Source organism: Equus przewalskii, chromosome 6 (genome assembly GCF_037783145.1).
Source record: "Equus przewalskii isolate Varuska chromosome 6, EquPr2, whole genome shotgun sequence".
NCBI classification, from domain to species: Eukaryota; Metazoa; Chordata; class Mammalia; order Perissodactyla; family Equidae; genus Equus; species Equus przewalskii.
Window position 1 is genome coordinate 75,978,887 of NC_091836.1, and position 72,089 is coordinate 76,050,975.

A 72,089-nucleotide genomic window follows, 5' to 3' on the forward strand; every position below is an offset into this window, starting at 1 on the left:
ATTGTGTTTTCCATATCCTGAATTTCTGCTTGATTTTTTTTTTTTATAGTTTCAATCTCTTTGGTGAGACCTTCATTCTATTGCTGAGCTCCTTGAATTGTCTTTCCATGTTTTCTTGTAAGTTTTTGTTTCCTTATGATGGCTATTTTGAATTCTCTGTCATTTAGGTTGTATATTTCTGTGTCTTCAGTGTTGGTTTCTGGAGAATTGTCATTTTCCTTCTGGTCTGAATTGTTGCTGCAGTTTCTCATGATGTTTGATGAACTGTTCTTTTGTTGGGGCATTCGTGGTATTCTTAGGATGTGTATTCCCCCTGTTACTGCTGGGGGGAGCAGGAGCAGTGTTTCTGGCCCCACTTCACCTACGGGAAGCTGTGGGTGTATTATGGGTCCTTGCCCAAGCCTGGGATGCATTCAGGCACTTGTGTGGACTCTCCTTCTTGAGCAGAGCTTCCTTACTAGGCTAGGGCCACTCTTTGGTGCCTCAGGGATGCTCAGAGCTCCCCTTCTCCACCAGAAAGTGATCACCAGTGGGCTCAAAGCCACTGTGCCTATTCCTGTAGCTGCTGGGATGTGGTCTTTCTTTGGGAGCACTGCTGCACTGTGAGCATTCATGCATGCCTGGAAAGTGTTTGCACCAGCGTGGAAATCTGCTGAAGTCTTGTTTAAGATCTGCAGTCCTTGGGGCTGCTGAGCTGGTGGGTGGGGATGAGCTAGGACCTGGGCTATGGCTGCTCCCTTATGGCACAGGGGAATGGTGGGTTCCTTCTCTCCATAGGAGAACAACCATGAGTGTGGGCTAAATGTTCCCTCCTCCTCCTCTTACAGTCGCCACACTCTGTGTTCCCACTTTCTGGGCACTTGCACCACATTGGAAAGTGTTTGTGTGCATGCATGGGGCTCCCAGGGAAGAGCAGGGTGTGCTCACCTATCTCTGCCACTTCCTAGGGGGCCAGACCATCCACCCTCAGATGTATAGCTATGTGTGTCTCAAGCATCCTGTTGTGCTGTGTGGGCTTCCTCCATTGGTCAGTGAGTGTCCATTTAGTTGCAGTTCAAAATGGGGAGAGAATAAAGGAACAGCTCACTCTGCCATCTTGCTGATGTCACTTTTCCCATCTTCCTCTATTTTATATGTGGGATGCCTGCCACAGCATGACTTGACAAGCAGTGGGTAGGTCTGTGCCCAGGATCCCAACCAACGAACCCCAGGTCTCTGAAGTGGAGTGCATGAACTTAACCACTATTCCATCGGGTTGGCACTGGACCCTCTATTCTACCATAAAACATTGCAAAAAGAAATCAAAGATATTAATAAATGAAGAGGTGTAACATGTTCATGGATTGGAAGACTCAATGTTTTATTCAAACATAGATTGAATTATCTATAGATTGAATGCAATCCCAATCAAAATTCTAAGAGATTTTTTTGAAGAAATTAGCAAGCAGATTTTAAAATTTATAAGGAAAGGCAAAGGACTTAGAATACCCAAAACAATTTGAAAAAGGAAAATAAAATTAGAGGAATGAAATTACTTGTGTTGAAGACTTACTATAAAGCTACAACATTTCAGAATATAATTTTAGTTTTAAAGAAAAGTTGTAAAGATAGTACAGAGAGTTTCTGTGTACCCTTTTGTCAGTTTCCCCTAATGGTAACATCTGCCACAACTATAGTACATACATGGTCAGACTAGGAGATTGACATTGGTACATTATTATTAACTGAAAGCCAGACTTTATGTGAATTTCACCAGTTTTTCCACTCATGTCTTTTTCTGTTCCAGGATAACATTGCATTTAATTGTCATGTGCACTTGTCTTTGACAGTTTCTCAGTCTGTCTTTGTTTTTCATGGTCTTGACAGAGTGGCTTAATTTCAAAGAATAGTATACAGCTGTGAAAAAGAATGTACTTGAGGTACTTGATAAAACATGGCACATTCAAAAGGGATGATTAAAGAGACTTAAGGAAGGGACTACTTATAAAGGTAGGTAAAAGGGGTGGTGAAGCACGAGGGGCTAGCAACAGTAGGAAGGGAAATTCTGAAATACCTGTCTTTGTAGGAAAGGGTCACTGCTAACCTGAGTCTGTCAAAGAGGGAACCAGAAGGACAAATACTCTAACCCTACCCAACTCCTTCTTCCCCTAATCACCTGCAAGAACCTCCCATTGACGAAACTCAGCCTGAAGTCAGAAGGCAAGGAAGCCTGGTTGATTCAAACCACTGAGATTAGCTTCACGGTATACAGTGCAAAGTGTGAAAGGTGAGAGTGATCCTGAAGAGACAGAAGGAAATAGTCCAGCAGAATTATGCATCACTTAAAAATCCCACCCTGGATAAAATCAAATGTCCTTGTGAGGGTCAACGAGGGCTATATAACATAGCACCTGCCTTCCTGTCTAATTTAATCTCCTATCAGGCCCCACATGCAACTTGTGCTTTAATCCTACCAGTGGACTTCTACTTACTCAGAGTCTCCAAGCTCTTCCCTCTACCTGAATTTTTTACCTTTGCTTTACGTTTCCATTCTTCTAGATTTGGCTCAGCCTTCATCTCCCTTATCTTCAAAGCATTTCCTGATGCTTCCCCGAACTTAGGCTAAGCTAAGCCTTACTCCCTCTGATCCCTATATCTTTCCTTAATTCCTTAAATGATAGCACATCTTATAATTTTTTGTAGTCGATAATATTTACTTCGTCCTCTCAAGCAGTCCCTGAATAAAACATGTGTGTCCTTGTGTAGGAGGTTTGAGGATTTCAGGGCTGATCAAGGAAAAAGACATGACCACAAGATGGCAGTAGCGTATTACTTTATTTGGGTGATTGACAGGCGTGTGTGCAGGGGAAGTCCCCTGTGGCAGGAGACCATCCAGAGGGAACACCCTCTGGATGAGTGGCAGGAGACCACTCAGGAGGGAAGGAGGATGAGGGAACTCCCAGGGGGTCAGAGAAGGGCCTACATGTCTAAGTGATATCAGTGCTGCAGTGGGCAGTCTCTGAATCAGAGAGCTCCAATGAGCAGAGTCAGCTTGAGGTCTTTATAGCCTTGGAGTTTATCTTTCTAAGGCTAACAGATATTGGGGTCAGTTTTACAAGGCGCAAAGTGGGCAGGCACTAAATGGCTGAAAATATGCTTATTTGGATTATAGTAAAAACAATTGTCTGTATAAAATTTCGAGTTTGGCACCGGTGGGCTTTGGAGCTAATGGGTCCCAGGCTACTGTGAAGAAGTAAACAACCTAAGAGCTCATATAAAGAGGCTGTCTTTTGCTCATTTATATAACAACCGGAGTCCATGTCTTATATTGCTCTATATCCACAACACTTAGCAGAATTCCTGTCTCACAGCAGAGACTCAACTGATAATTAAGCAAATGAAGGAAAGAAGAGAGGAAGGGAAGAAGTCCAATACACTCTTGGTTCTTTTTCCTTTCTTTCTTTTTTTTTTGTGATGAGGAAGATTGGCTCTGAGCTAACATCTGTGCCAATCTTTCTCTATTTTTCGTATGTAGGATGCCGCTGCAGCATGGCTTGATGAGTTGTGTGCAGGTCTGTGCTTGGGATCCGAACCCGTGAACCCTGGGCCACCGAAGTGGAGCATGTGAACTTAACGACTATGCCACCGGGCCAGCCCCTACTCTTGGTCTTAAATTTTCCTTTTCATTTTTCTTTGCTTTATAGCGTTGTACTACTTGAGACGTTTGTTATTCAAAAAAGTGAATTACATGTTTTGTGTTATTTCTAACAAATATTTACTTTAAACTTTTGGCAAAACATTAGTTTGGAGATTCATTTACAGAACATATACTAATTCTAAAACTCCCATAGAAGATGCAAAGTATAGTGTTTAGTGGGTTTGGTTTAATTATCTGGGTTACAGAAATGCTCATTACAGAAAGCAATGCAACAGAGGAAGAGAAAAGGCAGGTGAGGAACTGACAAGCTTTTTGAGTGTTTATTCTAATTCATATGGTAGCAGAAACTCTTTTCACAAAAGCAAATCAGCCAATGTTTTGGCAGTTTTTGTAGGATAAGATCAATTTAGTAAAAACTTCCTCTTTTATGCTTTCTAGGTAGAGAACGGGGTTGTTTGCTCTCTTGAATGCAATACATATCTTTTTAAAGCTGTTTGCTGCCTCTTGGAAGAGCTCGAGGGCAAGTTCTACTTTATATCTGTTTGTCAGTATGAACCTGGCTCCTTGAGATGCAGCCTCAGCCTCAGTATGGATCACTCGCAGAATTTCATGGAAGTAACTAGAACTGTAACCCTCATTCTGTTGTTCTCTTATGTGTATGAGTTCTTCAACCAATTTCATAATTTGAGCTGTTGTCTTCTTTATAATATCTTCTTCAAAGTCTTCCACAGAGGGTCCATATACTTGGAACTTTTGAGAGGTGATAACATGTTTGGAATAATTGATAGAAAATGTTTTCCTTGTATTACGATATCTGATTTTGTTCACAATATTGGGATGCTGTTTAAAATGCTCCAGGAGGATGTTCTCTAGCTCAATATCAATATCAGGACCCTCAGCAGACGGGAGTGTGGGAGGCAACAGAATGCAGATGTTCTCTGACCAGATCTTGTTGAACATCTCTCTCAGCTCCTTATCATGTAACTCTTTCCCACTGGGGGACACAGCCATCTCTCTGATTTTTTCTAATAGCTTATGTTCAAATTTTACTTTTTCCTCCTTCAAAAGGTCTTGTATTTTCTTTCCACTAATTAAATACTCACATTTTCTCATAGTTTCTCTTATAAGCTCCTCTTTAAGATTCTTCAGATTAGCTTCAAATCTTCCTTTCCACTGAGCCAAGATATCTCTATCTCTGTCTTCTCGAAAATACCTTTCAAGTTCTTGCTTAATGGCTTCATGTCTTCCTGCAATTCGATTCTCAATTGAGCTTCTCTTGATCTCCTCAACTTCTCCATTCTGAATCTTGTTGGTCAGCTGATTCTGCAAGTCCAGCATATGACTTCTCAGTTCCCAGGTCCAGCTGTTGTACATGGTCTCCAGTTTATTCATAGCCTTGACTTCCTGGGTGTTCCTGAACCTGAAAATGAAGTTCTCATTCACTAAGGCCTTCCATAAATCCTGTATCCACACTTTAAGTTCTGATATCTTCAAAATACCTCCCTTGGATTCTTCTTTGGCATGCTTAAGAATCCTGCTTTTCAGCTCCTGAACATTGTGGCTATAGCAGGGATTAGGAGGGGCCATTGGGGGAGAACCTTCCCAGAGGTGAGCAAAGTAATGGATGTGGGTCTTGACATCAAACTTAATGACATCACTGAAGTGGCATACATCTGAGCACTGTTCTTGTTCAGCTGCAGCAAGTGTCATTTCATCCAATCTCTCTTGCAGCCATCTTTGCCTTTCCATACTTTGATTTGTATCTATAATTTCTTCTGTGTTCTGATGAACAAACAGGCACCTTGGGGAGATGTTCAGTTGTTTCATCCTGAGAAAGGCATGGACAGCTATTTGCAGAATATCTTGTATTTCTGATAGATCATTCCCAAAAACATTGATTAGAGTTAAGTTTCCAAGTCCAATGATAAAGGTTGCCAACTCATTTTCCTCACTATGTGCTTTGTTAATGAACTCTGAGGGCCGAAGTCCTTCTGTGTCCACAACAAGCACAAAATCAAAGCCCAGCTGTTCCTTGAGCATCTCTTCCACCTTCAGGAGCTGCATATGGGCCCCCCGGGTGCACCCCTCAGCACTGAGACTGAACTGAAGCCCAAACATTGCATTCAGCAGAGTGGACTTTCCTGAGTTCTGTAGGCCAAGGACAGAGAGAACAAACACCCGTTTGTCTCTAAGTTTCTCAGAGACCTTGTCTAAAACAGCTGCCACCCACTTCAGGGGCACATAAGATGCATCTCCATCCATCAGCTCAATGGGAGTTCCAGATACCATCAGGTCAGCAGCCATTTGGGGAAGGGAGAGAAATAGTGTATTTGTTTGGGAAGAAGCTTCTTCCAGAGCTTCGTAGATCTGGCCCATCTCTCTCAGGAGATGCTCAATTCCCAGGGTAGAGTCACTGATCTCTTTGGAAACAGCTTGTAGCTCAGCCTCCCAGCGTCTGAGGGAGTCTCTCTTTGACAGCTTCTGCTTCTCTGTTCGCACCTGAGCCAACAGAAAACGGTGCCTCTGGTGGAGCTTTTCTAACTCTCCTGTGGTTAGTTGGTCCATTAACATGCTCAGCCCCTGCAGAAAGTAGAGCTCTGTGTGGGTCTCTGGATGTGACTGAAGACTTTCAAACAGAGACTTCATCAGGTCATTAAGGTTAATAACTTTGTGGTACTGTTCACAACGTGTTATCTGCTTTTCCTTCTCAATCTCATTCGTGTATTGCTCAATGCTCCTGTTTCCTTTTTCTCTGAGCTGATGGAGTTCCTTATCCTTTTTACACCAATCACGCCATAGACCTCCCTGAAGTGGTAGTAACTTCTCCTTTATCTCAGGTAATTTCACTTTTCTCAAGATGTCCATTAGGATGTCTGCTTTTTTCCCTGCTTCTTGGCAGCCTCTTTGGTCCTCATCAATAATAAATTCATACTTCCTAGCAATGTTGGCCCAATCACTCAAACTGTAAGGAGATCCAGACTTCTTCAGCAACTGTGTTAAAGTAGCTGTAATTTTATCAGCTAGTTCTATCTTATTTAGGTTCTTGATCCCAATTCTCACTTTGTGAGCAGAATTCTCATCCATAATATTTTCTGCATTTTCGAACAAACAGATAAGAGGTTTGGGTGAATTCCAAAATTCGAGTAGAAGGGAACTAGTCATTTTGTCAAAATTGGAAGTTGACAGGAGAATGACAGTGACTGAGGAGACCTGCTGCAGGAACTTAACCTGCCTCTCATGTATTTCAGCATTTCCATGGAGATTGGTGAAGGCAATACAGTTTTCAAATCTGTCCTCAGCTCTCCCACCTGGGCAGAACCAGCAGATTTCCACCATACCATCTATCAATAGACATCTATTATTGTCTTCCCTAGAATGGTGGGAGGAAAAATGGTCATGTTTGCCTTTACTCAGGAGTGCATTCAAAATCTGAGACTTGGAAGTAGAGACATAATTTCCAACTCTTATGAAAGATATAATATGTATAGGTTGCCAACTAATCAGCTGGTTATTATAATTCCTAAATTTTTTCTCCCATCCTATTTTTTCCACCTCTCTCCAGCTTCTCCTGAGTTGCCTGAGAGACCAAAGAGGGAATTCAATTTGGGAATTGCAAGGATTTGGCACCAAAAGTGGGAGAGCGAATTGGCAAATGGAAAGTTTGGTGAAAATATACTGCCTTGTAAAGTCATCTGCACAGTGAAAAATTGCCATTTGTATGTCCATTGGGTGGATGCAAATTTGTACTGCATTTGATTGTGTTTCCTTGATAATGAAAAAGTTCTCAAATGTTCTTTCTTGTTCTGTGGTTCTCAGTGTCTGGGACACAGTAGATATTGTATCTATATTACCTCTGTAAACTAGATATCGCAAATGGTAATCTAATACCAAAAGTTTCTCTAGAAAACAAAATGGTGGCTCTGTTTCAGCTCTTGGTTGAGTGCCATGGAGGGAGGTCTTATTTATCAAAAGAGAATTGACTTTGGCCATCTTCTTGGGATAATAACTGTCCAGATTAAGCCGCCGAATCAAGTCATGAAAGTATTGATTTTTGGTTGTTACTTCCTTATCATTGCTTGGTTGAGGATCTCTGGGATAAGGTGCAGATTCATTGGATATTTTCTTTTGGTTAAAGATATTTCTAAATCTCTAGAAAGAAACAAAAACAGTGATAATGGCTAGTATCTCTCTATAACAAGGAGACAATTAAGTTTATCATTTACGAATGTATAAATATATTTTTAGTTTTCCAAAAATAAATTGAGTCCTTCTATGTGCTAGGTAATGGGCTGATCAAGGGATGAATTATAATACAGGGTTCCACCTTGAAGGGCCAGAAGCAGAAAATGAGGATAGCGAGGAAAACTGAAAGGAAAATGAATTGGTTTTATTTAGTAACCATCAATTTTCATAATGCCCTCTTTATTACTAGTATTCTCATTTTGGAGGAGAATGGCTCGTGAAAATCAAGCAATGTTCCAGTGGTAACACAGAAGTGAGCAGCAGAGACAGGAGTCATAGCCAGATCTCTCTGGGATCTTGCTCTTCTCCAAAACAACTTGGAGAAGACAAATCATAGTCATTCCATGTTAGCATCAACATGCTTCCGTTGATGCTAACATGGAATGACTATGATATATCTTGTAGGACATAGAAGCCAGTAAGCCCCTAAGATTTTGAGCATCCTATGGCCTGGACACTCCACTCTATTCCAGGGCAAAAATATCTGCCCCAGTGCAGATTACAAACCTTTGAGATAGTTAGTTGCTGTTTATCTTCATTTGGTCCTGCTTCATTCTCTTGCTTCCTCTTATTTGTCTTTTTTGCAACTTTTTGAGCAGAAGATCCAGCTTTGGAGGGAAAATAATGTTCATTATTCTCACCATTAGTAAAACATGAAGTCAGAATTGCAGTGTTTTCGAAGCTTAGCCTCTTCCCCACCTACAATCACTAGTTTGATGCCAACAGCTTAACATGAATTCATCATTAGTGTCTTTTTCCCAAGGGTGAGCCAAGGAAAGATATGCATATTTTGTATTATGAGAATGGTCAGGAAATAAGAGTAACCATCTTGTGGGCTGAGAGGTGCAGGCTTTAAAAATGACACAAAAATAATAGTGATCAAATAAGGGGCCTGGGTCAAGTTAACTAGGGTATTACTGATAAACAGAGTTCTATTTATTCAGAAATCTCGGTCATAGCACATTGACTGACTTGGGGTATGGAGAGTGGAGGGGGTCTGATGGTTCTCAATAGTCAGGTTCTCTTCATCCTCAAAATTTCAAATTTTTTGAGAAAGGAAATCCAAGTAAAACCGTAAAAGACTTTCACAGCAGTCTTCCCTGAGGATGACAATTTTTTTTTTTTTGCTACAAATGGTGATTTAAAGTAGTCAAATGTTTCTTCCATATCACTCCCCAAATATTGAGCATCTTGTTTATCAGAGCCTCATATTTCTAGGCTGCTCACAGATTATAACTGAATCTCCTACCTTGCGTCTCATGATAATGATAGTCTATGTAATAATCAGTCCTTGAAACAAAATGAAAGAGTCAGGCAGATTGAGATTAAGGTTTGGTCAAGAATAAGGTCAGTATCCAGCTAATGACCAAGTTTCGAGGTTCAGAACAAACATATTTGTGGGTATATTTTGTAGCTAAGTAGAAGATCAGTCTGTGGCAGTCTGTGAAACTTCACCTTCACCGGTGATAGAGTTAAAGGACATTAGTCTTCACCTCAGAAAGGCCTGCCAACATCACTAATAACTAGGGAAATACAAATCAAAACTACAATGAGATATTACCTCACATGCATCAGAATGGCTATAATTAACAAGACGAGAAATAGTAAATGTTGGAGAGGAAGTGGAGAAAAGGGAACCCTCATACACTGCTGATGGGAATGCAAACTGGTGCAGCCACTATGGAAAACAGTTTGGAGATTTCTCAAAAAATTAAAAATGAAAATACCACATGACCCAGCAATTCCACTACCGGATATTTATCCAAAGAAAATGAAATCAACAATACAAAGAGATCTATGCACCCCTACGCTCATTGCAGCATTATTCACAATAGCCAGGATGTGGAAGCAGCTCAAGTGCCCATCAACTGATGAATGGATAAAGGAGATGTGCCATATATATACAGTGGGATACTACTCAGCCATAAAAGATGACAAAATCGTCTCATTTGCAATGACATGGATGGACCTTGAGGGCATTATGTTAAGAAGATATAAGCCAGAAAGAGAAAGACAAACACCATATGATTTCACTCCTATGTGGAAGATAAACACATGGATAAAGAGAACAGATTAGTGGTTACCAGAGGGTGAAGGGGTGGGAGAGTGGGCGAAGAGAGTAAAGGGGCACACATGTATGGTGACAGATAAAAACGAAGCTATTGGTGATGAGCACGATGCACTCTTTACAGAAATTGAAATATAATAGTGTACACCTGACATTACACAATGTAATAAACCAATATGACCTCAATAAAATAAAAAAAATTAAAAAAGAAAGGCCTCCCAAGTTTCCAGCAAGAGAAATAGGGGGAAAAAACCTACTTCACTGTACATTTTAGAACCCTAACATAAAGACCCTAACATCATCTGGGGCAGGGGTGGGGTGGTCAAGAGACCACTCACAAAAGAATGAAAATCAGGCTGACATTAGACTCATTATCAGTAAGCAATAGAGACAAGTAGTTCTTTCAAAATAATAAGGTAAAAGGATTTTAGACCTAAACCCTTCAATCCAACCCAGTTACATTTTAAGCTTGAGAATAGACTAAAATTATTTTCAGAAAGATTACTATCCACATACCTTTTCTTAGGAGGACTCTAGAAAGGAATTATCTAAAAAACAAATGGAGGAATAGAGAAGTCTACTCACTTTATAGGATATTTGAGATATTGGAAGCACATAGGATGTGATGAAGATGTACAATGCCAAAAAAACACAAAATACGGCAATGAGAGATTTCCATGAAAGCAAAAAATAAAACCAAAAGTTAAAACGTAATAACTGAACTCGAGTTTGTTACGACTAAAATTTATATGTGTATAATAGTGTAAATTATTGACTTTCAACTTTTAGAAATAAACTATAAATAAGAGATGTAAGTTTTTATCATGATTCTAAGATAGAAAGTAAAGATTTCCAACTTTGACCATGTAAAGTATAAGTGTTTTGGGGAGTTTCAAGATACTGCCTCTCATAATGGACCAAATTAAAAAGTTAAAAAAATAAAATTCAGGTATAATCTGTATATAAACTAAAAATACTGTTATAATTCTATGGGGAAGAAAGTGGGTAGGAAGCGAGAGGTGGCATAGTTGAGCAAAAGACTTGCCTATAATGGCAGGAAATCAATGAACGATGCCTAATATTGATAAATCTATGAAAGAGTGGTAAAAGCGTACTATTTAGAGATATTGCAGTCACCACCAAAAGAAAAATTGAGATAAAAGGGGTTATTTTGGGAGAGAAGGGTCAAAGTAATGTTCTGTATGCTTTAGTTTTTAAGTATATTCATGAATTATTTTATTAAACAAATTGAAAATATATATTTAAAAAATATTTTTAAAGTAATAACATTTTTCTCTACAAATTAAGATTTAAAAATTACTATATTTCCTGTTGGTGAGAGGCAGTAAGATGGCCATGCTCATACACTGTATATGTCTAAATTGATACAGTAGTTCTGGAAAATTATTTGAAGATATATATGTATATTCACAAATGTATATATATACACCCTTTGACTCATGTATTTCAATTTTAGGAATTTAAGGGAATGAAATAAAATGAGCACTAAGATCTATCATGAAGATATTCATGATATTCACAGCATTATGCATCATGTTATTTTGGAAACAACAAAATGTCTGAAATGGCATTTTGGCTACAGAAAAAATTATTTACAAAGCACCAATAGGATGGGATAATATGTAGGCATTTAAAATAGTACTTACGAATTACAGTTTAATGCTATGGGAAATGTTTTAAGCCAAAAAACAACCTCTAATGATGTAAAACTGTACCTACAGTATAATCTAGGTGAAGAAAAATTTATTAAACATAAAGTGAGGACATGCGCCACATTGTTTGTTGTGTGAGTCTGTTGGGGTCATGACTGATGTTTTTATTCTTTTGTTTCATATTTGTGTCCCAATGTTTATTGAGCACAAATTACTTTGACAGTTAAAAAATCAATAATATGATCAATAAGAACTAAGGGGAAAAACGCACAGTGAATTTGGATGAAGAGGCTAGTACTTTCAGCTGAGGTGGAACAGGAATAGCTTCTTGAGGTAACATTTCAGTTGAGCCTTGAATGTGGGCAGGAGATAAGACTATGAAGGTCACAGCCCAGTGGCACAGGCTCATTAAAAGACTGAGAGGTAATCATTGGCTATAGAATGCTTCTCCTGCCCTCCACCTTACCACCACATCAATAAGGTTTCTGTATAATAACAGGGGAATACAACTGAAAGGACTACATCTCTCTGACCCTATTTAAGAAGGAGTCTCTAGGGAAACCCAAAGACAACAGGGAGACAAAAACAAGGACATTAGAGGAAAGTTTAGCCTCTGACACCGCAGCTGCAGCAAACAGTAAGCACAGCCTAACTCCTAGCCAGACAAATATAAAAACTCACAATAAAGTCCTATCTACCTCAGTTTCTTTTACCCAGCACATCATGTCTGGCTTTCAATAAAAAGTTACAAGGCACATAAAAAGACAAAAAATGCAGTTTGAAGAGACAGAGCAAGCATCAGAATCAAACTCAGGTATGGCTGAGATGTTGGAATTATGGATATGAATTTTATCTCAATAAATAACTTTTAAAAGCACCATGACACACAGTTCCTTTTAAATTTTATGCTGTCAAAGTGTGTGTTGAATTAATTAAGAAATGAAGATTTCAGGGAAGGAGTTGAGTTATATCCAGCCAAGAGAGGGTTGGGTTAGATCTAGACTCACATTTTTCCATTGATTGATGGAGCTTCTCCAACAGGCTACGCTGGTTTATGGCTTTCAGGACCTCCTGGGTCACAGTCTTGGCATGTTCCTCCCCATAGTACCGGATCAGTAGATCAGCAAGTGTCACTGGGGTTGCTTGCTGGACAGTGCCCCTAGGAATGTGGTTGTATCCCTCAGAAAGAGCTATGTTTGTGAGTTGGAACTTGAACTTTACCAACTCCTCCTCTAAAAGGTCCTCAAGGATGTTAAGAAGGTGTGCCTTCAATGTGCTTTCCATTCTGTTCAGCTGAATGTTGGGAGACTGATGACCCTATAGTTACTGACCTGAAATGGAGAGATGGTTATAGATAATCATAGGAAAGATGGGAAAGACATATGAAACAAATGGTTTAAGAGAAGTGAGAGAAAGAAGTGGAGGTGAGATCAGAGACTGTCTTGCTGAAAAAAACTTTAAGCCCCCAAATATGTGCTGATGGTACATATTCCTTACACACAGGATATTCTTCAAAGCTTCGGGGCTACTTACCTTTATTCCTCCTCCATACTATTGTGCTCTACCTCTAGAATTCCTAAGATTCTCTATTGGAATATGTTTGTTTGTGGGGAATGGGATGAAATAGGGGGCTTATGGAGATTGGTGTTATGCTGAAAAAAGGAAGGAGAAAGATAGAAGTATTGTTCTCCAGTAGGTAGGAAAAAAGTAAGAGGATTATGGGCAATTATAGTGAATCAAAGTTTAAAAGAGAATTGAGGACATATCTAGTTCCATTACTTGTGTGTGTTGAGTGGATTGAGAGATATTTTAGGAGATTCAATTTGCATATGAAAATTAGAAAAAATAAGAGAGGTGTGGAAAATCACTTTTCTGATTCCTTGGTAACTACAGGATCCTCAACTTTTTCCTATACTTCTAGCTCCTTCTAGCCACTACTTTGCCTTATGCTGAAAGATAACTCTCCTAGGTAAGCATGTATTTGAGGCTAATGCCATTATTCTCATTACATCTATTATATCAGCAATGCCACTGTCTTCTCCAATATCTCATCTCTCTCCTGTCTATTCTTGGAGTTACTATAACATGTCCTTTCCTTTCCAACGGTTGTTTTGATTTTACCCAAAAGATGTGATGCTATCTAACTTTCAACTCTCACGATTATTATTATGCTTCCAGTTTGTTTTGTTATAGTTGTCTATGTACTTCAATTATTTTTTTCTGTTAGATAGAAAACACTATTAATTAAACAGGTAACTGATATGCATTGAGCATCACTTACATTCTGGGCACTATGGCAGGTACTCTGCACAATTTACCTCATTTATTTTTAACAAAAAAATTAGGTATTATTCTCTATTTTATAGGCAAGAAACCCAAGAGCGAGACAAAGTAAGATTTTCAAGGTTACACAGTTTGCAAGTGAAAGAATTAAAATTCACACAAATCTTTCCAGTTGTAAAACCATGATCTTTTCAATATTTCCAACAGATAATATATTACTCATCACTGTGTACACTTCAGTACAGATCAGAATAGTTGTTTAAATAATCATAATTGTCAAAAGACTTTAATCTTTGCTTCTTCCTCCTCTCATTCCTGAAAAATATCACCTGAGATTTATTTGTTACTTTCTTACTTTCAGTACCAAAAAGCACCTCAAGTAATTGTGTAGCACTCACCATGCACCATACAATGATCCATGTGCTGGCTGTTCAATTATGAACAAGAGATACAGACTCCCTTTCCATAAAGAACTTTCATCCCAGGACAGGGTAGGATGTGGGGTGTACATGAGAAAGACAATAAAAATATTAATATGATTATTTCTGCTATGAAGATGATGGAATAAGGTGATGTGGTAAAGCAGTACTAGGAGTTGGAGGATAGCGGACTTTTGGGAAACACTACTCTCAAGATGTGACAGTTAAGTTTGAACCTGAAAGAAGATAAGAAGGCTGATATGTGAAGAACATGGAGGAGAACCTTCCAAGAATAAGGAAGAGCAAATGGAAAGGCCTGAGACAGGAGCCAGTTTTTGTTTTGGGGAGGGGGCATAGAAAAAAGGCCACTGTGGCTGGAATAAAATTGAAAACAGGAGAGGGAAGAAGATGAAAGCTAAAAGTTGTGATTCATATTCTACCTTTTAGGTCATGATAAGGATTTTAACTTTTAATCTATGTGTCATGGAAAGCAGCTGGAGCATTTTAAACTTGGGGACATTATGTGGTTGAGCTTTAGGAGGATCACCGTGTCTCCTGGATGAGGATGGAGAATAGGAGTTACCAGGAAAGAGGCAGTGGTAACAGTTAAGAGATTCTTACAATGGTCTAAGGAAGATGGAGACTTGGACTAATGTTTTGGCAAGGAACATAATGAGCAATGGTCAAATTCAGGGTTTATGCTATAGGCATAACCAACTGGGATTATTGATGGATTTGTTGTGTGTGTGAAGGAAAGTGAGGAATCAAGGATGATATAGTAGGCAGGATTCTAAGATGCCCCCCTGGTGTACATGCCCTGAACAATTCCTTTCCCTTTAGTGTGGGCACAACCTGTAAATAACATAGGATATGACTTTTGTGGTTATGTTACTCTATATGGCAAAAGAGAGATTATCCTTGATAGTCCTGACTGAATCAGGTGAGCTCTTAAAGGAGACAAGAAGCAGCAGCAGGTGTGCTCCTGAGGATCTGGAAGAGAGCATGTGGGGAACTGCCTGTGTGGGCCGTGTGCCCAGGGGCTGAGACTGATCCCAGCTGATTGCCAGCAAGAAAATGGGGACTTCAGTCCTACATCTGTAAGAAGCTGAATTCTGCTAACAATCTAAATGAACTTCGAAGAGGACCCTGAGTTCCAGATGTGAACTGCAGCATGACCAACACTGCAGTCCTTTGAAATCTTGCGCAGAGGACTTAGTTAACTCAAACCCAGACTCTTGACCCATGGAAACTGTGAAATAATAAACAGATGTTGTTTTAAGCTGCTAAGTTTTTTTTGTAATTTGTTATGCAGAGATTGAAAATTAATACAGATGATTTTTAGGACTTTGATCTGAACAAATAGGTTGATGACAGAGTCATGCTCTGAGATGGTCAAAGTTTATTACATGAGCAGGTTGGGGGGCATATTTAATTTGCAATACCAGTTAGGCAGGTAAAATGGAGATGGTAAGTAGATAGAAGTAAGGCATACCTTTTAAGCGATGGGTTCAATTTTGAGATATTGATTAGAGAGTTGTCCGTATATGGTATTTAAAAGCATGAGACTGCTAAGTTTGGTTAGGGAGAAAGTATAGATAGAAATGAAAGAAGGCCCCTGGAGGTGCACAACATTCCAACATATAGAAGAGAGTTTAAAGGAGACTGAAAAGAAGCATCAAGGGAGGAGGAGCTGGGGGAACATGACACATTTGGGATCCCTAAAGCCCAGAGAAGGAAATGTGTCAAAAAGGAAGGTGCAATCAACATATTAAATCCTTCTGAGAGGTCAGGAGGATGAGGATAGAGAACTGATCATTCTGTTTTCTAAGATGAAAGTCCCTGATGACCTTGATAAAAGCCATGTCCATGGATGGGGGAAAAAGCCCAGTATAAGTGAGTAAAGAGAAAATTTGAGATGAGGAGGTGAAGTCAGCTAAATCTCTCAATACTTTTTGCTCTTAAGAGAAGCAGAGGAAAGGAGCTGTCATAGGCATAGACCGTATACTCAAGGAAGTTTTGTTTATGTGTTTGTTTTAGGTATTAGTAACATCAAGGCATTTGATAAGAATGAGCCGATAGGGAGGGAGAAATAATGTATTAGTTTCATGTTGCTGCTATAAAAAATTATCATAAACTTAGTGGCTTAAACAGCAGAAATTTATTGGCTTATAGTTCTGGGGGCCAGAAGTCTGAAATGAGTCTTCTGGGGATAAAATCAAGGTACTGGCAGGGTTACCTCCTTCTGGAGCAAGCTCCAGGGGAGAATCTATTCCTTACCTCGTCTAGTTTCTACCAGCATCCCTTGGCTTGTGGACTCATCATTACAATGTCTATTTCTGTGGTCACATTGCCTTCTCTTCTGTAGTAAAAATCCCATCTACCTCCCTTTTATGTGATTACATTTAAGGAGTTCTTGGATAATTCAGAATAATCCCCCTATCCTAAGATCCTTAACTTAATCACCTCTGCAAATTCCCTTTTCCTATATAAAGCAAAGTTTACAGATTCCAGGGACCAGGACACATATCTTTTGGGGAGGGTCATTATTCAACATGTCACAGGGATAAAGAAAAAATTGTGTGTGTGAGAGAGAGCAGACTAATGTTTTGATCCAAGTAGGAAATGATGAGGGTCAAAGGTAGGACTATGTTAGGAGGGACAGGGAAAAGATATAGAATTAAAAACTATTTAAGGGTTTAAAATATCAGGATTTTTTTTTATTGTTTGTAGAATGGAAGTGTAGGAGATCTTGAGGGTGATTCCTAGGTTGATACCTAACTGGGTAATTTACAGAGATGGGCGAATACAAGGTATGGGGCAGATCTGGGGGTGGAGGAAGAAAATTGATTCAGTTTGATATATTGTTTGAGATTAATATAATGGTTCACATGGGTGCTTTGTATTTTCCAGATACTTTCTAAGTACTTCACATGTATTGTTTAATACTTATAACAACCCTAGGAGACAAGTATTATTATATCCATATTTTATCGATGGTGAATCAGAAATGTAACTTGTTCAAGGTCCTATGATAGTCTGATTCTAGAACCAGTGCCCTTAACCACATCAATATCCTAGTGGAGAAGCCTACTCTTAAGCTGGTTACACAGTCCTGCATTCCAGAAACTTGTCTGGGCTGAAGAATTGGTTTAAGAAATCATGAGCATGTAGATAACAGTCAAAACCATAAGAAAGAGATGCAATCATTCAGGGAAAATATGCTAAGAGAGAAGATTAGTAGGCCAAGGGCCCTATTTTTGCAGAGCTGATATCCAGCTGTCAGGTGTTGGATGAACTTCTCAGCTATTAAATATAGAGATACAAGGGCCAGCCGGTGCAGTGGATAGGTTCGCGTGCTCTTCTTTGGTGGCCCAGGGTTTGCCAGTTTGCATCCTGGGTGCGGACATTTGCACTGCTTATCAAGCCGTGCTGAGGCAGGCATCCCACATATAAAATAGAGGAAGATGGGCACAGATGTTAGCTCAGGGCTAATCTTCCTCCAAAAAAAATATTGAAATACAGAGCATTCATACTGGTGACAAATAGATTCTTTTCACACACCAGTTGTCCCACCACCACCCTAGCTTCCCAGGCTCTGAGGAACCCTGGGTGGGCTCTTGTAAAGAGGATTATTCACTATTTTATTTCTTAAATGAGCATTTGTTGACTATACTCTATGTTGCTGTGGCAGATGATGAGGAGTACAAGAGAAATGGGACACGTTTCCTGTACTTAAGAGATTTGTGAAAAATGGCAGACACAAACATGGCATTAAAGTGATTAAGCTTGAATGCAATTATTTTATAGTGTGGTATAAGAGTCCAGAGGATACAGCAATTATTGTCATTCATTCATTCAGTTCATTCACTCAACATGTATAAAAAGCTATTTTAAGCATCTGCCATATGCCAGGCATTGTATGTTGGGGATTCAAAGACTAATAAGACAAAAGTCCCACTCCTCAAGTGCTCAGTGTCTAGTGGATGACATGGGCACAGACTGATTTGCATATGTGTTTTAGGACAAAGATAGATACAGGTAGAGGACATGGTGGAACATAATGGGAGCAATAGCCAGTTTTCTCCAGTTCCAGTGACAATGACAACCAAAAATGGGCCCAGACTCCAGTAAGTTGGTAGACAGATGAGTTCTTACACAATCTTTAGGAAATTCTGAGTTTCATGGGAAATTGCCTTAGGGATTGTCTAGCCCGCCCCTCCATTTTGCAGATAAGAAATCTAGGACTTAGAGGTAAGCTGTGATCAGCTTGTTTCACACAACATGATAGGGGATGAGCTACAAGTTCTATCCAGTCTCTGAGGCTGTCCAGAGACCTCCCTTTGGTCTCACACTGCCTGTCCCTTGTCGAGTTCAGGCTGACCCAAGTTGCAGTTGCACTTTGATGTTTGTATGTCCTCTGCACACTGTTCATTTTACCAAGGATAATTCAGCCTTGGAGTCCTTGATGAGGACTCTCCCCCAGGGTTCCTAAATTTGAGCAAAGAGCCCTGAATCATGTTCTTAAAGCAGGACCTTACCAAATTTTAAGACACAGAAGATAAAGACAGAAAGACAGAGAGTGACACAAGTGAGACAGAGAGAGATAGGAACAGAGCAATAGAGAATGATGAACAGAACACACACACACACACACACACACACACACATACACTCAGAGAGAAGGTGCGGGGGAAGACTCAAATGGAGAAGGAAAGCAAAGAGCAGGAAGAAGAAGACTTTCATAAATACTACAGGAGAAAAAGTAGACTTGTGGCCTCCCAGGCCTCTCTCAGTCACATGTGCTCCCTTCTCTCTCTTGGGGAAAAGGGAAGCTAATTCTACTATGGGCCCCTGAGGGACTAGGGTACTCACCGGTAAGAATTCTAGATCTTCCTCCAGTTCAGTCAAACCAGGGGATGGAAGGTTGCTCTGGCAGATAGAAATTTGCCTGTCTTTCTGGAGACAGTCTGTAAACTCTAAAAAACTAGTTTCAGTTTTTCCAATGTGATTGATGAATGTGGGGTGTGGTGAAACCAGCTCCACAAGCACTACCAGCTCACACCTACTCACCTGCTCCTGAGAGGACAAGAGGAAAGCCAGAGGTGTTATCTTACCCCTGATTTCAAACTTCATCAAATGAATCTCACTACCTATCAAATTAAGTCCAATTTTGGGGTTTAAGATCTTCACCATCTAGGGGCTGGCCTGATGGTGCAGCGGTTAAGTTCGCACATTCTGCTTTGGTGGCTTGAGGTTCGCCGGTTCAGATCCTGGGTGCAGACATGGCACCAATTGGCATGCCATGCTATGGTAGGCATCCCACATATAAAGTAGAGGAAGATGGGCATGAATGTTAGCTCAGGGCCAGTCTTACTCAGCAAAAAGGGGAGGTTTGGCAGTAGTTAGCCCCGGGGTAATCTTCCTCAAAAAAAAACAAAAAAAAACACAACAAAACTTCACTATCTATTGAGTGGGTTAGAGCATAGATTAGATTCAGACTGATCTGAGTTTAATCCCTGTGTGATCACTTGCTAGTTGAATTAGGGTAAGTGACATAGCTTTTCAAAGTCTCTGTCTTCTCATTTGTGTAATGGAAATAATAACAGCACTTCTGTCCTAGGTTTGCTTTGAAAACTAAATAAAATAATCATGTAAATCACATAGCATAGTGTTCGGCCTTTAATTAGTACTCAACAGAGGTTAGCTATTATTTGTCTTATAGTGTGGAGCCCTATTGAAGAGGTCCCTTAGGAGGGAGACACCTCCCTTAATGTCAGAAGTTTACCGTAGAGTTGTTGATGTTGGCACCCATTATCCTTACCTGGGGAATATAATTCTGGTTTTGAGAGCTTAAAAGAACACCTTCCCCATTCCTTATCTGAGGGCTAAAAAGAAAATCAGTTTCATTCCTTGGGTAGCAATGGTGTTTCTGGATCCTTGAGACAGTGGACACCAGGAACAGAACTGGCCCAGCAACCTTGAGCAGTGACTGTGGATATTAACTGACAAAGCTGGTACTAAAAGTGTAACGCTCTAGGTTTTTGGCTGGTAAGAAGTGATGACATACCTGCTAAACAACAGCCTGTCCCACAGACCTGCTGTGAAAGGGCCAGTGCCAGCAGCTGCCACTGCCTTTCACTGTCCAGCAAGAAGAACCTGAAGACATGGCCAATACCACACCTCCCTGGAGACCCAGAGACTCAACAACTGCCCGTGCCTCAAGAAGTCCCTTTCTTCCTGCCATGTTCTAGAGTCATCTATTCAGTCTTCAGTTCCCAGCAGTACTGGACCACTGTGACTGAATCCCCCTAAAATATCAGGGTATTTAAGGAGTGTCAATTGGGAGGGCCCTGGCCAGTTTTCTTGGAAGCCCAAACTCTGAGCATGCAATTTGATAATAGTTTGAGATGTTAACTTACTGTCTGCAGGTATTTCCTCCCAATCCATTTTTAACCTCATTCAAAGAAATTACTACATCTATGAATAGCAGTTTCAGGGAATGCATGAAGCAGGACAGAAAATATACATTTTAATACAAATTGAGATCATAGGCTTCCATAAATTAAAGTATCTTAAAGAAATATTAAGTATTTTTCCCAGACCAAAGGAACATTCACCCAAAGGGGAAGGAGAAAGAGAGAGAAGTAAAGGAGATGTGAAGGTGCTATGAAAGAGGAAACAGGTACACTGATTTTTGTCACACTGGATGCAAGACCCTGAAGAGAAAGGGATGTGTGATGCATCTAGTCATAAGAGTTGAAAAATGGCCTTGCAGAAGATTTCTTCCATCTTCCAAACATGTTATGGAAGCATCATAGAGATGAATGTCTCATTGGAAATCTGTGGGACCAATGATCAAGGTATAATTCCCCTCCTCCTGATGCATTGGCATGGTGTAAGATCTGGAGACAGCGGCATAAACCTGGGGGAGAAAGAGAGATATACCAGAATGAACCAAAGTTAAAGTTGTTTTTCCAGTTCATCAAACTTAAGGCTGGAATTTAGAACTTATGTTGTATATAGAAAAATTAAGAAACTTTGACTCACGCATCCTTCAGTAGAACTACCCATTCCTGTAATGAAACTATCTTATCACCCACAGCAACTCTGCATTTATTTCTGAGAGAGAGCTTTCTAAAATGAAAATTCCCGTTTAAAACTTTTCAACTATTTTCCATTACCTCCAAAGTTCTTAATACCAGACCCTCCATGATCTGTTACTGCAGATTCTACCTCATGTCTCACCACTCCCATCTCCCACCAATCAATCTTCCATTTTTTCTCAGTCCAAAGCTACTCCTTGCAGTTCTTTAGTTTGTGTTTTACAGTTCCATATTTTTGACTTTCTTTTCGCTTCTCAGAATTGTTCTTCTCCTGTTTTTCACATGGCGAATTCTTACTCATCTAGAACTCAACCAAATACCACCTCCTCTGGAAAGTCTCCCCCCAGTTCCTTGTCAGTGGGTTGGGTGCTTCTCCTCTGATCTGCCAAAGCACACTGTGCTTGCCCAACAGAGGGCTTATCGCACTGCAGGGATTGCTCATTGATGTGTGTTTCCCACACTAGATTGTGAATTCTTTAAGGATAAGGATTGTAACCTATTCATTGTAGTATTTCTAGCATAGCAATGACTCACAGATAACAGAGCCTCAATAGAAGTGTTTTGACGGAATCATTACAGGATTTTATAGAATATTTATATCTATTTTGGCTGATGCCTTAAGCAATACGTACTGCATTTCAAAGTGAGACGTAAGATCACGAGACAAGACTTGCTTGAAAAAGAATCTGTTTTAGCTTGTGTCCCCTGTTCTTATTTGTGAATGAGGCTTACCCATCCTTCTTCAGCACCTCCTGTGGACTCTTCCATTATAAAACTCTTTCTGTCAAGATTTCTCATTTTCCCAAGCTTAATGTTGCTTCTGCTCAGAAGGTAAGAGAGCCTGGGTGATGCAGCCTATAGAGGTCAGCATCCCATAGCTTAGAGAAGTGAGAAGGCAGACTGAGAATGGATAAAGAGGGGCAAACAGAGAAAACCCAGCATAACTGAGATACTATCTGGCCAAATGAAGGAGTTAAGGGAACAGAGTCTCATTGCTAGACAGAGAGAGAACAAGCATGGAACAAAACAGAATAGAAGATAATAGAGATCTCCACAATCTGCAAGCACAGTTTTGGTTCCTGAGGTGAGATAATAGATCCAGGAAACAGAGAAGGAGAGAAAGTTTGAGAGGGCATATCAGAGGACATAAGGAGAAGACACGTGCATCATGAAGAGAGTAGATCTTAACTGTTTTCTGCTTCTGAAATCTTGAGTACAAAGTAGCTTGAGTGAAGCTCTTGTGATCACCAGTTGGTACACTGATGTTGCAAGACGCTCAGAAAAACAAATTCTAAAGAGTCTGGCTCTAATCCTTATTTGATCTCTGAACATGTTGGCCACACTCCCTAAGTGCATAGCAAAGAAGAGATAGCAGTCATTTATGACACAATTTCAGCATTACTCAATTAATTGTGAGTGAGATAGAGTGTGCCATCTGGGTGAGATGGAGATCAGAGGCCTATTCCAAATACTTAATATCAATTTTATATATTGATTTCTTTTTTTATTTCTTTATTTTTATAGGTGCCATACTTTCTCCAAGGGGAATTTAAGATTACCTAAAAGAGAAATTTATCTACAAGACTGCATCAATTACAATAGAGTAAAAAGGAATGAAATGAGCACAGGGGAAAGTAGTGCTTTGGTTTTTTATTGCTGCATAACAAACCAGAGCCCCCAACCAATCATTTATTTGGCTCATGGTTCTGTCATTTATGTGAGGATAACTCCATGATGTTTAGGGACACAGATGATATGACTTGAATAGCTGCAGGGACTCAAATCAGGGTTGTAAGAGTGGGGGCTGGCTGGTCATCCCTCTTTCCCTCCATGAGGCTTCTCAGCATGGGCTGGCTTCAGCTCTTCTTAGTGTGATAACCTCAGGATAGTGAGACTTTTTACGTGGCATCTCAGGGCTCAAATTAGAGTGATGGAATGTTAAAAAGAAAAAAAAAACACCTAGGTGCAAAACCTCTATGATGTAGCTTCAGAAGTCATATACCATCACTTCCCACTATATTCTATTGTTCACACAGGCCCCACCATTATTCAGCATGGGAGGAGCCTGCACATGGTGTGAATACTGGGAGGCACGGATCACAGGAAGGGGCATTCCAGAGGCTGGCTACCTTAGGTGATTTCAGAAATTAGGCTAAAAAATACATGGAATAATGGCATATCCACTTGCTCTGAATGGGATACAAACTCCATGCAAATTGTGACAATAATAATACAATATTAGCTACCATTTGCTAACAATTTTTCTGTGTCCGTTATTCTTCTATCAGACTTTCTATAGATGATTCATTTTATCCTCACAGTCGCCTTACGAGCCAGGTATTATTAACATCACCATTTTGGAGGTAAGTGAAGGCCCAGAAAGCTGAAGCAACTTGCCTAAATTCAAAATGGGGGGACATGGCAGAACTGGGACTCATACTGAGGCAGTCCGGGTTTGAGTCCAAGTTCTTAATTACCAATGTTTTAGCAGTTAAAAAAAATGAGAAAGGCCTACAGTTCTACATTTTAGTGTCCTTAAAATTTTAAAACTACTCAGGAGAGTCTCACCTATTGTCCTACTAGGACCAGTCAGTTAACTGTGTAGCAAATAACGACAATCTCACAGCTGACACACGGGTGAGTTTTGAGGTGCTGTCTTGTATCAACTGTGAATGTAAGCTGACAGGTTCCACAGTATTGGGAAGAGCAGATGGAGTGTGTTTCCTTTAAACAAGCCTCCAAGAACATTGTTTCTTTGGTCTGAACTTTTAATAAATCTGAATGGCCATGATCTTGAGATTTAGTCCCCAGGATACAGCACCTGTCTTGCTGGTTTAGTACAAGCCCTCTCTGTCTGAACAGACTGATGATCTTGGGGCATTTACTATTATATTCTGACTGAATATCTCCCCTTTCTGTGTCCTAAACCATTGCTAATTCTGAAAAGGCATAAAGGAGAGTCTCTGTCATTTCCGTAGCTTCTCCCCCTGCATCGAGCTTCTTTCTGGGAGGCATGAAAGTAGGGCTTTTAACAAATGAACAAGGACAATGGAAGTTGTGATTCTGGATGAAGATGTTGTGTGCGTGCAGGCTTCCCTGCACTTTCCACAACCCCAGTTCCACTTCTATCACACCTTTCCCAGCAGCAGCAGTGTGTGTGTGTGTGTGTGTGTGTGTGTGTGTTTGAGCTCTCTCAACTTGGCCCACGTTCACGCAAGCTGCAGCTGCTCCCTGGCTTCGGGGATTTCCAGGGAGTTTTTTTCTGCTTGCCAAAACTTGCTAGGGAATCTAGGCTGGGAGATAAGCTCACTCTGATAATTAGAATTCGGAACATTTTAACACCTTAAGAACTCATGGAGGGCTTGCTGTTTCTCATTTACAAGCAATCATCTCCATCTTTCTTCTTGTCATCCCTCACCCACACGACAAGAGAAGTAGCAGCCAAAGGTCTTGCTGTTCCTCAGCCTGAGCTTAGTCTGGGAGAGGTGGTCCTAATTCTTAACCACTTCACTGTGTGACTCTTCCTTGAAAAATTCTGCATCCTCAGAACTTAGCGCACCAGCCTTGTTCCTGGAAAGCTCAGTGATGAGATGAGGTCTTTGGAGGTTCTGCAAACCCAACGCATAAAACTGTGTTGTTTGCCGCCTGAGGTGAGCCTAGAGAGTTTTGCTGTCTTTCTCATAATAATGCTTTATTTCACAGAGCAGATTTTTAATTATTTTTCTGAGGATTACTTTGTTGTCAGAGAAGCACCTTTTTATCTCTCTGTTACCTCCTTGTTTTTCTCAACTTATTTTCTCTCCTACTTCTCTTTTCTTGCCCTTTAAATCCTCCTTTTCTTGCTTTCCTCCCTCTTTTTAATTTGAACATTGAGGAAAAGGATGGAAATGTATGCCACCTTGGATGAAGCCTGGACCCTAAGACCCTAAGATTTTTCATAAGGTTTCCTTATTGGACTTTATTTTTATTTATTATTTATTATTTATTTATTTATTTATTTGAGGAAGATTAGTCCTGAGCTAACATCTTCTGCCAACCCTCCTCTTTTTTTCCTGAGGAAGACTGGCCGTGAGCTAACATCCATGCCCATCTTCCTCTACTTTACATGTAGGATGCCTGCCACAGCATGGCTTGACAAGTGGTACATAGGTCCACACCTGGGATCCGAACTGGTGAACCCTGGGCCACTGAAGTGGAATGTTTGAACTTAACTGCTCCACCACTGGGCCAGCCCCCCTCCTTATTAGACTTTATATCTGTACAATATGAAGTGATATTACCTTTCTCTTCCTGATACTGGTAATGAATTGTTTTTCCTTGATCTGTCTAGCTAGATGTTTATTATTGATCTTCATTATTTCTTTTCTTATATTTACTTGGAGTTTAATTTGTTCTTTTCCTAGTGTTTTTTTAGAGTTGGCATCTGTCATTATTGATATGAGATATTACCTCTTTTCTAATACAGGCATTTGATGAAATAAACTTACTCCTAAATACTGCTTTAGTAGCATCCCACAAAATTTCATATATTGGGTCTTTATTTTTATTTCACTTCAATACCCTTAATTTCCCCTTTGATTTATTTTTTGTTCCTCTCTATGAAGTGTGGGTTATTTAGAATTTTGTTGTTTACTTTCCAGATATTTGAGGATTTTCCAGATATCTCTCTGATATTAATTTCTAGTTTAATTCCATTATGATCAGAGATCATACTTCATGTAATTTTAATTCTTTTCAACTTTTTGGGCTTGTTTTATAATCTCTTTTGATGACTATTCTGTGTAAACTTAAAAAAGAATGTGTAGTCTGCTGTTGTTGGATGGAAAATTCTATAAAAGCCAATTAGGTCAAGACATTTATAATGTTTTTCAAATCCTCTACGTCTTTATTGATTTTCTGTCTCACTGTTTTGTAAATTACTAAGAAAGGAATGATGTCATCTCCCACTAGAGTTGAGTTTTGTTTGTTTCTCTTGTCAGTTCTATCAATTTTTCTTCATGTACTTTGAACCTCTGTTGTTAGGTGCATACACATTAGGATTATTATGTCTTCTAGGTGATTTGACCCCTTTCTCATTATGTAATGTCCTTCTTTATTCTTGGTAATGGTGCTTGTTCTGAATTAAACTTTGATATTAATACAACATTTTTAGACTTAGAAGTGCACACTGACAGCCAGGGCCCCCACAGATGTTTGTGGGCCTGGATCCAGCCTGGTCTCCTGCTGCTGACTCACCTGAACCACTGGCTCAAAGTGAAGGGATGGGGAAAGATATCCCACACTAATAGAAAACAAAAGAGTAAAGTAGTCATGCTATATCAGAAAAAATAGACTGTAAGTCAAAAACTGTAACAATACAAAGAAGGTGATTATATAATGGTAAAATTGTCAATTCATGAACAGGGTGTAACAATTGTAAATATATATGCACCCAACATTGGAACACCTAAATATATTAAGCAAATACTAACAGATCTAAAGAGAGTAACAGACAACACTACAATAATAGGACTGGACTTCTATACCCTGTTTAAACAATGATAGATCATCCTGGCAGAAAATCAATAAGGAGACATTAGAATTGAACTATACTTTAGACCAAGTTGACCTAACAGACATATACAGACCATTCCACCCAATAGCAGGAGAATACACATTCTTTTCAAACAATGTGGAATATTCTCAAGGAGAGATCATAGTTCACAAAATAAGTCTCAGAAATTTAAAAATATTGAACTTATACCAAGTATCTTTTCTGACCACAGTGGTAAGAAACTAGAAATCAATAGCAGAAGGAAAATTGGAAAATTTACAAATATGTAGAAATTAGACGACACACTCCTAAACAATGGGTAAAAGATGAAATCAAAGGGAAATCAAAAAATATCTTGAAACAAATGTAAATGGAAACACAACATATCAAAACTTATGGGATGTAGCAAAAGCAGTGCTAAAAGGGGAGTTTATAGCAAAAAATGCCTACGATAAGAAAAAAAATCTCAAATTAACTTTACACTTCAGGGAACTAGAGAAAAAAGAACAAACTAGCCTGAAGTTAGCAGAAGGAAGGAGATAACAAAGATCAGAGCAGAAATAAATGAAATAGAGAATAGAAAAACAATAGAAAATATCAATGGAACTAAAATTGTTTTTTTGAAAAGATAAACAAAATTGACAAACCTTTAGCTAGTTTTACCAAGAATAAAAGAGAAGACTCAAATGCATAACATCTTAAAGGAGAAAGGAGACATTACTACTGCTATCACAGAAATACAAAGGATCATAAGACACTGTGAACAAATATGTGCCAATAAATTGGATAAGCTAGATGAAAAAGATAAATTCCCAGAATCATGCCACCTATGAGGTATTAATGATGATGAAATAGAAAATATAAAGAAACCAATAACAAGGAAATTAAAACAGTAATCAAAAACCTCTCAACAAAGTAAAGCCCAGGACCAGATGACTTTACAGGTGAATTCTGCCAAACATTTAAAGAATAATTGACACCAATTCTTCTCAAACTCTTCCCCAAAATTGAAGAGAAGAGAAGACTCCCAAACTCATTTTACATGGCCAGCATTATCCTGATGCCAAAGCTAGATACGGACACTACAAGAAAAGAAAACTATAGGCCAATATTCCAGATGAATATAGATTTAAAAATTCCCAAGGAAATATTAGAAAACTGAATTCAATAGCACATTAACAAGATTGTGCCCAATGATCAAGTGAAATTTATCCCTGTGATGCAAGGATGGTTCAACATGTGCAAATCAAAAAAATTTTATATACCACATAAATACAATGAAATACGAAAATCATATGATCATCTCAGTAGATGCAGAAAAAGCATTTGACAAAAGCAACATTCTCATGTGGTAAAAACTCTCAACAAATTGGGTATAGAAGGAACATACCTCAACATAATATGGGACATAGATGACAAACCCATGGCTAACATCATACTCAATGGTGAAGGATTGAAAGGTTTTCCTCAGATCAGGAATAAGACAAGGGTGCCCACTCTCACCACTCCTATTCAACATAGCACTAGAAGTCCTGGCCAGAGCAATTAGGTAATAAAAAGAAATAAAATGCATCCAAACCAGAAAGGAAGAAGTGAAACTATCTGTTGTTGATGCCATGATCTTATTTAAAGAAAATCCGGGGCTGGCCCAGTGGTACAGCGGTTAAGTTCACACATTCCGCTTTTGCAGCCTGGGGTTCACTGGTTCGGATCCCGGGTGTGGACACGGCACCGCTTGGCACGCCATGCTGTGGTAGGTGTCCCACATATAAAGTAGAGGAAGATGGGCATGGATATTAGCTCAGGGCCAGTCTTTCTCAGTGAAAAGAGGAGGATTAGCAGCAGTTAGCTCACGGCTAATCTTCCTCAAAAAAAAAGAAAAGAAAAGAAAAGAAAATCCAAAAGACTCCACCAAAAAAAGTTACAACTGATAAACAAGTCAGTAATGTTTAAGGATACAAAATCAACGTACAAAAATCAGTTGCATTTCTATACACTAACAACAAACTATCTGAAAAAGTAATAAAACCATCCCATTTAATAGCATAAAAAACTATAAAATACTTAGAAATGAACTTAACCAAGTAAGTGAAAGAAAGATCTATACACCCAAAACTATAAGATATTAATAAAAGAAATATTACTAAAAGATAATTAAATACCCAAAGGAAAGATAATAGCAATGTATTGTTCACTTACAGCATATGAAAAGTAAAATTATGACAAGAATTAGCATAGAGGTTTAGAGAGAATTATTGTAAATTTGCCATTGGAAGGTTCTCACACAACGTGAAGTAGTATAATATTATTTGAAGGTAAACTCTAGTTAACTAATGATGTATGTTGTAGGTCACAGGGTAACGTTAAAATTTTTTAAAATAATAAGCCAATATAAGAGGTGAAACAGAATCATAAAAATTACTCAATTAGTCCATATGGGGCAGGAAGAGAGGAAAAAAGGAATGAAGAACAGATGAAACAATAAACAAAATGATAATTTTAATCTAACCATGTTGAGTTTTATTAAATAAAAATAATCCAAACAAACCAATTAGAAGTCAGAGATTGTCAGATTGGATTAAAAGCAATACTAAACTATATATGGGCCACATGAAACCCATTTTAAATACAAAGATATAGTTAGGTTAAAAGTAAAATTATTTTAAAATAAAAAGATATAACTTGCAGAAATCATTATAAGAAAATGGTTGCAGGATCATGCTGCCAGTGCACACATGGCAATGGAGGCCAGTGACAGGCATTAGGGTGGTGGCATACAAGTGCACAGCTGGAGCTGCTAGCCCCAGTTTTGTGCACAGCGGTTGGGGTCAGCTGTGGGTGGCTAGGCTGACATGTTCCACTTGTGCAACCACAGAGGCCTGGGCTGCCCTGAAAAGCTGGAGAAGTGGGTCACTCACGCAGCTATCCCTTTCCCAATGAGGGGAACTCTTTCTAGCTGGAGAGTTCCCTCCTGGTGCTGAGCAATGCTGTCATGGGAGATCGTACGCAAAATGAAGCAGGTTTTTTTTTCCTTTTTGTGCAGTTGTTCTCAAGACTTTTGTTCCATCGTGTTGCCGAAGTTTCTTAAGTGGACTTCAGAGCTCTCACGGCACTGTTTTTGGTTCGTGGATAGCTGTCTAATTGTTGATCTTTGTGGGAAGATGGAGGTTGAGGTCTCCTACTCCACCATTTTGTGACATCTTTTTTACAGTTTCTATCTCTCTGCTGAAATTCTCCATGTGTTTATGCATGTTGTCCGCTTTTTCCACTAGAGCTGCTATTTGGTGGCTCTGTCTTCCTCCCAGGCTCTGCCACTGGTAATCAGTGCTCTTGTTTGAGGTCTTATTGAAGGCCCTACCCTTTATTTAATTTTTGACTATTTGACTGTCCCATGACCTCTGCCTTCTGATTATTTCAAGAAAAGTTATAATTTTGTTGATTTTTATTGTTTTTATGGTGGAAAGGACACTTTTTCTAGATTTCTACACCTAAGAGGAAGACAGAAATTCAACTATTTAATTTATTTTGATACTTGTCTTACTTGCAGCTTAGCATTTTAACTCAGAACGATTTATAGATTCAAATGCAACAAATGCTTTGTTTTCAAAAATGATAAGGTTCATTTTTCCAAATCCATCTGAAGCAAACAAAGATTTTTGATAAGATACAGCTGGTAAATTTCTATATTCACTAATGTAAGTTACTCTCTCTTGCTAACTAGTTTTATAACTATAAATCATATGTATGATAATATATTTCTAAAAATGTTTTAGACAAAATGGTACAAGACCCACTAACACTCTTCACTGGGAGAACTTTAAGTACGTTAGAAAATTCCATTTTCAAATTTTTAGCATGAACATGGGAGAATTTTATACATAGCATATATTAGTTTAAGCCATAAGATCACGTATGAACAGAAACATTTTCAAGCATCCATTTTCAAAAATGATCTCTTTTAACTATTTATTTAGAAGATTAGTTTCCTTTTCCCTCAGTTTTAAAATGTTGCCGTATCAGTCAACAACCTGGCAGTAAACTTTAGATGCTTCAAGAAACTTTAATGAAGTGATTGGTTAGGTAAGGACAGAATTAAGAGACCCACCAAAGGATATTGAGACACTCAGAGATGCGACAGCAGGAATCCATTACTGCTTTAAACTTGAAGGGAGAAGAGGGGAATAATGTACTACTATATTATAAGAGAGATGCAGTCTGAAGGAGGGACCTCTTGCAAGAAGTGGGATATAGACACTATCAGAAAACAGAGCCCGGAGTAGGAAGCAAGCAGGGAAGAAATATCCTACCTCTGTTTCTACTTTTGGTCTCTTGTCTCCTTCTGGTACTTCCCATTGTCTACGACCAATTGGAAGCCAGCCAGCAATGGAACCCAGTGATATATTCCTTAGAGATCAGCTTCCTAGAGTACAGGGCAGAATAGAATTGCTTAGAATGTTTCAATGTTAAGAAGATGAATGGCAAAACCCAATATAATCATCTCTTCCTTTAAGAGAGACATTACAACTATGTATTTTGTTGTAAAAATCTCTTGTGCCATTGTAGTGGCATCCACCTAGCATCAAAGCAAAGGTCATCCAAGTTTGATTTTTGTTTTTGGTACTTTGTGACTCAGTTACCAACGACTCTTTGTGCTGTGCAAATATTTTTAAGGTTGCTTACTATCACATTATAAATATTTTTAAGGTTCTATAATATATGAAAGGTTTCTGTTTCTAAAAAGCCCATATTGATGACATATTATGGAAATCTGTACGCTACAGTTTGGCTTCTATAAGTATGTTATGAATGATTCACTGAATGAATTTCATAGGAGTTGCTATTTCCATAAAAATACTTTTGAATTCCTCTTATCTTTAAATTGGCATACCAATTAGATTTTTAGAAAATAAATTTTATGGAGATATAATTTAAGTACAATAAAATATAGTTATTTAAAAACATATAGGTAGATTAGTTTTGACAGCTGTATGCACCTATGTAATTAGCTCCACAGTCAAGATATATATTTCTCTTGCATCAGATAATTCCCTTGCACCCCTTTGCTGTCAGTTCCTATATACCAGGTGACCACTGATCCAATTCATAAAGCTACTACACCAGTCCTCAAGTAACTCTTGACCTCATAACTTCATAAAAATAGACTCATACGGTATGAACTCTTTTATGTCTAGTTTTTTGGTTTGGCATAATGTTTCTGAGATTCAACCATGATGCTGCATTTATCAATAGTTCATTTTTTCTGCTGAATAGTATTCTATTAAATGGATGTACCAAAGGGTATGCTATAGTTTATTTGTGCGTCATCTATTAATAGACATTTGGCTTTTTTCAAGTTTTTGGTTATTTTAAATAAAGTGGATAAGAACAATTGTAAGTTTTTTGTGTTGGCAAAGGCTTTCATTTCTGTTAGGTACCTAGGAATATAATTTCTGGGTTGATCAACAAATATATGTTGAATTCCATGTGCCCATTTAAAATAGTCTTTTTTTTTTGGTGAGGGAGATTGGCCCTGAGCTAACATCTGTGCTGATCTTTCCTCTATTTTGTATGTGGCTCACCACCAAGCATAGCTTGATGAGCGATGTAGGTCTGTGCCTGCGATCTGAACTTGCAAACCCAGGCCGCCAAAGCAGAGCACGCTGAATTTAACCACTATGCCACTGGGCTGTCCCAAAATTGTGTCTCTTTTTAACAGAGTTTGAAATCAAGGGAGACCCAGAGATTCCAGTCTGTGCATACAAGCGTAATATACAAGGCTTCAGAGTGTCTTATGAAGTCAGACTCAGGGGAATGCACTGTTTACCTCTGCTCTCAGTACCTCATTTTTAATAACTTCCTCTTAGGAAAATCCACTGTTCAGGCCTTTGGAGAATTTCGATTTGTGTCTTTGAGATAAGTAGTTGGCAAAGATTTAGGATGGGGAAATATTCTGAGTGTTTTAGGAATAAAAATCCAGTGTGAACTGCCAAGTGGGATTTGGATCCTCAGGTTGCAGATTTCACCATCCTGTACTCAGCCCTTGAGCCCCTCACCAGCGGCTCCACTGCTCTGTGCTTGTCTCAGCTGAGCCCAGCAGGTGAGAGTAGAGAATGGGTCAAGAGGGCTGCGTCTCTTCAGGAGCTTCTGCAAGGCTTGTAAAGAATTAGCCTCTCCTCCTCAGCACCATCTTTCCTTTCTTGGGGGGCCGGGTTGGGCTTATCTTTAATTCTCCTTGCATGGAACTCAGTACAGAAGTCCTTCTCCAAGGTGCCTGCATAAATCGGATTCTACACAGAAGGAAAAATTTAGGATTTTTACCCTAAAGTCTCTAGGGTAGTAACCTCCCACACTGACCTCATCTTCCAACAATTAGACCCTGCCCCATACCCCACTGCCCTTTGTCGACTCTGTGGTCCCATCCCCTGGTTCTTTCCCCATTACCACAGGCAGAAAGCAAGAGGGAAACCTGGTCCTTTGATTTTGAAAATCCCTGGGTCTAGAAAGGTGAGATGAATACAACATGAATACAACAGTTATTTGAGGACTTTGGTTACTGTCCATACCTTGGTCTATCAGCTCTGTCACAACTCATACGGAAGGTAAAGTTTGTTCAATTTATAATCTTTGCTTCTTCTTGAGCTCAAGGTAGGAAGAAAAAAACCCATTGTTTTTGCAACTTTACCTACTCCCATGAGGTGAGCATGCCTCATTTTTCCTGTTGTCATTTCTGTGGGTACTAACGCTAATGGATATTGTGTCTTTTGTACTTAATTCACACTTTGTTACTCCTTGTTGTATAAGTGTTTGTGTTTTGGTATATGTGTGAAAATATGTATAAACTTGTATGTGTGATAATATTTGAGTGCGAAATACATTTATTGGTTTGTTCAACAGATATTTATTGCAAACTTATCTGTGTTAATTGATGAGGATAGGATTATTGACAGTCTTATCTTCTAAGAATTTATGAAATAGAAAAAAACCAGGGTGACTTGGAAGTAAATATATATTATGAAATAGTAAATATGTATTAATAGTAGTAAGCATAAAACCTGGAGAAGCAGAGAGATGGAAAATAACGACTCAGGTTAATAGGAGTCCATGAAAGAAGTGACAAAGTGAAATGACATTAGAGGAGAGTATTGGAGGATGACTAGGAGTTTATCTAGTTAATAAAGCTAGAAGTGAATTTCTGTAGGGGAGACGGCATAGGCAAAAGCACAGGTTCACGTACCTGTGGATATGGCAGGGGCATGAGTTAAGAGTTAGGAAGTGGGGAGAGATGGCCTTGCAGACATCTGCAGTCAGACAGAGATGGTTTAGGACCTGATCATGCATTTGGATTTAAGTCTATAAACAATGGAGAGTTATTGAATTGGTTTTTAGGGAATTTAAAATGATACAATGATCATTTTCTAAAGATTATTCTATTATTTGAAAGAACAACATGGGAGGCAGAGAAATCATACAGGTATAACAAGTAGATACAATGGGGTCAGAAAATAGGTTAATGGTACTGAGAATAGAGAGGAGGAGAGAGATTTGAGATCTGACTTAAAATCTAGTGGGAATTTAAACTGTCCTGGAGGTGTAAAAGGAAGGAAGGAAGAGAAAACAGCTCCTATTTTCAATCTGAGAGACTGTCTTAATAGTTCCTTAAGGAACAGTATGTCAGTAAAGAAGGAAATGACAGAAACAAGGAGTAGTTATGTCAATATTAGAAAAAAAAGAATGGAGAGACGGAGTATAATAACTTTGACTTCAATTGGAAGTTAAATGAGAAAATGCATGTAAAGTGACTATTCCATATGCGTGCATTAAGTATCACATTTATTGTTTTTCTAGATAATTAAAACTCATCATGTCCCAAATAATAACTGTGTTTATATAACTTATTTAATTTAATCCTTGCAGCAAATGGAAAAACAGATACTAATATCCTCATTTTACAGATGTAGAAACTGAGGCTTATGTAATTTAAATGACTTACTCAAGATGAGGTATTTATTAATTCAAACCAAGCTGTCTGTCCGCAAAACTTTTGTTATAACTATCAATATCATCATCATCACCATAATTATAATATCCATTGTACAAGTAACGGGATTGTCAGTGAAGTCAGTAGGAAGTCTGATATGTGCATCAGAACTTTGGGGGGAAAAAAAAGCCCAGTTGCTTACAGAGATTTGGAAGTCACCGAAAATTAAATGATAGCCAAATTCAGAGGTCATTTAGAGAGAGTGTTTAGGCTCGGAAAGTGAAAAGAGGAAAATGCCAATTTAAATGATAGACAGAATGAAAAAGATGATAAAGGAAAAGAAAAGATGTCATCAGAGGAAAAAGGGAGTAAGAGAAGGCAAGGGAGAATACAGCTTCAAAAGTATCTGTAGTTTTAATGATGACTGTTAGATCAAGCAAGATAACCAAGAGCAAATTCAATAGATTTGGCCATTGAAATGTCACTTTTAATGCGCAAAATCGATTCATTGGAGAGATGAAAAACATTATTTTGAGAAGTTTAGAGTGAAAGGTAAGATGACAAATATATTCATTCCTTTGTTAGAAGGAAAGCCAATAGCTCAAGAGATGGGAAGGTAAAGGAAAAACAGTGGTTATAATTGTTGGAGAAATAGCCAGAGAAGAAATATGTGGAGTTTAGAGCACAAGAGAATATCCTCTTTTAGCTGCAACAACTCTCCCCCTGAGAGGAAAGGGTGGATTACCTCAGGTTTGTAGGGAGGAGTCTGGAGAGGTGAGCAAATTTGATTTTACTGAAACAAAGAAACCTGTAAGGCAGAAGTAAGAAGGAGACTGGAATAAGCATAAGGTAGGCTTTAAATGCTCAACTAGGGAATTTGAAGTTTATTTAATGGTATAAAGGAAGCCATTTACTTTGAAAGATTCATCAGTTAGTGGAGTCCAAGCTGTATTAGACTCTAGGGTGTAGAAATAAGTTAGAAAGTATTGAAGTAATACAAGCAGAATCGAATGAAATACTAGACTAACAACAATGACAGTGTCAATGAAAAGAAAGGTCAGAGATTTGAAAGATGAGCCAAAAAGATGAACTTGATGATTGATCAACTTGAGGCAAAAAGGAAAATAAAGAAGTCAAAGCTGATTTTATGTTTTCAGGTCACCATGTTTAGGGAAAATGGCGGTGGTATTTGCAGGAAAAGGGAAGTTAAAAATTATTTGTGGCATAAAGTTAAGAGGAAAATTAAATTTCATACATGTTGATTTACAGGCAGAAACGAAATACTCTATTATTGTAAATATTGTAAATATTTAGCAAAAAATTGACAATGTAGGATTCAAGTTAAGAATAGTGGTCAGATGTCAGATAACTTTTGAGACAGTCTAGATATAGGTGATAGTTGAGGCAAAATGAGATCCCTAAGGAACAATATGCCAGTAAAGAAGGAGAGGAAGAAAACAAGCGGTGAGGGATATTAAGCTATTGCAGATATTTTTGCTGATGCCACTTAGTCTCCTCTCTACTGGAATCCAAACTACAGAAAGATAGCACATCTCTCTCTTTCCTATGTGTACTACCAACCTCTGCCTTACATTTTGCCAAATCCTAATTTTGTGGTCCATTCCATTTATGGCTCCTGCTGTGGATTCAGACAGAGGCCATTTCCAGAGTGTGTCTCTAAAAACAGAAGCAGCACTCCTATTCAGTGGGACAATATCATGTCTGAGCTTGGGAGCCAGACTACCTGGGACTGAATCCTGATTCAATAATTTACTAATTCCATGGCCCAGAAAGTTTTGTTGTTGTTTTTATTTAATACTCACTCGGCCTCAGAATTCATATCTATAAAATGAGGATATTAGTAGTGTCTATATCTTGAGACTCTTCTGAGGATTAAATAAGTTAACAAATAATAAATACTGAAAGGGTGCCTGGAAGATATTAAGAGCCATGCAAGGTAAGTTTTTAAGTTATAGCTGTTATTATTATTATCAACATTATTAGTATTAGTATTCTGTTCTTCTACCCAGCATACAAGGTCCTAGACACAATAGTTAGGCTCCTGTATCTCTCACCACATCTCCTACATTGAAAATCTAGTGCAGTAATCTGAGTGTTAGAGGTAAATTTATGACAACTGTACAGTCACCAATGGCACCAGACTCAAACTGACTCTGCTCCGTGTTGGCCCTGCTGACAGACCTGGCATATGCCCTGATGACCCTCCTTAAATTTGATTGGTTATTCTACCTGGTTCTTGAATCCTCCCTTTTGTTACAAAAATCTGTCCCTAAACTTAAAAAATTTGGTTGGGAACTTACTACAAGGTTTAGTTCTTTCCAGAATATTTTCAACTGACAACATCTAAAAACCTTAACCTCAGCCAACTTTAGGAGCTAAGCCATTTATGAACATATTTGGGATTGAGGATAACTTTCTCAGTCTCTTGAGCATTGTTTGGATTTCTCCATGCCAAGTCCACCTACATGATTGGATTTTTCAGTACTAGCTGCTCCTGTTGGAATTGGGACTGAAATTAGATTGAAGATTTAAAAGCTCAGATGATAGAACAGGACACTAGGGCTTTGAATTCCAGTCCTGACCATTGATATCTGTGTGACTAGCAAGTTACTTAACATCTCTACCCCTTAATTTCTTCAACTGTAAAATAGAGATTTGAAAATATACTTCCTCATAGGATTGTTGTGAAGATTAAATAAACTAATACACAGAGTCCTTAGAAAAATGCCGGACACATAGCAAGCACTTAATAAGTGTTATTCGTTATTATCAGACACAGTTGGAACTCCATAGCTGAAGAAGTCAGCCTATCCATATTGCCTTAATCAAGCCTCCATCTCAGGTCCCTTACTATCTCTCTTAGTTGAGCTCCCTGAGAGCAGGGCCTAAGAAAAGAGCTTGGATGCAGGTTGTTTATTTGAAAATTGATTTCAGAAAATGGTATAAGGAAGCAGTAAGAGTGAGACAGAAAACAAGTGAAAACCAATAAAGTGTGGATTATTGAAGTTGTTAATCTAGACCATGCATTCTCAATGGGGGCAATATGGACCCCAAAGTTCTTGGAAGGAGAAAGAAATCTTAGAGGTTCTTGGAAGGAAATAGAAATCTTAGATATTGCAAAGGTTTGTGGCTCTCCAAAGGCTGCAGTACATAAATAGATTAAATAGATAGACAGTAAATGTGTGCTATTAAAATTTCTTGAGGGATGGTGATTAGGAAAAAAAATTCCAAAGAAGCCCCTTAGAGGAAATAATAATAATAATAGTAATAAACATGGCATAGACAATAGGGGTTTAACTCCATAAAGCCCAATTTCTAAGAAGCTCCCAGAAATGTCTGGTGCATTTATTCATCAACTCCCATTGTCCATTGGTTAAAGGTTGCCTCTGGGACATTACCTTGCCCCTCTTTCCAATGCCCTGGGCAGAATGCTGAAAGACAGAATGTCAGGGTGCCAGGCGAGTCACAGCTGTACACAACAGCTGAAGCTGAGGTCAGAGATGAGCTGAGATTGTGTGTCTTGGGCTATAAAATCTGTTGATATCCAATTCAGAAGTTCAAGCTCTTGCTTGGCCCTGGCTTCTTTCACTTGAACAAGGCCCTGGGCACTAAAGTCTCATTGTGTTATACTTCTGAATGTCACATTTGTTCATTCTTCTTTTCCTCTGTCACATGAAATAGTTTTACAAGGGCCAGGATCATGGTCCATGGACATAAAGTTCTTTTTTCTTTCTTTACTTTCTTTGGATTGCTACTGAAAAAGCCTCTTTGAAAAACACTATAGAAAAAAGTAAGAACTAGTAAGTGTAATTTATCTGTTTGATCCTGCAAAGCATATTTGAACCTCCTACACTATCATTGACAAATTTGTCATTGACCTCTGTGTTTTGATTTTGAAATACAGTAGAAAAAGTGGTTTTTATTGACTAAAGAAGTTCACCTCATTCTCAGACTGCTAATCTGGATAAATGCAACATATTTCTTGAGAAGAAAAAAATGAAATTTAACCAAAGACAATTCCCCTAATATATCTTCATAGTAATTTAGCAATATGTAAATATGTTTACATCAGGATTAGCTGAGAAGCCATATTAAGTGTGATACTCAGCCTACCAAGTGGATTAAGCAATGAAAAATATGTTTAAAAATTATGTAAATTGGTGGAAACAACAGTATGCATCCTAATGCTAAAGGCACTTTGTAGGAAGCAGCTAAAACCCAATTTCCAACTGGGTGCCCTCATTAACATTGTGCTTGTTCATAAAGCTTGTGAAATCATACTTTCAGAATGTATCTGTTTTATGATGACAGGTAAACAAGAATAAACACCAATGGGAGAAGGAAACCAAACTTCTGTGGCAGAATTTATCTTGCTCGGACTTTCACAGGATCCAAAGATCCAGATCTTGCTGTTCTGTCTTTTCCTGATCATTTACCTTCTCTCTATATTTGGAAACCTGCTCATAATTACCCTTATCCAGACTGACTCTCGACTTCACCATCCCATGTACTTTTTCCTCAAAAACTTGTCCTTTGCTGACCTATGTTTCTCTACAAGCATCGTTCCTCAGATATTGGTCCACTTCCTTGTGAAAAAGAAAACCATTTCCTTTGCTGGATGTTCACTACAGATAGTTGTCTTCCTCCTAGCAGGGTGTACAGAGTGTGCACTTCTGGCAGTGATGTCCTATGACCGCTATGTGGCCGTCTGCAAGCCCCTGCACTACTCCACCATCATGACCCAGAGGGCTTGTGTCCAGTTGGCCATCATGTCCTGGATCAGTGGGGTATTTGTAAGTTCAGTGGACAGTGCATTTACACTTTTTCTCCCCTTCCAGGGACAGAATGTAATTAATCATTATTTTTGTGAACCTCCTGCACTCCTGAAGCTGGCTTCAGCAGACACCTACAGTGCTGAGATGGCCCTCTTTTCAATGGGCGTGATTATCCTCTTAGCACCCCTCTCCCTCATCCTTGTCTCCTACTGGCATATTATCTCCGCTGTGACTCAGATGCAGTCAGGGGAGGGGAGGCTCAAGGTATTCTCTACCTGTGGCTCCCATCTCACTGTTGTGGTTCTCTACTATGGCTCTGGAATATTTGCCTACATGAGACCCAATTCCAAGGCAATGAATGAAAAGGATAAGGTCATCTCCGTGTTCTATTCAGTTATGACTTCCATGTTGAACCCTATCATTTACAGCCTGAGGAATAAGGATGTGAAGGGGGCTCTCAGGAAGCTGGCTGGAAGATAGTCTACCTTCGGAGGCAGTGGTTTCTGACATTTTTCTTAAGTACTTGGAACACCATGATTGACAATAGCTCTGCTATCCTCATCCTTTCCTTCACATGCTTTATTTGCCTCGACTGATTTTCTTCTCCACAAATATTTATTAAATGTCTGCTGTGTGCAAGCACTGTGCCAGAATCTCTCAATATGAATAAAATTCAGCGCCTTTCTTAAAAGGTTTCATTGCCTCTGGGACAACAGAGAGCCATGCTCTGTTCTAAGGGGAGGTTCACTCTTCTGTTATCTTATGGTCTCTTTCTGCAATTCTTCCCAGAAGGAAATGCCCTTGTAGCAGAGTAAACTCACCCTTGAAATGTTGCCCCAAGGAAAATGATTAATCTCCCTGAACGTATTTCTAGCATCCTTCAGCCTTCAGACTAATGAGCTGGGAAGCCCAAGTTACCATACAGTCACCTGTGGGCTTGCTGAAGACTTTTTCCATGTTCCTGACTAAATCAACAGTGACTGCCAAAAAGCCAGCATTCAGTCCAGACATTGAATGTCTTGTGATTTCTATGGAATGCTACCCATAGGGGCTCTACTTCCAATTGCCTTATTTCCAGTTAAAAGTGATTGAATCTCATAGTGTTTCTGTAACTTTGAGGCCCTTCCTGCAATGAATTTAACTGGACTGCATCATGACCATTCCTAAAGAAGACATTTCTTCTTTCTCCTTTCTCTGGCCTCCATTTTTTGTTGGGTGTTTATGTACAGTGTGTGCAGATGTGAAAGAGTATACGAGCATGTGCAATTGTCTGTGTGTATGTGTGTCTGTCTGTGACAAGTAAACTTAACTATATAGAATTCTCTGCTAGTAGTACTGAATCTGATTCCTTCTCACTCCTTGACTAAATGCTACTTTATCTCAGCCCAATCTCATGTCTCACTCAATTGTTTTCCTTACCTTCCTCATCCTTCTAGCTGTCTGCATTTCCACCAATAAGTGTGAGAGTGCCTTAAAACTTAGCATTCTTATTTTTGGAGGAGAGAGAAGGAAGGTGAGTTGAACACTCAGAAAATAAAAACTAAGTGCTTCCTTTTCTGATTATGAAAGGAATAAGGTGAAAAGTATTTAAAAAAATAAAATCACATATAATCCTGTTTCCAGAAATAAATTCTGCTGACATTTAAATTTTTATCCTTTCAGAATTTTCTCTCTCTCTCTTTTTCACAAGAGAGCATGCAGTGGTGGTGAGGTAATAAGAATTAAAATTGCTCCATGTACATGAGGAACTAGAATAAGGTATTGCTTTGAGTGGGGCTTCTTTTTCCGTACATGTTCACCAAACCCCCCGTAAGAGGAATTTGAATAAAACTGTTGCCAACCTGCTTCCTAGTACTGTGGATCTATGAAAAGCTGTCAGCCCAAGAAGGTTGGAGGACATAACATAATATTTAGACCAAATATAGAAAGTTTTAGGATTGATGTCAGGGACAAGAGCTCCGAAATGCTGTTATAAGATTTGATATTGAAAGTGCCTGGTGTAAACAACTACCAAAAGTATTTTGGGCAGGAAAAAGTAATCATCTAATTGAGTTGAGGTGGGACAAGAAAGAAAAAGAGAAATTAGGAGGAGGAGGAAAAAGAGGAGGAAGAGGAGAATGAGGAAGAGGAGGAGGAGGGGGAGAAGGAGGAGGAGAGAGAAAAGAGAGAAAAAGAGCTAAATCCATGATCAAGGTGTCAGCAGGTTTGGTTTCTCCTGAATCTCTCCTTGGCTTGGAGATGGCCGTCTTCTCGCTGAGTCTTCACTTGGTCTTTCCTCTTTGCATATGCACCCTAGTCTCTCTTTGTGTGTCTAAATTTCCTCTTCTTATAAGGACACCAGTCAGATTGAATTAGGGCCCACCCTAATGGCCTCCTTTTAACTTAATCAGCTCTTCAAAGGCCCTATCTCCAAATACAGTTGTGTTCTGAGGTTTTAGGAGTTAGGCCTTCAACATATGAATTTTGGGAGGGCACAATTCAGCCCATGATACAGATCCTCTACTCAGATTACTGTGACATGCACAAAGCCTCCATTAGCTGGTCACATATGACTCCTTCTTAATTAATAGTGTATCCCTCTGTTAGTGGTCACCTCAACCTGCCAGGTGGTTCTGTTGGGCTGAGTCCCTTTTACAAAGAGCCCTGACTTAATGCTCTTCCACAGGATCCACGTAGGCCCAAGAGGAGTCACGTTTGTACCTTGTCTTGCTAAATTCTGGGAGTGTGGAATGCTGTGTCTCTTCTCTTCAACCAGGGACACCATGCCAGTCTATAATGGACATTTGGATTTTTTATGTGTGAGGAAAGTACCTGTTCTAGCACCCTTCAAATTCCAGATAAGACACATGAAATTCTTTAGTAGGACTTTTGAAGCTCTTGTCATTTAAGATGAAGGAAGCGCCTTATTTTCTCATGGAGGGAGGAGTAAAAGACTATGCCGAAAGATGTCTTCAAAATATTCCTCTCCATCAGCTTCCAACTATTTCTCTTTTATACCTCAGAAGGGTTGATGGTTTAGTGCTTGTAAATTATCTACTAATCACCTCCATGTAAGTCCCCCCAATATTGTAGCACCTCAATTTAGACTTTGGAGGTACATGGAAAATATTGTTTTATTTTTATATTTTAGATAATTCTATTCTGTTACGTTAATGTAGATGCAATAATCTAACTGAAATCCTAAGAAATTGAGTCAGGAATATAATTAAAATATAATGTGCCATGATATTTTTATTTATTCCTCATTAGACTCATCATTCAGTTATTTCCTTTATCTCTTCATCTTTTTGTACTTTCTAGTGAATTTAAGACTATACCTCTGAGCATTCATTATTATAAACATCATTGTCTTACAATATAGTAAATGAGGGCAATGTTCTGCAAATATCCTTTTGACCCTATCATTTTAGGGCATGCTGACTTCCAACAGCCAATATCTGCGTCTTTTGCATTAAGACTTTGTTTGGCTGACGTGCCAGTTCTGCCTCCATGCCTAGAAGGCTAAAATGGCCCAGGGAATTAATGTACTCTGAAGCAACCAGGACTTAATTGATGATTGATGAGAGTTGGCATGTAAATACCCCACATCCCTCACACCTTAGGTGTGATTTGCCTCTGAGATACGTGCTCTACTCTGTTTCTCAGAGTTCCCCAAGAGGGTTAAGATCCAGTTGCCCACAGTAACTTGCTGGATGACACACCCTTTATTGACTCTTTTGCTTTTCTGTCCCACTTCCCTACCCTGCTAATTTTTCCTGAAATCTCTTCCCAAATAAACTTGTTGCACTCAAATCCTTGTTCAGGGTCAACTTCTGAGTGACCCAAAAGTAAGACACACTCCCTGTTTATAATTATTTTCTCTTTGCTGCAATTGTCTCAGAATGCAAGTTATCTCTGCCTAATCCTTTTATATTCATTGAAAACTGTGTTCTCTGCATGTCTGAGTGAAGGAGGTAGAGGAGAAGGGAAGATATGGGGAAGGCTCTGACTTGGCCTAGCTCCTGCATATTTCTCCATTTTCTGGTCTGGGGGGTAGGCTTTATTCTAGAATTCCACATAAATAAAACTTAGCCTAAATTCTTTGGATATGCCAGTCTTTAAATGCTCCCAAGTTTGAAGTAAAAATTATGTTTTTTAATATAACCTTTTTTTTTTTTTTATTATAGAGTTGGTAGAGATGTCTTCTAAACCTTGTCATATAGCTCTTTCTTATCCCTGGTTTACTGACCTGAAGTCAGCTTTTAAAAATATTTATATCTTCATGGATATTTTAGTTGGAATTTGAGAGGACCTGTGGAAGACACTTTCATTCATTCATTTATTAATTCAGCAAACATTTATTGAGTACAAATCCTCCACCAGTTACATGCTGGAAGCTAGAGATGTGATTGGAAACAAAACAGGCCTAGTTCTTGCCCTTCTGGAGCTTATATACTAGTGTAGTGTGCTACCGGATAACCCAGAGATGAGAAAGAAAACAAGTATTGGTGCTAGCATGAAACAAAGCGGTAGTCTTTTTTTGCACCAAAAGAAGGAGGAGTATGGGAATTTAGTGGTTGTAAAAGATACCCAGTAGCATAAAACAGTACACACTACTGGATTTTGCAAAGAGGACATTGGTGATCTTGGGACAAAGAATGTCAGTTCAGCTCACGTGGGGCGCTTGGCAGGAGGTGATATAAACAGGCTGAGGAGTGCAGTGCAGAATTGAAATGTGCCACAAAGTGTGCCATAAAGTGAAGTCTGAGCCATAAAAACTATCTACACTTGATGCCTCAGGTTCTCTCTTTTCTCACACTGCCTGGAATGGAAATGACTTGTTGTCAACCTGGGAACCACATATTGAAGGTATTGCCTTTGCCAAATGGGGAAGCCTGGGCCCCTGAAGCATCTCTTAGAGGAAAGCAGTCAAGGACAGCTTCCTAACCAAGAAATCTGCCTTGGACTGTTACATGAGTGAGAAATACAATTTTATTGGTTATGCTACTGTCATTTCTGGGTTGTCTGATATAGTAGGTAGCAAGTATCTCCTTCACATATACTGAATTAGCAATTCAAAGTAGACGTAGACTCAGTTATTACAAATGCTTTTTCAAGAAATTTGTTGCAAAAATGGGGGGATTTTAAAGAAATAGTCTGAAAGGAAAGGAAAACCAAGGAACTGTTGTTTTGTTTTTTTTTGTCTGAGGAAGGTTTGCCCTGAGTTAACATCCACTGCCAATTTTCCTCTTTTTGTATGTGAGCTGCCACCACAGCATAGCCACTGACAGACGAGTGGTGTAGATCAGCGCCTGGAAACCAAACCCAGGCTGCCAAAGTGGAGCATGCTGAACTTAACCACTAGCCCACTGGGGCTGGCCCAAGGGATTGTTTTTTGAACAGGGAAATATTGATCAAATTTGGAACCTAAATCAGAGGATTGAGAGAGAGCTTAAAATACAAGAAGAACATGCAAATGAAGGAGCAAAGAGAGCAGGCAGTGAAGATGAGAAAGAATCTCAATAATAATTGGAGAAGTCAATGCCACAGTGGTGAAGGTGCATTTATTCCTTTGAAATAAAAGACCGAGCAGTAAAGTTAATTCCTACATAAGACAATGAGGAGGTGAAAGAAAGTTTGCATCTGAGGGATTTAATCACCTGTGATCTTTATTTTATCTGTAGAGTAGAAAGCAAGATTGAAAGTCAGTTGCGTTCGGACTTAATTCCTCATTACCGTAAACTCACCACCTGAAATAAAACCTAGGACTTTTGACAATAGCCTTCATCTAACCATTAGGTCTCTGCCTCCTTTCGTTTTGGTAACTATTGTCCCAACTCCTATGTCCATCATTCTCTTTTTCACTCTTATATATTTTTACTGAATCTACATGTATTCATAAAAAATTATTTTCATTTGAGTTTTTAACTCCATAAAAGGAATATCATGATATATACTCCTTACGACTCCCTTTTTTCAAGTAATATTAGATTACTGAGTTATTCATTTTCGTGTATGTCCTTCTGGTTTCGTTGTTCTTATTTCTGTATAATATCACTATGCGTGAACAATTGTCCATTCCATTGTTAGTGGTCATAAGGGTTGTTTCCAGTTTTTCTTCTCTTGTGAATAGTGCTGCTCTTATACTGCACATATGTAAAAGCTTCTCTTGGATATGTTCCCTTTATAATGAGAAAAATAGAAAGATCCTGTATTATATTTCTCTTGTACTTGTGAAATAATTTTCTTGAGTATATTGTTTTCACAATTGCAAAATGAAAACTTATTTTTGGGGGCTGGCCCTGTGGCCGAGTGGTTGGGTTCATGTGCTCTGCTTTGGCAAACCAGCATTTCGCCGGTTTGAATCCTGGGCGCAGACATGGCACTGCTCGTCAGGCCATGCTGAGGCGGCATCCCACATGCCACAACTAGAAGGACCCACAACTGAAAATAGACAACTATGTACTGGGGGGATTTGGGAGAAAAAGGGAAAAATAAAATCTTAAGAAAAAACCCAAAAATATCTTATTTTTAATTTTCTTAAAGTTGAAAGAAAAAGATATAACTCCAGTAGCAGTTTCAGCATTTACTAGCAAAATCAGTGATTAAAGAGAGACTGGATAATGAGGAAGACCTGGCAAAAACTGAGTGAGAGAATGGCCTGAACTAGAGCAGTGATGGGTGGAGGCAGGTGTGCGTCATCATCCGAGAGCTCTAAGCAGCTGAGCCCACCGGACACAGAAAGCAGGGACGTAGATACATTGCTGCACATCCATGTACACATGCATTAGAGGGAGTAGAAAAGAGAAACAAATAACTTAAAATCATAGAAAGGTCCAATAAATCAGTGCTTTAATGGTAGTTAAAGGTCAAGGAAGGAAGACCTGATATGAACAGAAGCACTGCAAGGTTCCCTTCCCTCTAGCTGGTAAGAGCTCAGGCTAGAGGCTCAAGGAGGGAGACGGGGAGTGGCAGCATCTACAGAACCTTTGAGACGTGCTTTATAATTTGGGCAGAGGACTAGCTGGAGGGGCCCTTATTCTTAGGTCAGTTACTGACACTGCCCCCTTATTCAGAGTTTTGGAAACAGCCTCAGCAAGTCCATATGAAACATAACAAGCCCTCAGTCCTCAGAGCTCACTTAGTGGGTGAAGTTTGCAGGAGTGGGAGGCCAGGGACATGCCCGGGGATTCATTAAAATCTTGTTTCCTGGAACAGCATTTTCAGGAAGGTCATGTCAGCTGAGGGGAGGAGACTGTGATGCCTCCCCCAGGACAGGGCCTCAGCTCACTGTTACCCCAGGGACAGTGAGGCCGCGCACCATAGCATCTCCTTTGGGAAGCTCCTCTCATATGTTTTTACCCAATTTCCTGCTGTGCTCATCTTTTATTGTGGACTCCAGCAGGAGAGGAACACATGAAAATCTGAGTACCTGGACTCAAGAACTTAGCCAGAAGCATGCCACCACTGTGAAGGCTTTCTCACAAGACTGGACAAGAGAAGTTGGGAGGGATTTAGCTCCTTGCTTCCTGCCTAGGTTCTCAGCTGCCTGTCTGCATCCATCTCTACCCCAAGACAGGATTTGTAATGCCAGTGACTGGAGGAGTCTTTGACCTCTGAACTCAGACGCAGCCAGACACACACCCACATCCCACCCCGCCAGAACCACCTCCTCGTACTTCATCTTCTTGAACATTTTCATCCCTGAAACAGGGCACTAGGTGTGGTCTGGCAGCCGTGCCCCTCCTCCTCTGAGGTAAGGGCTCTGTCTGCTTCTAGAATTTTGGGGAATCTGGAAGTCTTGAGAAATCTTAGTCTTGAGGGCTAAGACCTCACTGATATACTTCTCAGATTCTATAGTCCCTTAGGCTTTATAGCTCACCCACTCCCTCTACACTCTAGGCACCCTGCATGTGTGGGTGCACCCACAATCAGTCTGTTCCTCTGACCGGACCTGGGTTCCTGTACTTCCTGAGGCTGGCGTCCAGGTAAAAGTCTCAGTACTTACCTTTGGACCTGGATTACCCTGGTCTCTACTAGTCTACTAGATGTGTGCCCCTAAAAGAGTGTATCTCCAAAGAGGGTCATCTAGAATTAGCTGAAGTTTCTCTTTCCTTTATGCTTGCTTGTCATTTCAGTCCAAAGCCACAGAAAAAGCCAATCGAAGTCAGTGACGTTTTTAAAAAATACTGAGCAATGATACAGAGAAATAACATAAAAATATGCCTCCCAATTTTTAGCTCCATCTTGTGAAATGGCTCTGTCTGACCATTTCCTCTGAAGTACAACAATGTTCCTCTGTTAATCTCAGTCTCAGCTGACTTCTCGTGGGCTGAGTTGCCCCCCAACAGCAGTTTTCCATAAAGGGGGCTCTTCCTCTGTAGGCCCAGTGTGTGTTCTCTGGACGTTATTTTCAGATGGCCTTAGAGGAGAGGAGGCAGAGAATGGAAGAGGAAGAAAAGCAGGGGTCTGAATCAAGGAGAGGAAGGCAGATAGGTAGGATCCTGAGTCCTAAGGATTACCACCTTACTTAATTAAGCCCTGTATTTTCTGTTCTTCAAAATCCTGTCCAAACTCCTGATGAAAAAATCTGGAAATGTGTGCCTAACTATCTTCTTCCCTTTATTATTCTATCCCTTCATCTTTTTTTTTCTTTTTTGAGGACGATTAGCCCTGAGCTAGCATCTGTGCCCATCTTCCTCTCTTTTATATGTGAGATGTCTGCCACAGCATGGCTTGACAAGCTGTGCATAGGTCCACACCCAGGATCAGAACCAGCGAACCCTGGGCCACCGAAGCAGAATGTGCAAACTTAACCACTGATCCACCAGCCTGGCCTCTATCCCTTCATCTTTTTAGTCCAATAAAAGCAAAAATATTTTAAGTCAAGTATTCACCAGGAACAATGCTAGAAATTGTCTTTGAATTTATCATGCTATTGTCAGTAGGCAAAGGTCTTCCTTCCTATACTTTTTACTTTAAACCCATAGTTTTGGTTTTGTGAGGCAAAGGAAAGGTCTCAGATCCCAAGCAATGATGAGACAGAGTTTTACAGGGGACATTTTGCTGGCTGACTTCTAGCTCAGATTTCACTAAAGCAAAAGTGCAGGGAGGATCTTCTTTTTTAATTTTTTTTGGATTAACTCTTTTTTCGGTTTTAATTTTTATAGCAGTAACATTGGATTATAACATTACGTAACTTTCAGATGTACATCATAATATATTTCGAATTCTGTGTAGATTACATCATGTTCACCACCCAAAGACTAATTATAGTCCATCCCCTCACGTGTGAGCCTAATCACCTCTTTTGCTCTCCTCCCTCCCCACTTCCCCTCTGGTAACCACCAGTGCAATCTCTGTTGCTATGTGTTTCTTTTTAGCTTCTACTTATGAGTGAGATCGTATGGCATTTGACTTTCTGCCTCTGACTTATTTCACTCAGCATAATACCCTCAAGCCCCATCCACGTTGTCACAAATGGTTGGACTTCATCATTTCTTAATGCTGAGTAGTATTCCATTATGCATATATACCACATCTTCTTTATCCATTCGTCCCTTCATGGGCACCTAGGTTGCTTCCAAGCCTTGGCTATTGTGAATAATGCTGCAATGAACATAGGGGTTCATGTATCTTTATGCATTTGTGTTTTCAAGTTCTCTGGATAAATACCCAGCAGTGAAATAGCTGGGTCATATTGTAGATCTATTCTTAATTTTCTGAGGAAACTCCATACTGTTTTCCATAGTGGCTGCACCAGTTTGTACTCCCACCAGCAGTGTGCGAAGGTTCCCTTCTCTCCACATCCTCTCCAACACTTGTTGTTTCCTGTTTTGTTAATTATAGCCATTCTGACTGGAGTGAGGTGATATCTCATTGTAGTTTTGATTTGCATTTCTCCGATAGTTAATGATTTTGAACATGTTTTCATGTACTTGTTGGCCATCTGTGTGTCTTGTTTGGAGAAATCTCTGTTCAGATCTTTTGCCTATTTTTTTAATTGTGTTGTTGGTTTTCTTGTTGTAAGGAGGATCTTCTTCTGTAGTTCAGTGTCCTGACCTTCATAATGTTATTTCCTCTCTCTATTGTTATACCTGACCCTTTTTTGCTTAGTCACCTCCTATTCATCCTCAGCTTGTAGTTTATATGTCAAATCCTAAGGGAATTTTTTCCTGAAACCTTACATGGATTCATAGTATATTTTCCTTCATATATCAACCATCACCAGTGGATTTACGCAAGTGTTTGTGTAATGGGTTTTTCACCTGTATGCCATTTCTCTAGCATCAACTGTAGCACCTGATACATTGCAGATCTTTAGTAAATATTGAATGAATGAAAGGAGCTGGATCAGATGGGCCTTCTAATTTCAAGACTTTATGAACCTACCACTTCAAGGTCCCAACTCTAAGTTGATCAGGATGATGACATAAACAGAAGATAGGAGGTGTAGGAGCAGATGATACAAGGGAAAGATGAAGAATTTGGTCATGTATTCTTCTCTTCTCTTCCCAGAGAGCCTCCTAAGCCTCCATTCAACTGTGAATGAGCTGCATTCATAAAGAACAAACTAAGTGAACATTGTCCCACACACTCCACTTTTTCTCCTCCTCAACCCCTTCCACCAATATTATGATATAGATTCAGGGCTCAGCAGGACCAGCACTCCTCCACATACTGCTATATTTGTGAGATAACGGAATCTCCTTTTCCTGTTTGGGGTCTTGCTTTGACTCTCATGTGGTGGAATGGCTTTGGGACTTTTCTATGAAGTCTCCTCTTTTATAGCTCACCTCTTCTATCATATGCCCAAAATACAAATACCTTGAGATCTTTGTAAATCTCATCTATTACCTTTTCCTTGATTCCTCTCTAGCAAACATTTTACCATTACCTGAAAATAATCACATGCTTTTTGTATTGTTCCTGCGTGTCTACCTCCAAAATTCCTACTACCCTTACCATTCAATTCAGCCCAGAATTCTTTTTCCTTCCAACAGAGTAGTGATATGCTCATCAAAGATGTGAGGGTAGTTTAAGAACACAAGAGATCAAATGGTCCCAGAGCTGAGAGATTCCCTGCTGAGGAAGCTGTCAACAACGAGACCAGGAAGCAAAGGTAGATGTCACATCTGTAGAGAAGATATCATACAGCTTTATTATAATAAAAACTTCAAACCCTGAATTGAAATCTCAAGTATATTTTAAGCAGAAAACCAGCTAGATTTTAAACCAATGGCCAGTATATTTCTTTATGATGAAGATAGATATGTTTTTATCTATTTACAAAGATGTTTACTTGGGCACGTTCTCTTGGATATTTTATTTAAAGTGATCTCTAAATGATTAGCTATTTTCAAAGCAACATGCTTTCTTATTATTCAATAAAAAGATTAAGAAATTCAGAAGTAAGAGGGCAAACATAGCTACCAAGAGGAAAAGACACCATCCATTCCATCTCCTGGAATTCCTGTTGGCCACCCCATAGTGACATGAGACAATGCAAAACTAGGGTGAACTTACTCAGAAAGGCTTTCACTGAGAATCCATTTGATTCTAGGTAACTAAAGACACAACACGGAATGGAGCACTGGAATTCCACTCTAGAAAGTGGTTTCATATTGATGGGGATTCTGAATGACAGTGGGTCTCCCAAACTGCTGTGTGCTACAATCACAGTCTTGTACATGTTGGCCCTGACCAGCAACATCCTGCTGCTCCTGGTCATCACAATGGATGCCCGGCTCCATGTGCCCATGTACCTCCTGCTCGGGCAGCTCTCACTCATGGACCTCCTCTTCACGTCTGTTGTCACTCCCAAGGCCATCGTGGATTTTCTGCGCTGTGCAAATACTATCTCCTTTGGAGGCTGTGCCCTTCAGCTGTTTCTGGCACTGATGCTTGGTAGTGCAGAGGATCTCCTACTGGCCTTCATGGCCTATGACAGGTATGTGGCCATTTGCTATCCTCTGAACTACATGGTCCTCATGAGCCCCAGGGTCTGCTGGCTGATGGTCACCACATCCTGGATCCTGGCATTCCTGTGTGCTCTAGGACATACCATGTACACTATGCACTTCCCTTTCTGCAAATCCCGGAAGATCAGTCACCTGCTGTGTGAGATCCCACCTCTGCTGAAGTTGGCCTGTGCAGATGCCTCTAGATATGAGCTCATGGTGTATGTGACAGGTGTGACTTTCCTCTTGCTCCCTCTTTCTGTCATTGTTGCCTCTTATTCACTAATCCTACTTACTGTGCTCCACATTCCCTCAAATGAGGGGCGGCAGAAAGCCCTCGTCACCTGCTCTTCCCACCTGACTGTGGTTGGGATGTTCTATGGAGCTGCCACATTCATGTATGTCCTGCCCAGTTCCCTCCACAGCCCCAAGCAGGACAACATCATCTCTGTTTTCTACACGATTGTTACCCCAGCCCTGAACCCCCTCATCTATAGCCTCAGGAATAAGGAGGTCATGGGAGCCTTGATAAGGGTCTTGGGGAAATACATGCTACTGACACACTCCTGACAAATTACCAAGTAGACATGGTAGGGGTCTAAGATTCAATTTTAATATCATGCAGCAGTGAGAAACAGTAATACTTTTAGGATGACCAAACTCCAATAGGCTCTAAACATCAGAGAAGGACAACTCTCCCTTGAACTGGATTCTTAGACAATAGGGAGAATTATCCTTAGAAGATATGTTGGGCTTCTTGCTTATTAGGCAGATGGCTGTTCCAGCAATTAGTTGGAAAGAATAATAGATTTATGACTGCATTTATACTCCAGATTAAGGAGCAGTTTGGATTGAGTATATAAATAAATACAATACCTAAGTTGATGCAGTGGAGGAGGCTAACCAGGGTGTTTTTATACTGCCTGAAATCAAATTTAAAATCAAAATAGAGAAATGAACAAAAGAGAAGGTAAAGTATCCAAATTTGAAGTGATGATTGAGATGCAATAATAGTGAGAGACATATGTTATGTGTATTGCTTGAAGTCTTTAAAAATGTGACCTTACATGTATACAAACATACTTTGAAATATCAAAACAATAGCAAGGAGCTCATATTCTTGAAGTGAGAATATGTGTATGTCACTGTTCATGTGAAAGGAGGGATAAAATATATAATTCACTTTCTAGCTAGCTTAAATGTACTTTCTTTATTATTTGATTTATTTGTGCGGGAAGATTTATTACAAAAACTGGAAACTTAATCTGTTCTGTTAAGAAGCTCCATAATACCCTGGCTCACATAGTTGGAATTGAGGTTGAGGATGGTGCTTTGTGAAAAGTCAGAGTACTTTCTTTTCTTGACAGAAGCAATCTTAAATTGAATAATCTACAAAGTTAAGCCATAATATATAATCTACAGCTAATCTATAAAAGTAACCCAGGTTAATTATGAAAACTGAGAAAATTAAAAAATTTAGAAAGAAGCAAAAATCACCCAGAAAGTTTTCCTCTCATTTTTTTGTTTTCCACGTATGTATTTTACTGAATTGTTATGTACCTTGATAAAAGTCCTGCTTTTTTGTCATTTGAAATTTGGTGAACCTTCTTCCTTGTTAAGAGGGGACATTATAGTTTAGGGGTAGGGAGTGAGTGGCAGGGAGGGAGGGGGCCAGAGTGTGTGAGTGTGAATCTCTGCTCCCCCTATATCATCTGTGCATCTTTGGACACCAAATTAAACTCTTTGCACCTCAGTTTTCTCATTTAAAAGTGATGATAATAATAGCACTTATGATGTTTTGAGGAGGATTGAATAAGAAAATAAATTTCAAGTACTCAGACCAGAGTCTGGCAAATGGTGCATAAAACATGCTGCCTATCACACAACAGGTGGCAGTATGAGAGCCCCACCCACCCCTGCACCATGGCCTCATGCCACAGCTAGCAGGGTGAGAGCCCCACCCACCTCCACACCATGGCCTCATGCTGCAGCTGGGCTAGATGAGAACCCCATCCATTCCAATGCCACAGATGTGGCTCCACCACAGCAGTCAGGAGTCTGTAGCCCACACAGAGACACCCCTTGAATATCTAGCTCTGGTGGCCAGGAGGGATAGCACTTTTGGGCCCCATGTGTCATCTCCTACACAAGGCCACTCCTTCAAGACTGGGAGATATAATATTTGATTTGCCTAATATGTAGAAACAAAGAGTCAGGATAAATGAGGAAATAGAAGAATATGTTCCAAACAAAAGAACAAGAGAAAATAGAATAACATTTGCATTACAGGAGTCCCAGATGGGGAAGAGAGAGAAAAAGGCCCAGAATACTTATTTGAAGAAATAATGGCTGAAACTTCCCTAATCTGGGGAAATAAACAGACATCCAGGTCCAGGAAGCCCAGAGGGTGCCAAATAAAATGAACCTAAAGAGGCCCACACCAAGACACATTATAATTAAAACAGTAAAAGTTAAAGAGAAAGATAGAATCCTAAAAGCAGCAAGAGAAAAAACACTTGTTACATACAAGGGAACCCTCATAAGGCTATGAGCAGATTTTTCAGCAGAAACTTTATAGACCAGAAGGGAGTGACATTACATATTCCAAATGCTGAAAGGAAAAAAAAGCTTCCAGCCAAGAATTCCCTACCCCATAAGGTCATCGTTCAGAATTGAAGGAGAGATTAAGATTTTCCCAGAGAAGCAAAAGATGAAGCAGTTCATCAACACTAAATTGGCCTTACAAGAAATGTTAAAGGGACTTCCTTAAGCTGAAAATAAATGGCACTAATTAACAACAAGAAAACATACAAAAGTAAAAAATCTCACTGGAAAGGTAAATTTATAGTAAAAGGTACTGGATCAATCACTTATAAAGCAGATATGAAAATTAAAAGACAAAATTAGTAAAAATACTACAACTGCAATAATTAGTTTAGAGATACATACAATTTAAAAGTGCAAATGTGACATCAAAAATATAAAACATGAGAGGGGAGTAAAAGTGTAAAGTTTTGGAATATGTTCAAATTTAAGTTACTATCAAGTTAACACAAATCACTGCGTATATATAAGATGTTATATATGAACCACACTGTAATCACAAAGCAAAAAGTTATAGTAAATAAACAAAAGAAAATCAGAAAAGACTCTAAACATAACACTAAAGAAAGTCATCAAACCACAAGGATAGCGAGAAAGAGAAGAAGAAAGGGACAGAGGAACTACAACAACAGCTGGAAAACAAGGCACAAAATGACAATAAGTACATGCTTATTGATGATTATTTTAAAGATAAATTGACTAAATTCTCCAATCAAAAGACACTGAGTGGCTGAATGGATAAAAAAGCAAGACTCATCTATATGCTGTGTACAAAACACTCACTTCAAGACTAAGAAACACACAGACTAAAAGTGAAGGGATGGAGAAAGACATTCCATGCAAATGGAAACAAAAAGAAAACTGGTATAACTATACTCATATCAGACAAAATAGACTTTAAAACAAAGACTGTAATAAAAGAGAAAGAAGGGCATTACATAATGATAGAGGAGTCAATATAGGTATAAGATATAACATTTATAAATATATATACACCTAACATAGGAGCACCAAAATATCTAAAGCAAATATTAAGGGACCTAATGGGAGAAATTGACAGCAGTAGTAGGGGACTTTAGCACCCTGCTTACATCAATGGGTAGATCATCCAGACAGAAAATCAATAAGGAAACATCAACCTTAAATGACACATTAGACCAGATGGACCTAGCAGATATATACAGACCATTCCATCCAAAAGCCGAAGAATACACATTCTTCTCAGGTGAACATGGAACATTCTCCAGGATAGATCACATGTTAGGTATAAAGCCAAGTCTCAATAAACTCAAGAAGACTGAAATCTGGACTGGCCTGGTGATGTACTGGTTAACTTCACATGGGCCACTTTGGCAGACTGGGGTTCACTGGTTTGGATCCTGGGTGTGGACCTACACATTGCTCATCAAGTCATGCTGAGGTGGTGTCCCATATAGAAGAACTAGAAGGACATACAACTAGGATAGACAACTATGTACTGGGGCTTCATGGAGAAAATAAGAAAAGACAAATAATATCAAGTATCTTCTCTGAACATAATGGTATGAAACTAGAAATCAATTAGAAAAATAAAACTAGGAAAACCACAAAAATGTAGAGATTAAACATGCTCCTGAATAACCAATGGGTCATCAAAGAAGAAATTAAAAAATACCTTGAGAAAAATGAAAGCAGAAATATGACATAATAAAATCTATGGGATGCACCAAAAGCGTTTCTAAGGGGGAAGTTCATAGCAATACAGGCCTACTTCAAGAAACAATAAAAATCTCAAACAATCTAACTTTACACCTGAAAGAACTAGAAAAGGAAGTACAAATGAAGCCCAAAATTTGTGTAAGGAAGAAAATAATAAAGATTGGAGTGGAACTAAATGAAAAAGAGATTATAAAGACAACAGAAAACGTCAATGAAACTAAGAGCTGGTTATTTCAGTTTATTATTTAGCCACATGGTAGGATTCATAGGCTAGGGAAATGTTCCAATATTTATGTAGTTCATATACAGCCATCTTTTCCTTTGTCTTTTTCAGGTGACTGTACCCTTATAACTTCCATTCTTAGTTCAGAAAATATTTCCATACATTTATTTTAGATTTGCTTAATAATGTCATAAGTGGTATTTAACTTTTTAATCTCTCTGCAATTTATTTTGGTATGTGATGTATGGTGAAGCTTTAGTTAATTGTGTTTCCAAATAGGTGATTTTCTTACTAACACTGCTAATAATCCTTCTGTATTATTTGTTTACTTATTTTTTTCAGGGACCTAACAAAAGGAGACAGAATAGGGGGTGGGAGGACCTGAGGGCTCAAACCCTGGACTTGAACATCTGTAAAATAAACAATTACCGTGCTTCCTTCACGAATTCCACAATATTCGTTGCACTTTGGTTTCATTCTTAGGCAAAATTTCATTGTGTACAATGAAAGTATTTGCAAAATATGTGCAGGTTTGAGGTTAATTATGGTAAAACAAATATAAAACCAACAGCATCATTTCCCTCAAATTTCACCTGTTAATTGTCATTATTTAATCAGTAGCGGTTTGCTAGTATTTATGTGGTATGGTCTCTCCTATATGTGGAATCTAAAAAAACCAAACCAAACCAAACCAACCTCATAGACACAGAGAACAGATTGGTGGTTGCCAGAGTGGGTGGAGGGTGGAAGAAATGGGTGAAAGGGGTCAAGAGATAAAAAGTATAAAAGCAAAAAAATGCAGTTGATGTAAAACAGACACAGAAATTTTGTTATATTTTAAAAAAATTAAAAACGACCACAAAAATATATATATTTTACAATTGTTTTACTATATAGTCTTCTTATAAATATAACAATAGTGAATATTTCTGGGCTAGTTTTCTAGTCACAGTAGTCTATTAAGACTTTCCTCTCCAAGTTTTACTCACCAACCTTTTCTATTTAAGATTCCTGATGAACTTTTGAATCATCTGCTATATGTCCAAAAAAAATCTCATTGGTATATTCATTATGATTATATTTAACTCATATATTGATTTGGAAATTTTGACTCTTTGCGATACTCAGTCTTACCTTCCAGAAACACAGTATCCTATTGCATCAACCTAATACAATCTGTTTGTTATTCTCTGAAAATATCATTTTACACCTTCACTCAGTTTATGAACTTGTGTCATACATCCTTGAGAAAAGACAAGTCACACAGGATTCCTCATCTTCCACTACCAAATTTACCAGCACATCTGCCCATAGCTTTTTGTCTTTTAAAAGAGCCCATCAAAGGCCAAACTTTCTGCTAGTGTTCTTGATCCCTAGCTCTCTCATTACTCAAAGAAATTGGGTTGTAATTGCCTGCTGCTCTTTGCATCACCTCCCTCTCTATTGGAATATTTACTATAGGTTACACATATGCTCTAGTAGCTCCCATCTTAAAGAACCCTTCCATGAACCACATTCCACCAGGTAGACTCCATTTCTCAGAGCAAATCATCTTGAAAAATGTGTCTATGCTCATAGTTTCAATGTTCTTTTCTACCATTCATGACTCATGACATTGGAATCAGGCTCCCCCCTCGACCACTGACCCCCAGACCACCCCCTGGCACTGCGGTTGTGCTTGTCAACAAGGACAGAGCTGTAAGATTCATCTGTCTGACAAAAAAGATAGTTTATATATTTATAAAACGATAAATATGAATTTTAATATCATTACTTATGATGACCAATGAGCATAAAAGGGCTTAAATTAAAGCCACATTCCATAGGAGATACAATATGTCTTTATAATCAACATATCTCAAAAAATTTTTAAACAATTTTGTGAGAAATACTTCCAACATTGCTATCTACACAGGATTTGTTATTAATGTTTTTAGTCTCCAACTCTAAATGTATGTGATTGTGATTGCGTGTGTGTGTTTCCCTGGATGACTCTGTCTTAAATTGCACTTTCTACTCTACTTGCATACATATTCCTGCTCACTTCCCCAAATTCCTCTTTTTTCCTTAAATGCTAATTGGAAAGACTTGCAATTTAATTCTTCAAGCAGTATTTCATTCATTTTGAATCACGATTTAAAGAACCTATATTTTACAGCTTCATAAAATGCAAAATGAGAATAAAATTGGGAATGCAAAATGGTTCAGTCATTATGGAAAACAGTTTGTCCTTTTCTTATCAACTTTAGATGTTTCATACAACTGAGCAAGTTCACTCTGAGGTGTTCACCCAGGTGAATAGACAACTTATACTCACTCTAAAATCTATTCATGAATGTTTAGAATGGTTTTTTTTCACAATCAATAAAAACCAAAAAAACACATAAGTGTCTTTCAACTGATGAATGGATATATGAACTATGATACATCCATTCAGTTGGATACTTTTCAGTAATAAATGGCAACAGACTACTAATAGACACAATATGGATGAATTTCAAGCATATTATGCTAAATGAAGGGAACTAGACTCCAAATGTCTGATATCATTTAATGACATTCTGGAAAAGGCCAAAAGAGTAGTGACAGTAAGTAAACAGAGCAGACAGTTGGCAGAGGCTTGAGTGAGGGCAGGAGATGATTATGAAAGGGCATCAGAGAACGTGTGGGGTGGATGAAACTTCCATATCTTGATTTTGGTGGTTGTTACATGCCTATGTACATTTGTCAAAACTTGCAAAACTGAATACAAAAAAAAGGATTTTACTGTATGCAAATTATACCTTAATAAAAAGAAAAAATATAGAAAATGATAATTTTAAATAAATGAATTAGAGGCTTTTAATATTCTGCTTCTACAGCTTTCTTTAAGTACCCATAGAAAAGTTTCATTTCCATCTCATTATTTTTCTCAAGAATTTCAGTTTTACTATTAAAAATGCAAATATATTTACTCTTTTTACAATGAATTAAGCTTGCAAACTCATTTACTGAACCAATTTCTGGGTTTACCATTGCTTCCTGTACTATATACACTCCCTCAGCACCACTTTTCATCCTGCTGAAATTATTTTATTGGGAAGCTTTGGCAGTGAATTATTTTAGTTTTTGTTTTTATTTTTCCTCACTCTTTAATGATGGTCCAGCTATGCATTGAATTCTAGTTGTGCAGTTATATTCCATCAGCACTTTCGAAGGTTTTCTCTCTTTTCTATTACTGCCATTGAAAAGTCCACTATCATTTGATTTTCTTTACTAAGTGGGTAATCTGTCTTTTACCTCTGGGAGCATTTAAGATTTTCATTAGCTTTGACATTCTACAGCTTCAGTACCATGTATTTCTTTTTATATTTCCTGTTCAATACCTAGAAAATTGTCCATTCTGTCTTCAAGCACCACTCGTGGCAGACAACAGTAACACCAAGACACATATACTTATGCACAAGATGCACTGGACTGCCAAAGGTCAATGAAGAAGATCTTGTAATTGTAGACTCCACAAAGTACAGTCATATTGAATTGGAAATACTCCAGGCTCAGAGGATCATAAAAGAGACCACTGAGAGGAAGGTCAAAGGAGTATCTCACATATGCCACAAAACCCACCTAATCTCTGTGGAAGAGGGCTGACCATGAAAGGGCCCTTGCTTCCTGCTCTATTTAGTCAGCAGTTTGGAAATGGGACATCAGTGCCTCTGTTAGAGTGAGATAGAAACCTAAGTCTTGAAGCTCATTTAGTAAGAGAAGAGAGCAGGGGTACCAGGCCAGGAAATGTGCCCAAGAGGATTCATTAACATCCTGTTTCCTGGACCAAAATTTCCAGGGGAGACAATTTCTGCTGAAAAGATAAGTCCCTCTGAACTTAGGAGAATAATAAAGGACCCTCCTCCAGGACAGGGCCCTGGCTCACTGTTGCCCCAGAGAGGGAAGCGAGGCAGGGTCTCCCCTGGGCAGCTATTCCAATATCTACTTCCTCCAGATTCCTGCTGCTTTCATCTTTGTTCCCAGAACCTAGCAAGAGGAAATAAACATCTTAGCATCTGGACCCAAGAACTTAGTCTGACAACAGCTCCATGTTGTTTCTTAGAAACTACCCAAGGACTGTACTAGCTCTCTGTGTGTATCTACTGCATCTACAGAGAACACCTGCAGAGGAACAGAAGGAGCAGGCAGGGCCCTGACACCTACCTTTGTCAGACTCTTAAGACTCTTAACACAACATAGCAAAAATTAAGTCAATTGCATACCTCTGAAAAAGTTTTATCTTCCTTCCCCTTTTATATGGGAACATCCTTGACCCTCAAACAACCCCCAGGGCAGTCTGCATTGTCCGGCAGCTGGGCTTCTCATCACTCGAGGTAAGGACTTTGTCTATCTTTCAGGGAAGTGTGCAGCCTCTAGGAATGTTGAGTTGAGAAACAGAGCCCAAAGCAGTCCCTCAGAACTCAAGCCACTCTGTCTCCAGCTTCTCTAGTGCTTTGGGCTGCATACTCATCCCAATTCCCTCTATTCTTTGTGTTCTAAACATGAAGAGGAATTAATAAGGATGATGAACGGGTCTGTGCTACCTTCCAGGCCTGGGTATCTGCTTCCTGGTGGAAGTATCAGTACCTGTCCTTAGACCCCAGTGGGCTTTGCTGGCCTCTGATAAGGCGTTTTTGCACCAATCTGATGATAAATGCCTCCAAAGTGCCATCTAAGAGCAGATGATATACCTGCCATCCACTCTAATATGTTTATACCATTAAAACCCTGTGGAGCCATAAGAGGTCAGTAGAAACCATTGAAATGTCAAAATATAGAAGCCACAATATAGGGAAGTGATTTAGAGAAAGATGCTTCACTTACAGATTCTCTAACACATGTTCACAGTTGTCTTTATCTGTCCAGTATCCATGACGTATGACACTGATTTCTGTCAACTGTCTCTTCTGGTTTCTCTCTCAGATTGGGTACCACACTCCAACAGCAGCTTCCAGAACAGGAGCTCTTCCTCCCTGTCTCTATGGCCCTTCAACCCAGTGTGGGTACTCTGGCCCTGCAGGAGGGAGAGTGGGTATCTGGATCAGGTGCAGGGGAGGGAAGGTAGGATTATTGAGGCTAATTACAACAAACAGCACATGCTCTTTGTTGCCTACACCTTTTGCCATTTCTCCCAAACACAAACACTCTGCTCTTTCTGGGCAGGGCCTTGTCTGCTTTTTCTGAGTCCTCCCAGGCTCACATTTTATCATAACCTGTTAAAAAAAAACACAACAAAAACCTATGTTTGCATTGATCCTGAAGGTTTACCTCTAAAAGCAACACCATGTCAAACATGCCATCTCCTAGTCTCAGAGAGTCTAGAATCCCTTCTCTCTCAGGCCCACAGAGAGTGTGGGGCTGGTCAAGAGAGGTGAACATACTAAGGAGGACACACTTTAGGTCTTCCCATGAGGCTTGTGTCTACAGCCTTGAGTGCTGCAAACAAATGTAGGCATACGTTACATGGAAAAAGAAGTAGAGTGTCTTGTTGAAATCACGTTTCTGTACCTGTTTTAGAATTTCATATTAAGAATAGGTCTATGCCAAACACTAACTGGCTTTTTAAATCATTAGTCAAATATTAGACTTAAAAGATAGGTGCAAAAATAATCAAGGGCATGGGTGCTAGAACATCACTTTCCTATTAGGAGAGAGATGTTTCATCTTCCCAAAAGAAACACATTCAGGTTTGATGTCCTGAATAGTATTCTCATGTAGTGATCTCTTAATGTTTAGCTGTTACTGTGATGCCTGTTCTCCATTTGGATGGTTCTTTCATAGAGGTAAAATTAAAAGAGTCAGAAACTCAGAGATTAAGAGTTCACGTCAGTTTCCAGTGGGAAGGGGATCACCTCATTTGATTCATGTTGCCATCCTGAGGGACCTCTGATGTTACAAACTAGGGGACTAGCTTAGCAAAACCTCATTGAGAATCCATTTGGTTCCAGGCAACTAAAGACACAACCCAGAATGGAGCACTGGAATTCCTCCCTGGGAAGTGGCTTCATATTGATAGGGATTCTGAATGACAGTGGGTCCCCTGAACTGCTGTGTGCCACAATTGCAATCCTGTACATGTTGGCCCTGACCAGCAACATCCTGCTATTCCTGGTCATCACAATGGATGCTTGGTTCCATGTGCCCATGTACCTCCTGCTCGGGCAGCTCTTGCTCCTGGACCTCCTTTTCATGTCTGTTGTCACTCCCAAGGCCATCGTGGATTTTCTGCCTAGTGAAAACACCATCTCCTTTGGGGGCTGTGCCCTTCAGATGTTCCTGGCACTGACACTTGGTGGTGCGGAGGACCTCTTACTGGCCTTCATGGCCTATGACAGGTATGTGGCCATTTGCTATCCTCTGAACTATATGGTCCTCATGAGGCCCAGGGTCTGCTGGCTCATAGTGGCCACATCTTGGGTCCTGGCATCCATCAGTGCTTTAGAACATACCTTGTATACTATGCACTTCCCTTTCTGTGCATCCTGGAATATCAGGTATCTGCTCTGGGAGATCCCACCTCTGCTGAAGTTGGCCTGTGCAGATACCTCCAGATATGAATTCATGGTGTATGTGATGGGTGTGATCTTCCTGATGCCCCCTCTTGTTGCTATCCTTGCTTCCTACACATTAATTCTATTTACTGTGCTCCACATGCCCTCAAATGAGGGGAGGCAGAAAGCCCTTGTCACCTGCTCTTCCCGCCTGACTGTGGTTGGGATGTTCTATGGAGCTGCCACATTCACGTATGTCCTGCCCAGTTCCCTCCACAGCCCCAAGCAGGACAACATCATCTCTGTTTTCTACATGATAGTCACCCCAGCCCCAAGCCCTTCACCTACAGCCTCAGGAATAAGCAGGTCATGGGGGCCTTGAGGAGGGTCCTGGGGAAATACATGCTGCCGACACACTGTACCATCTAGGAGGAGCTTATGGCTTCCCTCAAAATTCATTCCTCCTCAACATCAGGAGTTTTCTGCTAAGAGTCAAATACTCAGGGTATGAAAACCATAGTGCTGAGTACATCTTTTAGCAGAAAAATGAAGGAATGTACTTTGACTTGTCAAACGCTCGTTTAAATCTTCCTTCAGGAGGTAATTTATAAGGTATGAGTCACACTCTGTTTAAAATTTACTCTCTATTTTCCCTGGTAGCTTCTGAGTTAAACGGGACTAGCGTCTTCTGCCAACTTGGGACATGACCTCTGACTTTTGGAGTCCAAATTGGACCAACATGAGAACCAAAGAGAAGAAAGTTTCAAGTGGGAGGCTTAAGCAAGGCCCATACATCAGGGGAGGGGACTTTGAGATCTGCACAAATTCTAGACCAAGTGATCTTGTTAAAAGATCATGTACTGGCCTAGTTTTCTGCCCAAACTGGTAGTAGTTTTCATGTATTTGCATCATGTTCACTCCTCCTTGTTCCAACCATCACCCGTCATGGAAACTGCTCCACCTGGACATCCAGCAGGTGTTTTTTCTGTTTCGGTTCTTTTGTTTGTTCGTTTGTTTTTGACATGGGAATATTTTATACTGCCTAAATTTCAGTTGCTACTGAAATGAATAAAATAAAAAGTTAAGGCATCTCATAAGTAAGATCCATGGTAAACAACTATGCTTCTTCCTTGGAAATAAACAAACACAGAAATAAAACAAAACTGATGTTCCATTGTTTCAAGGCTGTCTTGAAATGTCCCTACAATTGCAAAGGGATCATATGCTTGCTACGTGTGGTTGTGTGAGTGTGTGGATGTGTATTTGTGCTGAAAAAGGAGGGGACAACATATAAATTCCTTTTCTAGTAGTTTGAATATGCTGTTCTACTACATTTGCTTATAAGTCTGGAAATATTTAAACAAAAGCTGGGAGTTGTTTTGAAACTTCAAAATAACATGGCTCATCTGAGGGGCACTATTTTAGGGAATATTGCTTTTTGTGGAAATTGGCTAACACTTTCCCTTTTTTTTCCCAAAATAAAACAGTACTGTTTCATCTTTAATGCTAAAAGAAGTCATTTTAAAAAAAATTAGTAAGATAAAGAATACTAGAAATAGACAAAAAGCAACTAAATTCTCTTACCCAGAGATAACCACTACACATATTTAGATGTATTTCCTTTCATTTTTAGTGCAGGCATGTATTTTACTGGGTTGATATGTGCATGTAGGATAGAGATTTTTTTCACTTATCAATATATAGTGAATGTTTTCCGTATTACATGATGACTTATAGAGCAGTGGCAAATAGCCTGGGGTCAGTTGTCACAGTGCCAAGGTTTGAATTCAATACACCCCCACGTATATAACTTTGAGCATGTTACTTAACCTCTCTATACCTGAGTCTGTACACCTAGAAATTGTTTATTAGCAGTAATACTAGGACCTACTTCATAGTTGTTGTTGTGAGGTTTAAATAAAAGTTAGTAAATACAAATGTAAGTGTAAATATAAGTGTATTAAATATAAGCACTTTAGAGCAGCACCTGGCATATAATGAGTACTTAACAAATCTTAACTCTCACATGAATAAATAGCCTTGGAAATACTTTTACATGGTGACTAATATTACATCAAATGGAAGCTTTGTAATAGAATTGGCTATTTTGTCACCATTATACATGTAATATTGGTGGTGGTGGTAGGTGGTATGTTTGTGTGAAAACAACGATCTTGATCTCTTAGGTGTGTGACTGATTTTTTCCCTTAGAATAAATTCTTATGAATGGGATTAGGAAACCAAGGTCAAAATCTGTTTAAAATTCTTGATATAAAAATACAAGTTGATTTTTACAAAATGTTAAACATTTTGCATCTTTACTAGCAACATTTAAGTGTACTTAATCCACCAACCTTTTTCCATGTTAAGTTTAACATATAAATAGTCTCTACTAATTTATTAGGTATAGCATTTAAATCTATTATTTTAATTTGGATAAATTATTATTTTATCTTATTGAGTAATTGGAATTCCTTACAGATTATGCATACTGATACTTTCTTATATTTATGATAACTCTTTTTCCAATTTGTTATTTGAACTTTTGTGTCTCCATGGTAACAATTTTTAGACTAAGAGGTATTAAAAATATTTTCATAGTGAAATCTATCCATCTTTTCCGTTTTCTTTCATCGATTTCACTGTTATGATGTGTTATGATGTTATGATGTGTTACCTCTCTCTTTAGGTAAAAATTTATATGTTTTACTTTTTCTTAATCATTTCATAATTTGCATTTAAATTTTTAAATTAATTTCTAATTTATATTGATATGATCACTTTTAACTTTTTTCTAGGTAGTCACTTTTCTAGTGATGTTTTAAAATAATCTTTCCCTTTTCCATTAATTTCTTCTATTTCTTTGATCACATATTGTATTCTCGTAAATGTGGTATTAAGCTACATTTCTTGGCTATCTCTTCAGTTCTAGCTTTGTTCTCTTCTTTACTCTTTCTGAAGATATTTGATTCTATCATATACATCTTAAAAACTTACTGGTAATTTGATCAAGAATATATTCAGCTTATAAATAAATTTGTCATTTCGGTATTTTTTGCAATACTCAGCTATGCCTTCCAGAGGACAGTGTACTACTACATTTCAGAAACCCAGTCTCGATTCTCTCCTTAAAATGACTATTTCACACTTTCAGTCTGAGCTGAGGATCTTACCCCGTATTTCACTTGGAAGGGAAAATGAAGTGTAGAGTAAGAAGGAGAAGGGAAGAAAGAGCAGCCCACATCTTCTGGTCTTCAAACCTCCCACACACCTGTATGTACCTGCACATTCACATCCTGTTTTCGCCATATACAAATGTCTGTCCAAGGCTGACCCCTCTGCTAGTAATTTGGATACCAATCTCACTCACCTACCAAAGATTTTGCACCTGCAGAATCTCTTTAATTTCTTTCATCAGAATCTCTTTAATTATTTTCTTCCTCTCTTCTGGATCATAACCATAAGGATACAAATATGCTCCGATTATGCCATCATAAAAATCCCTTTCCATGACTCCACATCCCCTTCAGTTACTGACTCATCTTTTCAGCTTCTCTTCAGAGAAAAAAACAATCCAAAATGGTGTGTCTACACCTACTTTCTTCTCTGCTGATTTTCTATTTGTTTTTTAACCTACTCTCAATCAAGCTCTGATCTCTTTCCATGGACTGTTCTTTGTCAAAGTCATCACTGATGTTCTAAATAAAGTGGTCATTTCTATATTCTCCTCCTTCAACTGTTCAGCAACATTGACACAATTGACTGAACCCTTACTCTTGAAATTGTTTCTTCTCTTGGCTTCTAGATACCACACACCCTTAGTTTTTCTCCTTCCTCCCTTAACTGTTTTCACCTTATGGAATCCCCTTCTCTTTCTGAATTTGTAAGTTCCCCATGGTACTAATATGAACTTTGCCGGGGTCCCGCCCTGGCGGACTCCAGGTTCCTGAGGGATGGACGGCGTCGGCGCAATGACTGAGGGGGAAATAAGGGGGACGTGAGACTTGGGTTGGTGTTAGCAAGTCCGACTTTACTGTGCACCAGTGTCGTTTATATATTTTTCAGGATTAGTACAGAAATAGTTCTACAAATATTCTCAGAGAGATAAGGAAGTGAAAAATGAGCACAAGAATATTTATTAGCATTCTATTCTATAGAGCATAAGGTTAATGGTAGTCTTCTCCGCAATTAACTAGTGTTTGTTGTCTCTAAGCTAAAGGAGATAGGTACCTAGGCATCTGTTGTGATTCATGGTAAAGTTAAATCAAAGAGAGAAGGTCCAGGCCTCCTGACAGGACAGCAGTCCGTCTGGTTACATCCTGGTGGAGCCATCCCTGCCTCCCTCAATCATTTACACCATTAGTGTAGATGGTTAATGGGAACAAAAGGCGACTCCAGGGTGTCTTATCCCCAGGGCTATCTGCATTCTCAGCGGGCAGTTAAACATCTCTACTTTTTCGCGCCCTTTAGGGGGTGGAAGCATTCCTTTGTCTTTTAGATTGTGGAGCTAACAGTCCCTTAAGCACACTGCCGGAGAAAGTATCATTTTGTTAGTAAAGTAAAGGGCTGAAAAGCTAAGCTAAACTATATATCTTCAGGAATAAAAAACAGAAATAAGTATAAACATAACCTTGCTAGGAAGCATGCATATAATTCAGAAAATATCAGGGGTATCGGCCGGCCATTCTTCACCGAGGGGCATTCTTGCACCCCTCGGCCCTTCTACTCATCAATTTATTATTATTTATTGCTTTTAGGAGAAAACCTCTATAACATTTTAACAGAAAGCAGAAGGTCAAGAATAATATATAGATACTTCCTGATCATCCAATTAACCAACAAACTTAGAAGGACGATGCATATATATTTAGACAAAGAACTGGAGGGAGAAGGAAACATTAACCAGACAGAGGCCATAAACCTAATTCGACATCTTATCTGGGCAGGATTCCTTTCTGATTGTCTCAAATGGGACTGTGTGCTCCTCCAATAATTAACTGAAAAATATCTTGAAAGTTACCTGCAGGTGGTCACATTCTCTTACTATAGCTAATTTTCCCAGGAGGTAGTGCCTCCCAAGCAGCCGCCCAAAGGAGTGAAAACTGGAGGTTAAGAAAGGAAAAGGAATGAAGGGCAATTAGAAGCAGCACAGGTTTCAGAACTATGTGAGGGGCTGGCCGGTTATTCTTCACCAAGGGGCGACCCTGCACCCCTCGGTGTTAATCGGCTGGACCCTGTCAAACAGCCGATCAAATGATGTAGCCACGGCTCCCAGCAGAACTTCTTTTTCTTCTCATTCCATAATTTCTTCCAGAGAAATTTCATCTAGTTGCATAGGTTTAAAAGCACCTGACTGCTTCCATAAACCACAGACTCATATCTCTAATTACCTACTGCTATGTCTAGTAGGAATTTCAAACTTAATCCAAAATATATCTCTTGATTAGTCCTCCTGCTAGTCTGTTCTTTCCTCAGTATTTTCCATCTAAATCAATAGCATCATCATTTGCACAACTATCAAACTAAAACTTAAGTATAAACATTGTTTTCTCTTTTTGCTTTACTGCCCTGTTGAGTAAATCTTGTTGGTTTCATCTATACAGTACATTCCAAATATGTGTACTTCTCTTGGTCTCCCCTCAAGTATCTTAGTCCAAGTCACCATAATCTGTTGCCCATTGCTCTACAATTGCTTCCTGTTAGGTCTTTCTCTTTTTGCTCTTGCCCTACTATAATCTATTTTCTCCCTAATATACAGATTTAACTTCACAAATATACAGCCATGCACTGCGTAATGACGTTTCAGTCAACCACAGACCACATATACAATGGCGGTCCCATAAAATTAGTACCATCTAGCCTAATGTGTAGTAGGCTGTACTATCTGAGTTTGTGTTAAGTATACTCTATGATGTTCAGACAACAACAAAATCACCTAAGAATGCATTTCTCAGAATGTATCCCTGCCCTTAAGTGGTGCACGACTGTAAGTCAGAATGTGTCGTATTTCAACAAGGATCCACATGATCTTGCCCTGCCTACCTTTCGGTCCATATTTAAAACTGTGCTCCCTTACACTCACTCTAATCTAACTCCCTTGACCTTCTTGCTGTCCATCGCACAGTCCAAAATTTTTCCTGCTTTAGGTTCAATTAGTAGCTATTATCCTAATCTGTGATTTTTTTCTGTTAAATCTACTTGGCCTTCTAAATTCCCATCTTAAAAATGTTAACTTCTCAAATAGGTTACCAATATAAGTGGCATGCTCCCAAACCAAAGGCATTATCACACATTGTGTTTCATTGTCTTCATTGCACGTATCGTGATGTGAAACTTGCTTATTTACACTTTAGTTTACTTGCTTACTCTGTCTCCACCTTCCAAAATGAAAGCTCCAAGAGAGCATGAACTATGCAATATGTTTGTCATAGCATCTTCTCCATAAAATCTAGGAATACTTATAGCACAATCTCTAGGTGAAAAGATTTAATGTTTTTATTTAAATATGTTAACTTTTCTAAGGAATCTATAGATTCAATGTAATAACTAACAAAATTTGAATGGCATTTTAAAAAGTGGATTTTGACAAGCTGAGAAGTAGAAAGCTTATGAACTATCAAGAAAATTGTGAAATAGAAGAAAAATGAAAGGTGTGTCCTACCAGCTAAAGCTACAGTAATTGAAATGCAGCAAAAACAAGTGCAGTAATTGACAAATACACCAACATGCATGTTGAAATTTAGTGTATATTATGGCAGCATTTAAAATTAATGGGGACAGAATGACTTAACATGGCTAAATATTTAGGAAAAAAGTGTACCATACTAACTCATGTACATAAATTTTTGTAAAATAAATTCTAGATATTTTAAAGATCTAATGGTTAAAAGCAAAGTCTGGTGTCAAGTTGCCTATCTCAGATTCGTGTCCCACTTGTTTCCCAGCAGTGACATGGGGCCTTATGATTGAGTTTCAATGAATGGAATGTGAGCAGATGTGATTAGCTCCTTCTTAGCTACAAAACCGTCCAGTGAACAACTTTTATCCTCACCTTATCGATATTTGCATGCAGGATGACCTTGAAAGCCTCAAATGGCAGAGCTCTCCAGCTTGGGCCCATGTATTTGCCACTCCATCCCTCAACTAGCATTTAGTGTAAGTGAAAAATAAACTTCTACCTGCTAAGCCACTGAGATTTCAGATTTATCTGTTAAGAGTGGGGGTCAGCAAACATGTCCCTGGGGCCACATCTGAACTGCCTGCTTTTACAAATAAAGGTTTATTGTAACACATTTATTTTTGTATTATCTATGACTGTTTTCCTGCTACAGTGGCAGAACTGAGTTGTTGTGATGGGGACAGTATGGCCCAAAAAGCCTAATATTTATTATCTGGCCCTTTATGGAAAAAGTTTGCTGATCTTTATGTTGGAGCAACTAGTTTTACCTTATGTAAAGAAATACTAGAACTAGCACTAGAATATAACACCGGAGACTATTTTTATTACTTTAGGGGTGAGGAAAGCCTGTCATAGTAAAAAGGAAAATCTATGTCCTCCTCCCAGCTTATTCTCTGCCATCCTGCCTCTTACCCCTCACCGTACCTGTACCTGGTTAACTCTTTCATCCTTCAGTTTTCAACTTACAAGTCACCTCCTCAGGAATGCATTCTATATGCTTTCTAAAAGTGTTTAACATTGTGATTCCATTATTCTGCTGTAGTAATTTTTGCTAAAGTCAATACTGACTAAACTGGCAAATTTAATACCCTGTGGTCAATACATAAACCTGAGACATTTGAGAAATCTTTCCTGGAGGGAGTCTCCTCTCGCCGCTTCTGACACACCTTTACTTAGTTTCTCCTTCTCTTTCTCTGATTCTGAATGCTCTGGGCTTGATTGCCTACTCTTCATCCACCTTGAAATGTTGGTAACTCCAAGGTTCTGTCTTGGATTCTTTCCTGCTGTCTTTCTCCAACACCAGGTCTCATCCAGGATTGCACTTTAGAATTTTCTTGGGATATTTTTATAAAACATATGTACTGCCTTCATCTTTCCTACCCTTATGGTCTGAGTAGGACTAGGCACTGGCATTTTATTATAACTCTCTCAAGACTGCAAGGCGTACAGTTGGTGTTCTGGTTTAAACCTTTGGCACACATCCTTGGGTGTGTCAAACTTCGCTTGCATTTATTTGCAGTAAACTTCTAAATCTATTTCTCCAGCCCATATCTCTCTCCTAAACTCCAGCTTTATTCATTCATTCAAAATGATGTTTCTTAAGCAACAGCAATGGCTAGGCACTTTATTAGAATTGATAATATAGAGATCAACAAGCAGTCACAGTCTTTACTGCCATGGTATTTACAGTCTAATGGAGGAGTCAGACATTAAGCAAATAATTATACAATTTATTTATATAAAGGCCATCCCATTGCCTAAAAAGCAGTGTACAATTTTTAGTGTGCTTAAGAATCACCTGGGGCTTGTTACAAATGAGATCGACTGTCCTACCCCATCCGGTACTGAGAAATATTTTCAAATAGCAACCCAGGGACCAATTCAAGTCATGATATGTAAAATTATGGTCTACATTATGAATGCCTTACCGCCAAGGTATGAAGCAGTGTCTCAGCCCTCCTTTTCTTAATTTTATCCTCATTTTCCATCACTGTCCCATAAATTCCCCAATGTTCAGCATTTTCAGAACTACATGCTGGGCAAATTCTTTAGGACTGAATTCACATCATTTCTCAATCTAGACTCTTTCGTCTTACTTTTCAGCTTTATATCTCACTATTTTCCTAATGTTACACGTACTTTTAGAAAAACTTTTAGAAAAACATTTGTTATTCATTAAATGTGCTTTCTTTTAAATTTCAAAAAGTGTTAAATTTAGAATTTAAGGCCATGTTAGAAATAAACAAGTTTACCTTCTAGACACATATCTGGGATATATTTTACATATGTATATATATATATACACACACACACACACACACACACACACACACACACTATTTTGAATATATTCAAAATATAATTGATGAATGCATGCAAGAATGAAGGAAAGGATCCATTTGCCAGAAATGTATTCTTATATTTGTGACACTTTTATTTGTTTATTTGCTTCTTTGTTTTTTTTTTTAACTTATACATCTACTTGGTTTAATTTCCTTATTAGCTTGTATGGGCTTAGAGAGTAGAGACTGTGCACTTGTCTACCTTTCATTCCCTTCCTTCTATCTTTCATTCCTCCCTTCCTCTCTTCCTTCTTTCCTTTCTTTTTTCCCCCTTTCCTTTTCTTTTTGTATTTATTTCCTTAGATACTTTGTATCTATCAAGTTGCTTTGCTTTGAATAGGAAATTTGATTAATTTA

General features: G+C 38.9%; 4 protein-coding genes across 5 annotated transcripts; 3 read left to right on the top strand and 1 right to left on the bottom strand.

Annotated features, from left to right (window-relative positions):
- Nucleotides 1-2,795: 2,795 nt before the first annotated feature.
- LOC103567287 (interferon-induced very large GTPase 1-like) lies at nt 2,796-19,636 on the bottom strand. 2 transcript variants are annotated; one of them, XM_008543922.2, is made up of 4 exons: nt 19,195-19,636; nt 12,628-12,951; nt 8,387-8,487; nt 2,796-7,786 (listed from the first exon to the last, which is right to left on the bottom strand). In XM_008543922.2, the coding sequence occupies exons 2-4, from the start codon at nt 12,902-12,904 to the stop codon at nt 4,004-4,006; spliced, it is 4,161 nt and encodes a 1,386-aa protein (XP_008542144.2). In that variant the 5' UTR covers nt 12,905-12,951; nt 19,195-19,636; the 3' UTR covers nt 2,796-4,003. The 2 variants fall into 2 exon arrangements, with proteins under 2 accessions (XP_008542144.2, XP_070482241.1); XM_070626140.1 differs by lacking the exon at nt 12,628-12,951 and having other exon boundaries at nt 19,195-19,339.
- A 19,652-nt stretch (nt 19,637-39,288) lies between these two features.
- Nucleotides 39,289-40,212, top strand: LOC103567286 (olfactory receptor 2D3-like). The gene has a single exon (XM_008543921.2). It carries the CDS (start codon nt 39,289-39,291, stop codon nt 40,210-40,212), a length of 924 nt encoding a protein of 307 aa, XP_008542143.2.
- Nucleotides 40,213-51,296: 11,084 nt separating this feature from the next.
- On the top strand, nt 51,297-52,241 carry LOC103567285 (olfactory receptor 2AG2-like). The gene has a single exon (XM_008543920.1). It carries the CDS (start codon nt 51,297-51,299, stop codon nt 52,239-52,241), a length of 945 nt encoding a protein of 314 aa, XP_008542142.1.
- Nucleotides 52,242-62,190: 9,949 nt separating this feature from the next.
- On the top strand, nt 62,191-63,093 carry LOC103567283 (olfactory receptor 2AG2-like). Its single transcript, XM_070626142.1, has one exon. It carries the CDS (start codon nt 62,191-62,193, stop codon nt 63,091-63,093), a length of 903 nt encoding a protein of 300 aa, XP_070482243.1.
- Nucleotides 63,094-72,089: the final 8,996 nt, after the last annotated feature.

Excerpts from the sequence above, each read along its gene's own strand:
- LOC103567285 (XM_008543920.1), top strand. The coding sequence starts at position 51,297 with ATGGAGCACTGGAATTCCACTCTAGAAAGTGGTTTCATATTGATGGGG.
- LOC103567283 (XM_070626142.1), top strand. The coding sequence starts at position 62,191 with ATGGAGCACTGGAATTCCTCCCTGGGAAGTGGCTTCATATTGATAGGG.
- LOC103567286 (XM_008543921.2), top strand. The coding sequence starts at position 39,289 with ATGGGAGAAGGAAACCAAACTTCTGTGGCAGAATTTATCTTGCTCGGA.
- LOC103567287 (XM_008543922.2), bottom strand. The coding sequence starts at position 12,904 with ATGGAAAGCACATTGAAGGCACACCTTCTTAACATCCTTGAGGACCTT. Across the intron at positions 8,488-12,627 it reads CCATCAATCAATGGAAAAAT|CTGGATCTTCTGCTCAAAAA; the intron begins GTGAGTCTAGAT and ends TTCCCTCCAAAG. Across the intron at positions 7,787-8,386 it reads AGCAACTAACTATCTCAAAG|AGATTTAGAAATATCTTTAA; the intron begins GTTTGTAATCTG and ends GTTTCTTTCTAG.